Consider the following 72089-nt stretch of genomic DNA (forward strand, 5'->3'; position numbering starts at 1 on the left):
CTTATTGATTCCAGACTCTCATCAAGCAGCTTCTTGAAGGATCCCAGAGTGTCAGCTTCAACAACATTATTGGGGAGTTGATTCCAGAACCTCATGATTCTCTGTGTAAAAAAGTGCCTCCTATTTTCTGTTCTGAATGCATTCTTTCTAGAGCAGCAATATCTTTTTTATAGAGAGGTGACCAGAACTGAACACAATATTCAAGATGAGGTCTTACTAATGCATTGTAGTTTTAACATTACTTCCCTTGATTTAAATTTCACAATGTATCCAAGCATCTTGTTGGCCTTTTTTATAGCTTCCCCACATTGTCTAGATGAAGACATTTCTGAGTCAACAAGAACTCCTAGGTCTTTTTCAGATTCCATCTTCAATTTCAGTATCTCCCATATGATATTTATAATACACATTTTTATTTCCTGTGTGCAGTACCTTACACTTTTCTCTATTAAATGTCATTTGCCATGTGTCTACCCAGTTCTGAATCTTGTCTAGATCATTTTGAATGACCTTTGCTGCTGCAACAGTGTTTGCCACTCCTCCTATTTTTGTGTCGTCTGCGAATTTAACAAGTTTGCTTACTATACCAGAATCTAAATCATTAATGTAGATTAGGAATAGCAGATGACCCAATACTGATCCATGTGGTACTCCACTCCATTCTGAGGTTTCTCCTGTTGAGGGTGAGGTGTGGAGGTTGAGCCACACCAGGTTACCTGGAAGGCGTGGTCGGAAGTAGGAGGAGAACCAGGCCAGAGCAGTGCCAGAGATTCCCAGGTCAGCGAGAGAGGATAGGAGAATAGAGTGATCGACAGTGTCAAAAGCAGCAGATAGATCAAGGAGAATTAGGACAGAGGAGAGGCAGTACAGGCAGAGTTTAATGAGCTAGTGACAGACAGGAGAGCAGTTTGGAAACCAGATTGGAAAGGGTTGAGCAGCAGAGTGGTTAGACAGGAAAGCAGAGAGCCTGTATCTCCTGCTCGAGGGTTTTAGAGAGGGAGACAGGATAAATATATATATATATATATATATATATATATATATATATATATATATACACTGTATAGCTATAAAACCCTGTATAGAACTACAGGTGAAGCAGCCTAGACAGACTTGTCCTGTGTCAGATGCTTAGGGCCAGAACACTGAGCCAAAGCACTGGCAGGTGAGTTGGACTGCTCTCCATGCAGAAAGTTCTCCAAGAGAACTAAACGCAGGAGAGCAGCCTTATCTCCAATGGAGTCTCCTTCCCCGAGCCAGGGAAGAATGAGGTCAGTGCTCCAAGGTCCTCCGCAGAGGTTCTCTAGGACCCCCCCTCGCCACAGTGACCAGGGAGCTCCCCCGCACACCTGGGTCACCCTCCCCTTCTCCACCACCGGTGCAGAGGCACAGGCGCTTCTCAGGGGAAGCGAGATGGTTACCACTGAGGCAGTACCACTCGAGAGGGCACTCATTAGGGTACAGACGGTCACCGCGCAGGGGCTGCTCCCCTTCCCTGCGCAAGAGCAGACGCTTGCCGTCGCAGTCGCCTCAGAGACGCTCAAGCTCAGCTGAGTGGCGTTTTCGGGAGCTGGCAGAGACTGTAAGGGCTCAGCAGACAATGCTTGAGACCCTGCTTAAATCTCAGGGCAGATTGCCCCCTACCACAGGGCAGCCCCAACTTCCAGTCTCGCTCCACATCCCCAATGCATAGACCTCTTAGCCCAGATGAGTTGTCTCTTACAGCGTCGAGGTCAGACATGTCTGACCCAGCCACATCCATCGGGCAAGCCGGGGGGATCCTTACCTTCCATGCCACATATGTCGCAAAAGGAAGAGTTCTGGGCACTCACGCATGCAGCTGCAGCCATGGATGTCCCCTGGCTGGCAGAAGAGGAAAAGGGGAACCGTTTTCTACAGAAAAAAAGGGCACACATAGCATGCCCTCTCCTTGTGCCAGGATTTCCTCAAGCTTGTTCGCTCATCCTGGAGTAACCCAACCTCTGCCCCCTCAGCCTCTAAAACAGCAGAGGCCCTGCTACACACTGAGGGAGCCCAAGAAGTGGGCTTAGACACGTTCCCCACCATCGGGGATACGGTCACAGTACTGGCGCAGGGATCCACCTTCACTAGAGGGGACAAAGACCCGACCTGTCCGTCCAAGCCGTGCAGAATAACCAACGCCATGCTTAAGAAAGCGTATGCGTCAGTGGCACTATCAGCCATGGCAGCCAATGCAATGGCTATACTGGTCCTGTACCAGACACAGCTGGCTGAGAGGCTGCAGGAGCGGGCAATGGAGGCAGACACAGGGGAGTTACTGGCAGTAACATTGACGATGATCAACCTGATGGGGGAGTTAGGTCAGGCATCAGACAGGTCTCTAGCGGCACTAGTAGCCCCACGCAGACATCTCTGGCTAACACAGGCCAAGGTCGTCGAGACCGAGAACGCAGTACTAGCCCCTATTACACCAGGGCAGATATTCAGAGCGACCATTGATGTGAGCCTTGAAAGATCCCACAAAGCTATGGAGGTCACTTCCAAGTTCTCCAGCCTTCTTGCCTACCGCCAGCGCCCAAGGTGGCATTCACAGCATCCGGGGGCAACAGGGCCTGAACACTGCCTGCCACCCCAAAACAGACAAGCAGGCAGAGGCAGAGCCAGCAGCAAGGGACCATCGCCGGCCAGGGGTAACCAGTTCTCCGGCAGGAGACCGAGACCGAGACCGGGGCATAAGAAACACCCACCCCTCCTAAGCCCAAAAAAGAGCTCCCGTGAGGGGCCCACGCTGCCACCAACCCCCCTCACAACCAGACTGACCAAAGGCAACGACACGGGGCAAGACTGCACCCAGGACTACTGGGTGCTATTGACAATTTCGTATAGGTCCGCCACCCTTCATGGGTGTGCTCCGCACCACCGTCGAGCGAACGAAAGCGATACTCCTTCAACAGGAGATTCCCAATCTTCAACAGAAGAATGTTGTGCGCTTGGTAGATTCAAGCAATGCCCTCAGCGGCTTTTACTCCAGGTACTTCCTGGTGCCCAAAAGGGACGGCGGTTTCAGAGCTATTCTGGACCTTAGGCTCTTCAATTTGTTCCTCAGAGGAAGTTCAACATGTTGACACACAGCCTATCCTCCAGTCCATCCAATCGGCCGACTGGTTCACATCGATCAACCTGCAAGATGCCTACTTCCATGTCCTGATCCGTCCCACGCACAGAAAGTATTTGTGCTTCGCCTTTCAAGGCAACTCAAACGAATTTTGCATGCTGCCATTTCAAGGTGCATGGATGCAGCACTAGCTCCACTCAGACTGCAGGGTATTCGGATCCTGAACTATCTATACAATTGGCTAGTTTGCACGCATTCCAAAAGACGCACACACAAAACAGGTCATAGATCATGTTACGAAGACTCTCAATACATCAATAGAAGAGCAACTTCTTACTTTCTCAGTCCACAGTGTTCCTAGGGATCAAATTGAACTCTGTGAGCATGCTTGCCTCACTGTCAGAAGACAGGATTCGGTTGCTGGAAGCCACACTCTCCCTATTCAGAAAGGACACTCTCCTACAGGTCAAAGTATATCAATGGTTGTTGGGGATGATGGCAGACACCTCGAGAATCCTTCCACTAGGGCTACTGAGAATGTGCCTGTTTCAGGCCTGGGTAAATACGCTCAAGGTGCACCCGGTCCAAGATCGGTATCGGCTGGTGCGAGTGTCCAAACAATACCGGAATACACTGGAGTGGTGGCTCCCTCCTGGCAATCTGCTCCTTGGATCTCCCCTCGGATGCCCTCACAGAAGGGAAGCAACATCTAGCGTACTGGGTGGCAGATGCAATACGTTTGGCGTATGAACAGACTGTCTCGCAGTTACCGGGGGACATCAGGGCCATTCTACCAGGTGCCAGGCAACTTCGTGGGCTTTCCTTCATGGCGCCTCCTTAGATGAGTTATGCAATGCTGCTACATGGACAGGTAGTCAGACAGTTGCGCAATTTTACCGCCTTGATGTTGCTAACTGTGCAAGACCCTCTCTGGGCTCTAGGGTGTTGTAGGCGGCATGCCCTTAGGCGTCATGTGGGCTCTGAGGCTATCGCCGTGGGGCTGTACTGTCGGTAATCTGGAGCCACGACAGCTTTGGTACAGATTCCCATTCGGTGAAAGTTGTCATTCAATTGAAAGGGAACGTTAAATTATTACCATAACCCTGGTTCCCTGAAAAAGAATGACAACGATTACCCTTCGAGGTTGTGTCCTCAACTAACCTGTATTTGAAAGTAAATGGCGATATGCTACTGTGAGGACGTCCCTCTTCAGCAGGAGGTGGGCGGGACTTCCCCTCCCAGCAGAGCCCTGATAGGGCAGCTTTTTTATATATGCTTAGCAATTGGCAGGCAGAGAGGGCTGTTTGTGTAGAAGAGTCTGGTAGAGAATTTTCATTATCTGTTTTACAGGGTAAATGCGCGCACACATACAATGTCAGAAGTTTGTACAGTGAAAGTCTGGCAATAATTTACTTTTTAGTTCCGAAGTCTAAAATGATGACTTTGGTATGTTCCTGTGAGAAATTATTTTCATGAATTTGTACAATAAAAGGAATCCCAAACACACTATGCTGTTTGTTATGACGTGTAAAGTTAGAGAAAAATAACTTTCTGTACATCAATTGGAATGGGTTAAAGCTGGATAGACTTCTTTTCATATATATTAGTGAGGAGTCTTGTAACATAACAGACCGGCAAAGGGAGGAGACTGTACAACATTTATTTTCTTTATATGAAAAGAAGATTTATATGTATTTATTTTTTACACTTGAGCTAAAAAAAAAAAAAAAAAAAACTTAAAATGTTCTTGTTTCCAGGTAAAACAAATAGTTAGCAAGTGAAAGGTAATTGGCTACAGTCCTCCAATGAGAAAGCTCCATTCTTAAACCACACCCCAAACCTCCTCAAATGCAGTACACAGTTTTGAACAGGTGAGGGCAGCAGAGAGGGGGTAGTTGCTGATGGACACAGTCTTCTCTGTGTAATCAACATTTATCTGTCAAAGAAAAACAATACAAAGTGTCAGTGCTCCATAAATATTATACAATCAATACTGTTGGATTTAGAAATACTAAGTCACTGAAAAAGGCTTCTACTCAAAACGCATGAATTGATTTGTATTTAGTGTTTTTAATGGCAGTCATTTCTGTATCTGTGTGTGTCATTCAATCTGTCTGTGTCAGTGCTGAAACTGAAAGCGTTTTGTGGAGAAAAGAAAGCTGCAATGGAAATCTCTGTATTGCACATTGCAGTCTGCAGCCTCTTCATCCAAAACGCAGAGAAGCCTTAAATAGATCTGTTCCGTGTGGTCTTATCTTTGATAGTTATATAAAGATCAAATACTTAGGTACACTTGATACACTCACGATTTTGTCATGTCAAAAAAAGACCATGTGAATGTGTGCGTTTCTCTTTCTCCCCCCTCCCCTCCTCACCGATCCGTGTGCAAAAGCCCCCACCACGAGGACAGCGGGTTCTGATTGGGGGACGAGGTCGCGTGGGGCAACAGGCCCTGCTCCCGCCACGCTGAAGGAGGTCCCGATCTTCACGCAGCCCACGGGCAGGTGGTCCGACACAGGATTCTTGATCACACGCAAGAGCTTCTGAGGACCGTCTGCGGCACGCACACTGAGCTTGTGAAGCAGCTGAACTGAAAGAAGAGAGAGATGGGAAAGACTTGATTCAATTGGACTGACTATCTACGGACGTTGTACAGAGCTGGAAAGCAACCTTGACTAGACTGAGTTGTTGACGGAGATGGGGGGGGGGGGGGGGGGGGTTGGTGGGGGGGTTGGGGGGGGTGGGAGTAGTTCTCTGTCTTGAACAGAGTTCCCGAGGGCAAGGAGCTGTGACTGGGAGATCATCCAAGACAGAGGTAAGGAGGGCAAGGAGCTGGACTGAGAGAAGGCAGAGAGGACAAGGCAGGGGTTGGTAAATGTGTATGTATATATATGACACACACACACTATACAGACAGACAGGGCTGCCACTTACCCATGAGTCCACAGAACCTGTCGAAGGTGCGCGGAATTCGAGTCTGAGGGTTCACCTCAATCAGCACGTTCCTCTCAGTGTGAATATAGACCTGCAGCAACCCAGCTCTGTTCAGGGGGCTGTCCATTAGCATGAGCAGAGACTGGGGAGGAAGGGGAAAGAATAAAGAATCACTGCTCTGGGTGAGAATCTATGGCAGACCTGCCAGGAGAACAACCCATTAAAAGGAGTAATAGCCAGTGATTTAAAGTCTATTCCCAGCCTCTTCTACCCCTTCTCCACTAGCACATATATTTACCATAAGCAAAACTTAAGGTTCCATTCATGGTTCCAATTCAGCCTATAAATCCCTGCAGCTTGTGGCAATGGAACGGTGTGTTTTTCTTTCCGTTTGTAGATTTTTGCTTGCCATTGTAACTCTGTCTCTTTGGGTGTTTTTGTTATTTCTGGTGTCTTATATACATGTACAGTGAGAAACTGTAGAATGGCTACAACACAAAACAAAAGCAGGTACAAGTTCCTTCCTTATGGCAAATTAGACGGACCATGTTTGTCACACAGTCTAGTGTGTTTACACACGGGGGTAATATAGCTTATACAACGCTTCATTGGACATGTGCCGGTACGTTTCAGAGCTCATGTGAGGGTACATGAGGAAGTCATGCATTTTTGGCTCAGAAGAGATGCTTAAGAACAGTGATTTTGGAAATAGCAGTGTGGCATTATACAAATGTTTGGGCGCATATGGATTGCACTATGTAATACAAGTTTTGTTCCTGGGTAGTAAGTGTTATTTCCTAATCGCTTATGCCTCAAAAGTATAGAAAATGGCTATTATTCCCCACAAACTTTGCTTTTGTGACCAGAACAGTGATATTTTGAAATATCACTATTTCCAATGAGAAAACGGGAGCTTTTGTGTCTTTTCGTTCACATAAAGTCAGAAAACAACATATGAATCCAAAGTAACATGTATTTATACTAAAGTAATACAAAAATGACTACAAAAGATTTAGAAGTGAGTAGTTTTTAGAGATTTACAGTTATACTGTAAATTTACAGTATAATCATAAATCTCGAAAAACTACTCACTTCGAAATCTTTTGTAGTCATTTTTGTATTACTTTAGTATAAATACATGTTAATTTGGATTCATATGTTGTTTTTTTCTGACTATGAACGAAAAGACACAAAAGCTCCCGTTTTCTCATTGGAAATAGTGATATTTCAAAATATCACTGTCCTGGTCACAAAAGCAAAGTTTGTGGGGAATAATAGCCATTTTCTACACTTTTGAGGCATAAGCAATTAGGAAATAACACTTACTACCCAGGAACCAAAAAAAAAAAAAAAAAAAAAAAAAAAAAATTGTTACACAGTGTTATTATACAATGACCAAATACATTTGGAAGAGCAAGTTTTATTTTTCATGTAGTGCTGACGTACCATTTAAGCACCCAAACAAAAAACAAAAACGGGATATCTTTGGCAAATTATATTTATTAACCCTTATTTTTCGCCTTCAACAGAACTAATTGAACTTTATAATCCACAAATTTTACTGCTTATATCGACTTAAAGAAATTCCTAAATATATTTACAAAATATAGCAATACTGCTGTAGCATTGGTCTTTTAACTTTTGAACACCATTTGTTTGTGCATCTTTTGGCAAACATTATCAATTATTGTTATTAATTAACTAAAACCGTCTTTCGTTGCGTATGACATCAGAAGCATGGCTCGGCTCTGAAGGCTCTCCAGAACCACAGCGTGAGAACTCAGTACAGCCCCAGCGCAGCTCCGTTGTACAGTGGAAAAAAGGTATAAGGAGCTTTATTAATGAGCTCACTTCACTATCACTGGCCTCCTTTTCATTGTGCTGTCTGTTAGAACAGTGGTAGACATCTGCTCATAACAGCTGCATCAGAGTATTGCTTCTATGCTTATTAACTGACTGAGCATTTTAGTTCAAGAGAAATATCCCTTATTGACCCTCATTTGAACTGGCTTCAAAATGTTCCCACAGTGAATTCACAACTTATTATTCGTTTATATAGCAGATGCCTTTATCCGAGGCGACTTACAAAGGCTAGGGTGTGTCAACTATGCATCAGCTGCAGAGTCACTTAAAACAACATCTCACCCGAAAGACTGAGCACAAGGAGGTTAAGTGACTTGCTCAGTGTCACACAGAGTCAGTGGCTGAGCCAGGACTTGAGCCAGGGTCCTCCTGGTTACAAGCCCCTTTCTTCAACCACCGGACCACACAGCCTCTCGAATGAAGTCTGTGTACACACAGATATGATGTCACAGAGGAGGAGTGTACCCACCTGGTGTGTGATGTCAGGTCTGATTGTGCCGGGTTCTCTGCCACTCTTAATAATCATGTTTCTGTGTTTATCGCAGTTCAGTAACTCAAAGGTCTTTCCAACCTGAAAAACAAAACACAATCATTGGGTTTAGAGCTGCACAACCAACCCAACTAAATTATTCTAATGTACTCTTTACGCTGGTATTGCCTGCTGTGCTGGGCGGAGCCTCTGCTTCGCACCCTCCACTGCTTACCTACCTGCTCACATTCAATTAAGGCCCTTGTTCTTGCCTACTGCTCTCTTCACTACAGTGCCCTCTCCTACCCTCCAATCCCTCGTGTCTCCCTACACACCATCTCCGCTCCTGCTCAACTGGCAGAGTCATCATGCCTTCCCTCTACTCTCCAGCCTCCCACGCCTTCTCTTCCCTAGCTCCCCCTGTGGTGGAACCAGAGACCGGAGAACTTCAGGACTGCTCTGCCTCTCACTGCCTTCTGTTGCCTCCACAGCCTCCTCTCTTGATCTACCCCTCCTACTATGCACTGGACTTGCCTGACCTAAACAACACATTACTGGATACTCAACTATGTATTACTGCACTACTATGTCATTGTAGATATAACTTCTTGTAATCGTAACTTGTTGCATCCTAGTTCATACTGTATTATTATTATTATTATTATTATTATTATTATTATTATTATTAACTATACATATTTAAATAGGAATCTTGCATTGTAAACCTGCATTTTTCGCAGTAACTGGCAACAACCTTCGCACTCAGTTTACTAACTTTCGCAAGTTATTATCATAAATATCAACCTCAAATCGAGACTCCAGCCTCTCGAGGTAAACCTGTTATTTTGAGACCATTCTTACAAAGCATTAACATAAGCATATTTGTCTTGCAGCTGATTCTCTGATTTCCCTCTGTAAAGATGCATGTCACTTGTGCAGAGCTCGCTCGAGGATCAGCGAATCTACTGGTACAGGGTAGAACTGGGATTCTGCCTCTATAGAGAGTGCTGCTTGGTGCTGCTCATGATCTTTGCAGTTTTTAACTTGTCACATAACTGTTAAAATCAAAGAAGCACAATCTTCCTGCATTATTTAGAAGTAGAAATACTCCGGTAAACAAATAAAAATCACAATACTCACACTTCGACGGTTTTTGTTTTATTTCCCGTTTAAAAACGACCATTTCAGAAATCATCGCATGCGTTTTGAAACTGGTAAAAACGTAATCCGCACAAGTCTAAAATGCACGTTTAAGTGTACAGTAATTGAAGATATGACATGGCCATTAATATTTGCGAGTTTATTCATCACGTGACTTCATTCAATGTCTGCTGAAACTCAACATGGCAGCTGCACCAAAAAGAAAAAAAAGCAATGTTTCAGTAAGACAGAGCTAAAAGAAATCTGATTATCTACATGAGGATGGTGGGATAGTATTCTTAAAGTTTTGCTGTAATTCTAGTCAATACCACTAATAATGCCACTCAAACTCAGAGAATAAGAAAGCAAATAAGACGGAAACAATGGCAAAGCACTGTACCCAAAATAAGTAAGCTAAATTAATTACGTATTTCATTATTTAGTTTATTTCTTTCCACTCTACCTCCCTTTAATGAAGCTATAACTGGCAATTTTAAACCATGGCAATTTCTTAATTCAATTAAATTTTCTGACGACAAAAAAAATTAGCTCAAAAATATTTTTTAGCTATACAATCCTTAAAGGAAATTGATCACTTTACTGTGTAAAACAGGGGTCCTCAAAGTAATTTGGGCACGGGCATAAATTGATCTTGGCTGTTTGCAGGCACGCTGGCTATTGCATAGGTTCTCATTTCAAACACTGCCTTCCCACGACACACACACATATACATACACAGTGCCGTGAAAAAGTATTTGCCCAGTATCTGCATTTTTGCACATTTCACACTAAATTTGGTCAGATATTTTTGTGGGTTGTAGTAGCATATAGAGGGAGTCAAAGATAAAATGACACCAAAGTTTGGTGCTTCTTTCATTTGTTTGGTGTGCAAAGTAATTAAACAATCTTCAGGTGTGAAAAAGTTATTGCCCCTTTAGTTAACTCAACCCAATTAAAGGGATAATTAGGGTCAGCTGTTTGAATACTTTGGTTAACAATCAGGCCTGATTTGGGCCAGCCCTGCCCAATATAAATCTGATTAACTTTGTCTCTTACCATCAGAGTGAAGTTGTCAGCACACAGGTTCTAGAGCAGTGGTGCACAACTCGGTCCTGGAGGGTCGGTGTCCCTGCAGGTTTTTATTCCAACTGCACCTTGGACCTAATTAGAAGCTTAATTGGTCCAATTAACCAATTTAGGGTATGGTTAGAACAAAAACCAGGAGGGACACCTGCCCACCATGGCCTGAGTTGTGCACGACTGTTCTAGAGGCACATCATGCCAAGATCAAAAGAAATGCCTGCAGACCTCCGGGAAAAAAAAAATTGTTGATGTCTATCAGTCTTGAAGGGATTACAAAGCCATTCCTAAGGCTCTGGGGCTTCACCAAACCACAGTCAAAGCCATATTGGCCAAATTGAGAAAGTTTGGGACAGTAGTGAATCTTCCCAGGAGTGGCCATCCTGCCAAAATCTCTCCAAGAGCAAGGCGTAAAATCATCCAAGAAGTCACAAAGATCCCTAGAACAGCATCCAGGGATCTACAGGCCGCTCTCACCTCAGCTAAGGTCAGTGTTCATGACTCCACCATCAGAAAGGCACTGGGCAAAAATGGGATTCATGGCAGAGTAGCAAGGCGGAAACCACTGCTCACTAAGAAGAACATGAATGCTCGTCTCAAGTTTGCCAAAAAGCACCTGGATGATCCTCAAGAGTTCTGGAACAATGTTCTATGGACAAATGAATCAAAAGTGGAACTTTTTGGCCAACATGGGCCCCGTTACGTATGGCGAAAACCAAACACTGCATTCCACAGTAAGAACCTCATACCAACAGTCAAGCATGGTGGTGGTAGTGTCATGATTTGGGGATGCTTTGCTGCATCAGGACCTGGATGACTTGCCATCATTGAAGAAACCATGAATGCTGCTCTGTATCAGAGAATTCTGTAGGAGAATGTCAGGCCATCTGTCCATGAACTGAAGCTGAAGCACAAGAGTCCAGCAAGACAATGATCCGAAACACACAAACAAGTCTACATCAGAATGGTTGAAGAACAAGAAATTTAAAGTTTTGGAATGGCCTAGTCAAAGTTCAGACCTAAACCCCATTAAGATGTTGTGGCAGGACCTGAAACGAGCAGTTTATGCTCGAAAACCCACAAATGTCACTGAGTTAAGAACATAAGAACATAAGAACATAAGAAAGTTTACAAATGAGAGGAGGCCATTCGGCCCATCTTGCTCGTTTGGTTGTTAGTAGCTTATTGATCCCAAAATCTCATCAAGCAGCTTCTTGAAGGATCCCAGGGTGTCAGCTTCAACAACATTACTGGGGAGTTGATTCCAGACCCTCACAATTCTCTGTGTAAAAAAGTGTCTCCTATTTTCTGTTCTGAATGCCCCTTTTTCTAAACTCCATTTGTGACCCCTGGTCCTTGTTTCTTTTTTCAGGCTGAAAAAGTCCCTTGCGTCGACACTGTCAATACCTTTTAGAATTTTGAATGCTTGAATTAGGTCGCCACGTAGTCTTCTTTGTTCAAGACTGAACAGATTCAATTCTTTTAGCCTGTCTGCATATGACATGCCTTTTAAGCCCGGAATAATTCTGGTCGCTCTTCTTTGCACTCTTTCTAGAGCAGCAATATCTTTTTTATAGCGAGGTGACCAGAACTGCACACAATATTCAAGATGAGGTCTTACAAGTGCATTGTACAGTTTTAACATTACTTCCCTTGATTTAAATTCAACACTTTTCACAATGTATCCGAGTATCTTGTTAGCCTTTTTTATAGCTTCCCCACATTGCCTAGATGAAGACATTTCTGAGTCAACAAAAACTCCTAGGTCTTTTTCATAGATTCCTTCTCCAATTTCAATATCTCCCATATGATATTTATAATGTACATTTTTATTTCCTGCGTGCAGTACCTTACACTTTTCTCTATTAAATGTCATTTGCCATGTATCTGCCCAGTTCTGAATCTTGTCTAGATCATTTTGAATGACCTTTGCTGCTGCAACAGTGTTTGCCACTCCTCCTACTTTTGTGTCGTCTGCAAATTTAACAAGTTTGCTTACTATACCAGAATCTAAATCATTAATGTAGATTAGGAATAGCAGAGGACCTAATACTGATCCCTGTGGTACACCGCTGGTTACCACACTCCATTCTGAGGTTTTTCCTCTAATCAGTACTTTCTGTTTTCTACACAAATGTTATCAGTTGAAGCAGTTCTGCATGAAGGAGTGGCCAAAATTCCTCCACGGCGCTGTGAGAGACTGATTAATAACTACAGGAAGCGTTTGGTTGCAGTTATTGCTGCAAAAGCTGGCGTAACTAGTTGTAGAGTCTAAGAGGGCAATTACATTTTCACACGGGGGCATTGGGTGTTGCATAACTTTCTTTAATAAATAAATGAAATAAGTATCAAAATTGTATTATTTATTCATTCAGAGTCCTTTTTATCTAATATTAGATTTTGGTCTGATAACATTTGTGTAAAAAAATGTGCAAAAATACTGAAAGTCAGACAGGGGGCAAATACTTTTTCACGGCACACACACACACACACACACACACACACACACACACACACACACACACACATATATGGGAGTTATTCTTGGCTCACTCTGATAAGGCCAAGAAACAAGCAGCAATTGTGCGTAGTACGCTTATTTAAATTATTTACATAAAATATGCAATGCGTATATTTTTAAATAGCATGTTTACCTAGATAATGATGAATAAACTAAAATGAGTATAGACAGCATCTCACTTTGTTTCAATTTGGCAAATTTGTCAACACTACTCCTGTTTTAAAGATCGGTCATCTCTAGTACAATTATTCAGAGAAAGTGGAGTTCATAACTAAATCTACTACGGTGTTTCCCTTTCAGATATGACACCGGCGTCTATTTTGCTTAACCGCAGATTTCAATTTTCATGCAGAATACCGTGAACGGCCTCTGCTTGTTTATGATTGGACAGCTGCTTATGGTAGTCAAGTATGTACAAGCGCAGCATAAGCGAGCAGCACTGTCAACAGAATGCTGTGACGCTAAGACACGTTTGAAAAAGTGTATCAAGTTTTATTTATTTTCCAATGCTAGGACCTGCCAGAAATGTTTTCACACCTCATAGTAACAGCTGACATGGGCAACACTCCGAGAACCACTGGTGTAAAGGATGTAGCCACTATACTGCACACCAGTGGTTTCATAAAGACATTCTGTCTGGAGACAAGCCTCTTTTTAAATCTTGCAAAAACACTGCAGAATTAGGAAAGAAATAATTGAGAGAATTAATTATGCACTTACATTAAAAGGGGCGCTCTTTAAATTACAATCGGTTAATACATATCAGTGAACCTGTTTTAATTATGAATATGTTGATAAAAAATGGGAACAAATGGAATTGGTCATTTTTGAAAAACAGAATTTGGCATTCAAGAATGGAACAATTAGTAGCCCTAAAGATGGGTACAGTTGGAGGTAGTGCAGATGCCAGTGTTTTATGCAGTAGTATAAAGCAATTTTATGCAGGCCACCAGTTAAGATGGCAGTCTATGTCTATAATAAAAACCAAGAGGGCTGCATAGGATCAGAGCATAATTCAAAATCAGAGGCTGAGCCACAATAAATGTCTTGTTTAAATGTAAAGTAAATTGTAAAATTGTTGATACTTGTGTTGGAATATTGTAATGCAACACAAATATATTAGAAGGGTTAATGCGTGGCCGATGGTTTCTCACTGATAATTTACCCTCTCAGTCAAAATGGCAAGTTTCTCAGTATCTAAAAAGCTTAGAGGGAACACTGGCGGTGGCATTGCCTGGCGTGTGTGTGTGCTGGGCAGAGTTTCGCTGTACTGTACTGTAGACAGGACTATAACACTATAAAACTCATTACAACTACAGCAGCTACCCAACGAGCCTTTACGTTTAAAATAAACCTGCTACAAATACAGCAAGTTATAATCCAATCCTTCAAAAGGAGGAGGACGGCTGTTTGTTTAGTTCTCACACAGTTACAGAGCGCTTCAAGGAGGGTGGTAGGTTGCGTGCAAACCACTAAAACTACCCTAACACTAAAACTACCTAAGGGAATGGAAACAAACTGGAGAGCCAGCACTACTTTTGATAAGCACAGTGCACACAGAAAAGGCCAAACTCTGCATCTCTCACAACAAGATCTGGGGATACTTTCCGCTGCTCTGAAGTTTATGATTGCTTGTTTGAAGTTGGAAAAGGAAGAACAAATAAAGATTTATGACGCAGACGACCTGATGTATAATAACACACCGTAGTTACCGAGATATAATACTGTTAAATGAATCATTAAGTAAACCAAAATGCAATTTATTCATTTAAGCACATGCTATCTATTTATATTCACGAATACGGAAAGTGTAGCGGCGTGTAAACACACATTACGACTATGAATGGGACACACGTTTTGCTCTGCGTTAGTGTGTAAGCAACATCGCTACGCCTCTGCCAAAGCCTAAACGTTTCTTTCAGATACCTTGACAGTTTCCATCGTAGCCCCCTCCAAAACCACCACCAATCTCCTCTCGGTCATCTTATCATGAAGTGTCCGGAGATGCTTCGCCGGTTTTGGTTCGTATTCATCGCTGTAGCTGCCCCCACGTTTGCCTTGCCCGTGCGCCGCCATGTTTACACTCTCTTTTTCCGCCGTGCTTTTGATCGACTTCTGCTTAAAATAGGAAGTGGATCACAGGACTGGCAAACGAAAGTGAGACGCTGGCTTCATGTCGTAACAAGACCATGGCTCTCGCAGTGAGGGCAGAATGAGGAGACGAGGCCCTGTCTTCATTTCATAGACTAGATGAACTTAGTTTCATGGATTTCAGTGAGGGCAGTAAAAGTGAACTTTCTGTACACTGCATTATCAAAAAACAACCCGACGTTGTTGACAGTTCTGGTAATTTTCATTCCTGAAATACAACAGAATTCAGGTTAACAAAGAAATGCTAGTAGATGACAAAATTTGACCTGAAATGATTGACACTCTAGCCCAGTCTCTCCTCGCTTGTATGCAAATCAAGCTTGTAGAGTCAAGTTTTGATTGGTTAACATGATATGACAATAATGGGGTAATGTGATCAGATTGGGTTCTAGAGTACCGTATTTTTTAACCAATCAGGATGATCCTAACACTATTAAAGCGCTAAGATGCATTTTTTTGTTTGTTTGTTTTTATTTTTTTATTGTTCGTTGGTGAATTGGGAAGAGTATTTGGAAAATGAGTGGGAGAGGTAAAACCAGTGGTAAAGCAAAAGCTAAGGCAAAGTCTCGTTCATCCAGAGCAGGATTGCAGTTCCCAGTTGGTTGTGTTCATAGGCTGCTGCGGAAAGGTAACTATGCAGAACGTGTCGGTGCTGGAGCCCCGGTCTATCTGGCCGCGGTGCTCGAGTACTTGACTGCTGAAATCCTGGAGCTGGCTGGGAACGCCGCTCGGGACAACAAGAAGACCCGAATCATCCCGCGTCACCTGCAGCTCGCTGTCCGCAACGACGAGGAGCTCAACAAGCTGCTGGGAGGGGTCACCATCGCTCAGGACGGAGTGCTGCCCAACATCCAGGCTGTGCTGCTGCCCAAGAAAGCTGAGAAAGTACCCAAGAGCAAATAAACTACCGTGACCCACTTAAAGAAAACCCAAAGGCTCTTATAAGAGTCACCCACTGTCCCTGTGAAAGAGCAGATTCTTCTCGGAGAAGCGTATTCATAGTAGACCGAGTAAAGGTAAACGGGAATGCTTGCATAAACACGTCCTGGAGTGTGCATATACCGTGTATTTTCATTGTGTGGCGGTAAATTGAACGATAGTCTAGAAATAAACTATATGTGCGTGTGTGTATGTTTAGTCAGCTGTGCGTTTGCGGACATTTTTGGAATCTAAAGCGGGTATTATAATTCCAAAACTATTCGGAAAAGCATAGCCGTACGTCAATATGCGAGCGGAGGTAAATAGACTGCGAACTGGTCGGTACATAAAGACGTTCTGTCGGGAGAAAAAAATCACAAACTACAATAAGATGTAAACGATGCAGGTTTTGCGAGTGCTCCGATAACATTGTGCCATCTATGAAAAGTTTGCAAAATAATCGATCACCCAATTTGCACAGTAAGTTTTATTACAACAGTGAGAGCCATCGTGTCAATTAAATGTATTTGACAGAAAATGGTTAATAATAATACTCCCTGGAACCTCACATCATTTCGAAAATGCGTTCTGCATCAAGGAGTAATTCCTCACAATACTGAGTTGTATTGTTTTTGACAGTGGAAAGGTCAATGCAGCTTGTGCTACTAACCTGTATATTGAGGATGAGGTCCACCACTGCAGCTTCTATGAACAAAGCCCTGTGGGAGTCATTCACACACATTACCTGCTACAGTGCAATACAGTTGCACTGTAGCTCTCTCCACATATATATTACTTGAATATAATTGCATTAACTTGTGCATTTTAAGAATGTGGAACAAAGTATTACCGGCTTCATACTCTTTATTGTAATATTGTGTGTGGATCTTAGAAGAGCCTTTAGGTTTTAGTGAACGGAAGATTTGTCTTTACTTGGAGCTGGTATATTTGTTGACGGCCTTAGTGCCCTCAGACACTGCGTGTTTGGCCAGTTCTCCGGGCAGCAGGAGGCGGACGGCTGTCTGGATCTCTCTGGAAGTGATGGTGGAGCGCTTGTTATAGTGAGCTAGACGAGAAGACTCACTGATACGAGTTCATGATGCCCATCGCCTTGGAAGAGATCCCAGTATCAGGGTGAACCTGCTTCAGCACTTTGTAAACATACATAGCATAGCTCTCCTTCCTGGTCTTTCTGCGCTTCCTTCCTCCCTTAGGTTGACTTTTCGCAACAGCCTTCTTTGACCCTTTCTTGGGTGCTGGCGCTGATTTTGATGGCTCTGGCATTTTTCTCAAGAGAAACTAACTCAATACAACATATCATAAATCAATAACTATTACCCCCTCACCCCCGTTCCCTGACCTTATATTTATAGCCGATGTATGCAAATCAGGTGTACAGCAGCTGTCGCAGTTTCTATTGGACAATAGGATATCTTTTGATTGTGACATTGCAGTTAATGACTGGCGAGGTATTGCGATGCTTTCAGCCAATCGGGCATTCCAGCACTTCACAGCTCTAATTTATACATGCAATTTAGAGCACTGTGAATGTAGAGCTTTGGCTGGGTGGTTTATTTTAATCGCCAATTTTCATTTCTATTGGCTAGTAAAGTGCATATTAAACCAATCATCAACAGTAACGAAAAAGGTCGGTACCATGCGAATAGCCTTTGTTCTATTTCTTATTGCGCAGTCAAGTTTTTCTTTTTCTTTTTAATAAAGTAGTGCAACTGTAGCTTTTCTTAATGTGTTTTTTCGTACTGGCATTGGGTATAGTACACGAATTACGTATTTGCATTTTCAAGTAGAATTATAACGTCGAAGAAACGCTTAAATGAAATATTGATCTATAAATTAGATACACTTTGAAACGCCGCTTTTTTAAAATTTATTATACCATTTAGCACTAACCGTGTCTAATTGAAATACAATATGGGTTATAAATGTTTTTGTCCTGCAAAGAGTTCTCGGTCTGTCTAGACAATAGTTCTGTTTTTTTAACCTCCAAATCCATACAGAGTGCGACCCTGGCGCTTCAGCGCATACTCCACATCCATGGCGGTCAATTTCAAAATATCACTATTTCCAAAGATTTAGAAGTGAGTAGTTTTTCGAGATTTACGATTATACTGTAAATTTACAGTATAATCATAAATCTCAACTACTCACTTCTAAATCTTTTGTAGTCATTTTTGTATTACTTTAGTATAAATACATGTTAATTTGGATTCATATGTTGTTGTTTTTTTCTGACTTTATGTGACGAAAAGACACAAAAGCGCCCGTTTTCTCATTGGAAATAGTGATATTTTGAAATTGACCTGTCCTGATCACAAAAGCAAAGTGTGTGGGGAATAATAGCCATTTTCTATACTTTTGAGGCATAAGCAATTAGGAAATAACACTTACTACCCAGGAACAAAAAAATGTGTTACATAGTGTAATTATTATTATTAATTACTCTTTGTGTTTGCTGGGCAGTAGTTCCATTAGTTATCAAAAGGAACACACAAGCAGACTTCATATGCAGCAGCTACGAGTTAGTTTATACACTGGGCATGTCTATACTGCAGATTACATCACTGCTCATATTCATAATGGCAGAGCGAATAGACTGAGCAGGAGCGCGCGGCAATACAGCCCAGCTCTGCTCGAGACAGCTGTCGTGTTTTGATTGAAAAAGAAACCGTTGGTAATTGAAATTAGAAAGTGGCTGAACTTGTGTCCATAAAAATAAAAAAAACAACAAACAAGCAAATTAAATAATACCTAAAAAGAAAACGAGAGAGAAGCTTACGATATGCCTGGAACAGTTAAATGCGGGAAAGGACTCGGGAAAGCGGGAGCAAAGCGTCGCCGTCAAGCGCTCCAGAAAGTATTTCGTGTGAAACTGAAAGAGAAAATTAAAGTGACTGCCGCGGGTCAGTTGTGTACTTTCACATTTTTAAACGTGTAACTTTATTGTTACATATTTTTAAATGTAAGTCTGGATACTTTTCATTAGCCTAACAATATAGTAATTTTATAGTAGCGAATCTTTTCAGTTACAGTATGTAATAAAACACACAAATAAATAAATACATATTTTTGTGACTGGTGCTGTAATTGTACGAATTAAGAATACTACGCTAAACTTGTCTTGAAATTTAAAGTATACTCTAGTAAAACTTATACAGGTTATTGATTGTAATCTGAAATCGGCTCTAGTCTAGACAAAAAAAATAGCTCTCATTGCATTTGATTGTGTTTAATTTCCAGAAACTACAGAAGTCGCTCCTCAGGAGAAGAGCGCTACTAGGAAAGCGGGCCCCGCCGTGTCTGACCTTGTCAAGGCAGTGTCTGCTCCCAAGGACCGCAGCGGGGTGTCTCTGGCTGAGCTCAAGAAAGCTCTGGCGGCCGGCGGCTACGACGTGGAAAAGAACAGCTCCCGCGTCAACACTGCAGTCAAGAGTGCGGTGAGCAAGGAGACCCTGCTGCAGACCAAGGGCGTCGGCGCTTCTGGCTCCTTCAAGCTCAACAATAAACGGGCTAAGAAGCCAAGGAAGTCCCCCAATAAAACAAAGCGAGCAGCAGCCGCACAGAGCCCAAGGAAACAAACAGCGTTGAAGAAAGCAGCCAAAACCCCTCAAAAAGCTCGGAGCACGAAATGCAAAACTGCGAGGACTAGGCGGAACATTCCTACAAGAAAGTGATTTATTATCGTGACAATGCTGAACAAACCCCAAAAGCTCTCTTCAGAGGCACCACAGCTTTCTGCAAAGAGCAAAAGTACACCCACTCCCAAATATTGCTTTATAGTATGCGTATGATGATATTTGACTTGTCTATGGAAATGATTTGCAACCGGTAATAAAACTAATGAGATTATTAGTGTTTTCTCTTTATTAATTTTATTTTATTATTGAACGCATAAACGAACAAAAAACATTCAAATGAAATATTACGTGTGTGTGTGTGTGAGTGTGTGTAATTACTAATCCATACAATACACGTTACAAACCCATTGTCTTTGTTTACGATTCCTGTGTCAACAAAATACTTGCATTGATATCACTGGTGTATCCATCGGTGTGTGTGTGAACGCATTTACTTATGCGGTTATATTACACGCGACTAAACTTTACCGAGCAATATTCAAATTAAATTCACAGCGATTTTTTAAAAATGTTATTTTTAAAAACACAAGTCAAAACTAGTTTAAAAAAAACAAACAAAAAAAACAGTATAGGTTTTGCATAGGTTTAACATTAAATGAAGTAATGGACGGGAAGGGTAGTTTATTCGGTGCTCTCAAACACTAGAAGATATGTTTACATTTAATGCATGTACACAAATATAATCATTATACTTTGAAATTAAACGGTATGGTTCAGCAAAATCATCCATGCATAAACATACCACTTAGTTATACAAGCTAAAACAATTATATAGGACAGTACATAAAGCGAAAGCTAAGCTCTTTCACGCTATTGTGGGTGGCTCTTAGAAGAGCCTTTGGGTTTTAGTGAACGGAAGATTTGTCTTTACTTGGAGCTGGTATACTTGGTGACGGCCTTAGTGCCCTCAGTCACTGCGTGTTTGGCCAGTTTTCCGGGCAGCAGGAGGCGCACGGCTGTCTGGATCTCTCTGGAAGTGATGGTGGAGCGCTTGTTATAATGAGCTGGACGGGAAGACTCACCGGCGATGCGCTCAAATATGTCGTTAAAGAACGAGTTCATGATGCCCATCGCCTTGGAAGAGATCCCGGTATCAGAGTGAACCTGATTCAGCACTTTGTACACGTAGATAGCATAGCTCTCCTTCCTGGTTTGTCTGCGCTGCTTTACTCCCTTTGGCGTAGTTTTCGTAACAGCCTTTTTCGACCCCTTCTTAGGCGCTGGTGCAGTTTTCGACTCTGGCATGTTTATTATTGCATCTCCTCACAAAAAATAACGTACTTCTTGAATAACCATATCTCTCGCTGGCTCTTTACTTCTAGCAGCTGTAGGGTATCTAGAACAGTTTCTATTGAAAGTAAAATATAAATATCTAAATAAATCCACGTCACGATAGGTTAGTTCAATATAATTTTAGCCTATCAGAAGTATGTGATAATTTATGTATGTAAATTTAATACTGAAAATGGTACTTGTTATTTGTCAATGCGGTTCATTTGTAACCAATCACACTTTGCTCTATTGTCCCTGTTGAGCTGCTATTCTTGGATAGTTGTGCATGTCTAATCCCAAAATATGTTTGTCTTTGTACTGTACGGCACGTTCAGTTACTTTAATATTTAATTTAAAACCCTGCAAGATTATTGGATCATTCCTCAATATTACGTTGTTTTTTCTTTGTTCAATTTATCTTTTTTGTGCTGCTTTTTGAGACTGTATTGTATATATCGTAATTATAAATGTTACTTAATTTCAATTAGTTCCCATTAGATTATTATTATTATTGTATTATAATAATAATATAATATAATAATGTTAATGATAACGTTACATGTAGGTGTATACTAAAAAAAAAAAAAACATAATAAGAATATAAGTTATTTTTATGAATTTTGTACTCTGCCAGACAACATTATTTATGTAGGGTGGACGAATTTATACTAATTTGGTTTTTACATATCGCGATTTTTTTTTGTTCGTTTTGGCAGCAAAACCATGTAAGTTTAGTTTAATCTAAATGCCTTTCACGGAAAGTACCGTTCGGTAGGGTTCCGCGACAAAATTATATAAAATTATATATATATATATATATATATATATATATATATATATATATATATATATATATATATATATATATATATATATATACACACACACAGCTCTGGAAAAAATTAAGAGACCACAGCAAAATTATCAGTTTCTCTGGTTTTACTATTTATAGGTATGTGTTTGGGTAAAATGAACATTTTTGTTTTATTCTATAAACTATTGACAACATTTCTCCCAAATTCCAAATAAAATTATTGTCATTTAGAGCATTTATTTGCAGAAAATGACAACTGGTCAAAATAACAAAAAAGATGCAGTGTTGTCAGACCTCAAATAATGCAAAGAAAATAAGTTCATATTCATTTTTAAACAACACAATACTAATGTTTTGACTTAGGAAGAGTTCAGAAATCAATATTTGGTGGAATAACCCTGATTTTCAAGAACAGCTTTCATGCGTCTTGGCATGCTCTCCACCAGTCTTTCACATTGATGTTGGGTGACTTTATGCCACTCCTGGTGCAAAAATTCAAGCAGCTCGGCTTTGTTTGATGGCTAGTGACCATCCATCTTCCTCTTGATCACATTCCAGAGGTTTTCAATGGGGTTCAGGTCTGGAGATTGGGCTGGCCATGACAGGGTCTTGATCTGGTGGTCCTCCATCCACACCTTGATTGACCTGGCTGTGTGGCATGGAGCATTGTCCTGCTGGAAAAACCCATCCTCAGATTTGGGGAACATTGTCAGAGCAGAAGGAAGCAAGTTTTCTTCCAGGACAACCCTGTACTTTTGTACTGTCATTTCCTAAAATTATATTAAGCAAGGTTTCGGGTAAATATATAAAAATAAAAGGCAGCGTATATTTTAGCACTAGTACAACGAGACCATGTACGGAATTAAAATGAATGGACTATAGAATAGCCATTTTTTGTAACAATTTAATTGGTTTAAAAGCAAACAAGATTATCCATAAACTAATGTTCACAGAAAATAAATAGTACATTGCTAGTACATTGTGTTTTGTATTTTTCATTATTTATTTTACTAGATGAATTGCCACTGTGGGGTTCGGTTCAACCCTCTGTGTGTTGTTTAATTTGCAGTCCGGTGTTTTAGGGTAGTATGCCTTAGATTAGCAATCTAAATACAAAATTATTCAAACGCAAAAATAAATAAATGCTGTAAAACCATGCTCAATTGCTATGGTAAAAAACTGCGTTTGCTAAGTGTGTTAACAACATCTAACACAAATTCGTTTAATTACTCAGGATTTACACCTCCCACATTTGACTATTAAACACATACCAGATTGTACTGTTACTTTAAATAGACATTTAATAATTTTCTTAACAGAAGCCAAAGAAAAAACAACCAAGAAAGCGGCTCCGAAACGTAGAAAGGTCCAAGCAAATGAAAGGTGGGCACCCAATAATTCTCTTAAGACCACAGCCAAGGGACCACCGGCTCGGAAAACTGCCAGGAGCCCCAAACAAAGCAAGAGAAACAGCAGCTAGGAAAGCGTGCAGGAGCCCGAAAGAGGTCGGGATAAACAGAGATCACCACCAAAGAAGAAAACATCTCACAGAAGGTGATAAACGGTCTGAAGTGAACGCGTTGCATTAAACCCTTTTAAGAGCCACATTTCTCTAAAAATAGCGAATTCTTAATTTAAAAGATGGCAGGCCTATGTATTTTACACAGCCACGTTTCATTACCGGTACTAGATTATAAGTTCATTAGATCGTTAACATTACCTGTATTTGCAATTACTGTGAACACATTAGAAACAGCCGGAATGCAGGGAGGGAATCACAAACACACAGATCACTACAATACCTAATGCTGCAGTATGTATGAAGACGCTGAGTGAACACGTAAATCTTTTTCTTTTTTTTTTTTAATTAGTAAGGTATTTCATATATAGGGAAATCACTGCTTACACTATTTGAAATAATTAAGTGCTTTCTGATTTAAATACTCTGTAATAATTTGGGATATTTACTCCATTTAAAACAGTATTTACATAAAGTAAATGTAAAAAGCTACCGAGTAAGATAATTTTGCTACCTATTTCCAGATAGGTAGCAAATACTCACTACTGCAATTTCACAAAAGGCTGTGGAAGCATATTGTTTTTGTTAGGATTATTCTTACTTTTTTCTCCCAAAAGTTGCTCTGAAACTCACGACATTCAGTAAGCTGGTAAATGCCTATGTGCGATAGCACTATGTAACACAATTTTTGTTCCTGGGTAGTAAGTGTTATTTCCTAATTGCTTATGCCTCAAAAGTATAGAAAATGGCTAATATTCCCCACAAACTTTGCTTTTATAACCAGGACAGTGATATTTCAAAATATCACTATTTCCAATGGGAAAAAGGGCAAATGTGTGTCTTTTCGTTCATATAAAGTCAGAAAAAACAACATATGAATCCAAATTAACATATATTTATACTAGAGTAATACAAAAATGACTACAAAAGATTTAGAAGTGAGTAGTTTTTCGAGATTTACGATTGAAATATCACTGTCCTGGTTATAAAAGCAAAGTTTGTGGGGAATAATAGCCATTTTCTATACTTTTGAGGTATAAGCAATTAAGAAATAACACTTACTACCCAGGAACAAAAAAAAAAAATTGTTACACAGTGTAGTCGGCAAATTGACGTAAATCACATAGTTCAGCAGCCATATTGGATTTAGCAGAATTTGTTAAAACGCCTATGTATTCAAAAATACTTGTTCTACAATACATGTTTAGGGATATGCCATGATTAACTGTTGTTAATATGCAGCTGATTGGTACTGTGGTTTGGCAACCACACTGATTAATGTCATAAAAATATCATAAAAAATATAAACTCATCAAAATGCAAACATTTTCTCTGAAACCGATTATCCGATTGAAACAAAAATTGGAATATATCATCTCAGTATGGTCATCTGTTACGCTTGTTCAAAGGAAGTTGCTACTGTGAAAATCATGGGGCCAAGCTGGATGACATCATCTGCATATGCAACTGGCTATAAAAGTGCCTATAACTTCTTATTGACTACATATGGTTGTTATATAACATGTGTGGTATCTGTTGCAGTGTGGGCAGGGAAAACTTTAAATATAATCGTTGAATGTGCAATCAGTGACTACACCACCCCTTGTTTATATTGAGGTAGGGGACCTCAAAGTCATGACTAAGATATGGGTTCCCTCACACAAGTTCCTTCAGTTAAATAAAAGTCAGAAGTCACAAGTGAAGCCTAAAATTGCTTTTACAGAGTAGTTGTGTTTAAATAATACAAAATGTAAAAGAAAGTAAAAAAAAGTATAGATACTGTACGTTTTCTTTTGAGGTAGTTATATCAGAAGGAATTGAAATTGAGATAGATGAGTATCTAGTTCCTATAGTTTAACAACTAAAATTGAAGTTCAAAAGAAACACCAGGGTCAGGATAGATTATTTATAATAATAATAATAATAATAATAATAATAATAATAATAATAATAATAATAATAATAATAATAATCTTTATTTTATATAGTGCTTCTCATAAGTAAATATCGCAAAGTTCTTAACAAAAGTGAAAACAGAATAAATAAATAAATAAATAAATAAAACATACAAAATATATTAAAACAGTTGGAATTAAAAATGCAATGACAGTAAAAGTCATAAGAATGCCAAACAAATGGGTTTTGAGGTGGGATTTAAAAATAGACAGAGATTCAGAATCACGGAACTCAGAAGGAAGTGTGTTCCACAGTTTAGGAGCATAAGAACATAAGAACATAAGAAAGTTACAAACGAGAGGAGGCCATTTGGACAATCTTGCTCGTTTGGTTGTTAGTAGCTTATTTATCCCAAAATCTCATCAAGCAGCTTCTTGAAGGATCCCAGGGTGTCAGCTTCAACAACATTACTGGGGAGTTGATTCCAGACCCTCACAATTCTCTGTGTAAAAAAGTGTCTCCTATTTTCTGTTCTGAATGCCCCTTTGTCTAATCTCCATTTGTGACCCCTGGTCCTTGTTTCTTTTTTCAGGCTGAAAAAGTCCCTTGGGTCGACACTGTCAATACCTTTTAGAATTTTGAATGCTTGAATTAGGTCGCCACGTAGTCTTCTTTGTTCAAGACTGAACAGATTCAATTCTTTTAGCCTGTCTGCATATGACATGCCTTTTAAGCCCAGAATAATTCTGGTCGCTCTTCTTTGCACTCTTTCTAGAGCAGCAATATCTTTTTTATAGTGAGGTGACCAGAACTGCACACAATATTCAAGATGAGGTCTTACTAATGCATTGTACGGTTTTACCATTACTTCCCTTGATTTAAATTCAATACTTTTCACAATGTATCCGAGCATCTTGTTAGCCGTTTTTATAGCTTCCCCACATTGTCTAGATGAAGACATTTCTGAGTCAACAAAAACTCCTAGGTCTTTTTCATAGATTCCTTCTCCAATTTCAGTATCTCCCATATGATATTTATAAAGTACATTTTTATTTCCTACGTGCAGTACTTTACACTTCTCTATTAAATGTCATTTGCCATGTGTCTGCCCAGTTCTGAATCTTGTCTAGATCATTTTGAATGACCTCTGCTGCTGCAACAGTGTTTGCCACTCCTCCTACTTTTGTGTCATCTGCAAATTTAACTATACCAGAATCTAAATCATTAATGTAGATTAGGAATAGCAGAGGACCTAATACTGATCCCTGTGGTACACCACTGGTTACCACACTCCATTCTGAGGTTTTTCCTCTAATAAGTACTTTCTGTTTTCTACATGTTAACCACTCCCTAATCCATGTACATGTGTTTCCTTGAATCCCAACTGCGTTCAGTTTGAGAATTAATCTTTTGTGCGGGACTTTGTCAAAAGCTTTCTGGAAATCTAAATAAACCACGTCATATGCTTTGCAATTATCCATTATCGATGTTGCATCCTCAAAAAAATCAAGCAAGTTAGTTAGACACGATCTCCCTTTCCTAAAACCATGTTGACTGTCTCCCAGGACCCTGTTACCATGTAGGTAATTTTCCATTTTGGATCTTATTATAGTTTCCATAAGTTTGCATATAATAGAAGTCAGGCTTACTGGTCTGTAGTTACCTGGTTCAGTTTTGTTTCCCTTTTTGTGGATCGGTATTACGTTTGCAATTTTCCAGTCTGTCGGTACCACCCCTGTGTCAAGAGACTGCTGCATGATCTTGGTTAGCGGTTTGTAAATTACTTCTTTCATTTCTTTGAGTACTACTGGGAGGATCTCATCCGGCCCAGGGGATTTGTTTATTTTAAGAGCTCCTAGTCCCTTTAACACTTCTGCCTCAGTTATGCTAAAGTTATTTAAAACTGGATAGGAACTGGATGACATGTGGGGCATGTTGTCAGTATCTCCCTTTGTAAAAAAGTAATCATTTAATATATTTGTTTTTTTTTTTTCTTCATCTACGATTTTGCCATTTGTATCTCTTAAACATTTAATCTCCTCTTTAAATGTTCGCTTGCTGTTGTAATATTGGAAAAACATTTTGGAATTGGTTTTAGCTCCCTTAGCAATGTTCACTTCTATTTCCCTCTTGGCCTTTCTAACTTCCTTTTTGACTTGCGTTTGCAGTTCTGTGTACTCTTTCTGCGTACTTTCTTTTTGGTCCTTTTTTAATGCTCTGTAAAGTGCCTTTTTTCGATGAATATTTTTTTTAATGGATCTATTAAACCATTTTGGCAGCTTAATTTTACATTTAGATTTGTCTACTTTAGGGATGTAATTGTTTTGTGCCTCTAGGACTACATTTTTGAAGAACAACCATCCTTCTTCTGTGGGCGTTTTCTCTATTTTACTCCAATCTACTTCTGTTAGTCTCTGTTTCATACCTTCATAGTTTGCTTTTCTAAAATTGTAAACCTTAGCTTTAGTCCTTACTTTTGTGGTTTTAAAAAACACTTCAAAACGAGACCATGTTGTGGTCTGAGTTTGCCAATGGTTCTCTGACCTCTGTTTTAGTTATTCTATCTTCGTTATCTGAAAAGACTAAATCAAGGCATGCCTCCTCTCTAGTGGGTGCCTTCACAAATTGTGTTAGGAAGCAGTCATTTGTCATTTCCACCATTTCTATTTCATCCTTCGTGCTACCCATCGGGTTTTCCCATTTTATTTGGGGGAAGTTGAAATCCTCTATTAGTATGGCTTCCCCTTTGCTACACGCATTTCTAATGTCATTGTATAACAGATTACTGTGCTCACCGTCTGAATCTGGCGGTCTATAGCATGCTCCTATTATTATGCCCTTTGAATTTTTGTCCGTTATTCTGACCCATATTGATTCGGTTTTATTTTCTTTGTCCAGGTTTAACACCTGGACTTCAAGACTGTTTCTTAAGTAGAGCACTACCCCTCCTCCTCTTCTGTCCTGCCTGTCTTTCCTATACAGTGTATACCCACAAATATTATATTCGTCCCCATCTCTCAGACAACCACGTTTCTGTAACACCTATCACATCATAGTTACCTGTTAGTGCAGTAGCTTCAAGTTCTAGAATTTTGTTTCTGATACTTCTAGCATTTAGATAAATACATTTAATGGTTGTCTTACCTGAGTTGTTGTTCTTGTTTTGATGCGGTCTCCCTTCTGTTTTTTTGTTGATTTCTCCCCCCTTCCTTTCTAGTTTAAATGCTTCTGAACCTGCGCGAGGATCTTTTCTCCAAGTAGATTGGTTCCCTTGTTATTTAAGTGCAGTCCATCCCGTCTATGCAGATAGTCCTCGTTGTAGAATGTGGTCCAATGATCAAGATCGGTGAAGCCTTCCAGTGTGCACCTGTAACAAAGTGCCCGCCCCTGTGTATATTATCTGTTATGTGTTGCGTGTGGTGTGTTTAAATGTTGGTGTATAGACATTGGTACACGGGATATAAACGGGTCTGTGTAACACGAGTGTTTAAAAATGTATATGTGTATTTAGGCACGAGGATTGCACAGCACTTCACGTGCAAGTAAAATGTAGTAATATGTGAGCACGGGGAATTGCACTTTATTAATTCACGTGCTGGGATTCAAGTGAATAATTAATTGGTAATTGAATCCCAGCACAACAGTATATATAGATGCACGTTGTCACATACTGGCGGTTGGGTGTTCGGTGAGCGGAGAACGGGATTGGAGACGGAGGAAATAAGCAGCAGCAGTAGTAGTAATAATAATAATAATAATAATAATAAGAGGAGAAAGTATCCGCTCACCGTGTTTGTCAGTGTCTGTCCGTGCACCGTTTTGTTAAGTTTAGTCTGTTTTTGTTTGTCTATTTATTTTGGCGTAGAGTGCCGTGTCCTATGTTTTTCGTGTTTGTTTAAACCTTTTATTTTGTATTAAACCGGCGCCAACAGGCGTCTTCATCATTTCATTTCATCCGTCCTGTGTTTTGTGTATTTCATTACCTTTCCTGGTTCTGACGCCGCCCACTTCGGCCGTCTCTGTGACAGCACCACATCTTCAGGCATGCGTTTTGATTAATTATTTCCAGCTGTCCATATGGTCCTTTGCAAGGTGCCGGTAGTATACCAGAAAATACCACAGTTTTGGTTTTCTCTTTTAATTTCCTTCCTAGCTCTCTGAATTTGTTTTGCAAGGATTTTGGTCTGTCTCTTCCAATGTTGTTTGTACCGATGTGGACGACTACTACCGGGTCGTCTCCTGTTCGTTCTAGGAGCCTGTCCACATTCTCATTGATGTGCTTGACCGAGGCTCCCGGAAGGCAGCATACTGTTGTAGTAAGGGGGTCTAAACTGCGAATTGAACTTGCTGTGTTTCTCAATATGGAGTCCCCAACAATCATGACCTCCCTTCTTTTTGCTGGTCACCACTGTCAATGGGGTCCTGGATGTTGTTTCTTTCATTCTCTTGTTGTTGGTTCTGCTCATCAAAATTCTGAAGTGACTCAAATTTGTTGGTTGTTTTGATTTCTGGTGGTTGTGTTTGACGAAGTTTCTTTTTTTCCCTGCTTCTGCCTACCTGAACCTAGCTGTTCTGACCTTCTATCTCCTTGGTGGCTTTCAGTCTGTTCGGGGTGATGCAGATTTCCATGAATTGTGGGTGTGCCAGTTCCTCAAGATCCTGTTGCTGTCTCACTTCTTCCAGCTCCATTTCTAGCATACTTACTAGTTTATGCAAATCCTGGATCGTGTGATTTCCACGCCTGTACTTCTCCCACTCACTGTCGCTGGGAAGACTGCCTCATTTAACTGCATTGTTCTGCTGTGCTGTTGGCTCCTCCCCTCGCCCGTGTCTCAGAACGGCGCTGAATTTGAATCAGCTGCTCTGAGTTTCAGCTTGTTTGTTATCAGAAAAACACACTGGCTGTTTGACTTTGAGCTGCTGCTGTGTTTCCCCAATGTCCTCTGTTTTCTTCTTAAAGCAATTCAAGATGCAATTTCTCCTTACTGCTTCTAAACTGCTCTGTACTTTTCCATGCCTGTACTTCTCCCACTCACTGTCGCATAGGAGGAAAAAGCCCTGTCACCCACGGTACACAGTTTAGTCAGGGGAACAACCATAAGGCTGGCATTGGAGGACCGCAAAGCACGACTAGGAGTGTAGGGGGTAACTAACTCAGAAATGTAAGAGAGAGAGGTACCTCTATTGGCTTTAAAAGTCAGCAGCAGTACTTTGTATTCAATGCGGTATTTGACCTATTTATATACAAAGACAACCATACCGCAGAAAGCATAGAGGACAACAGACACAGGAAAGGTGATACTACACAAAAAAATAAACAACGTAAAAAAGGAAAATAAATCAATATAAATCCACACAAACACCAAGTGCAAACTCAATTAGAAATGTAAAATCTACATTGGTGTGAGAAGTGGGTTGCTGGTACCCCAGCACGCACTTATCGGACTGTAGCCTGGTCAGCAAGTCCAGGGCGGACTTGAGGCTGGCATGGGAGAGTGTAGCGTGCATGGGGGAAGGCAGCAGCAGGGCTGGTAGGTGACGTAATCACACGAAGACATAAGCCTGATATACGCTCCTTGCAAAGGAACCGGCTCTTTTGTACAGCATTATCAGTGCTATGCTTTAGTGCAAGAGGTCCCGGGTTCACGCCCGGCCTCCGACTGTGTGTGGATTGCCTTGCCTTGTGTGAGGCACCTGTGTGCAGGGACTGAGATTACTACAATATGTTACATGCATGCAGTACAGACTATCCAGTAGTTAAACATACATAAATGAAAACAGGGAAAATGCAACTGTTAGGTCTCCTGAACAGAGCTTGTTTTAAAGCAACACCACTGAAAATATATAGTTTTTTTATATGCAAAAGTGTCTTTTTTGCCTCCCCCCCTAAAATTTTGGAATCCTTGCATTGGCTACAGCATAGGGGGGAAATCACCCCAGCGCACAAAAATGAAATTCAAGCCTTCAATACTTCAATTCAATACTTCATGCAAAGTACATGTAATACTATGAGTGGAGTCGAGTACCACAGGGATCAGTATTAGGTCCTCTGCTATTCCTAATCTACATTAATGATTTAGATTCTGGTATAGTAAGCAAACTTGTTAAATTTGCAGATAGGAGGAGTGGCAAAAAATGTTGCAGCAGCAAAGGCATGATCTAGACAAGTTTCAGAACTTGGCAGACACATGGCAAATGACATTTAATAGTGAAAATTGTAAGGTACTGCATGTATGAAATAAAAAATGTGCATTATAAATATCATATGGGAGATACTTGGAGAACAAAGACCTAGGAGTTTGTGTTGACTCAGAAATGTCTTCATCTAGACAATGCGGGAAAGCTATAAAAAAGGCCAACAAGATGCTCGGATACATTGTGAAAAGTGTTGAATTTAAATCAAGGGAAGTAATGTTAAAACTGTACAATGCACTAGTAAGAACTCATCTTGAATATTGTGTTCAGTTCTGGTCACCTCGCTATAAAAAAGATATTGCTGCTCTAGAAAGAGTGCAAAGAAGAGCGACCAGAATTATTCCGGGCTTAAAAGGCATGTCATATGCAGACAGGCTAAAATGATTGAATCTGTTCGGTCTTGAACAAAGAATACTACGCAGCAACCTAATTCAAGCATTCAAAATTCTAAAAGGTATTGACAGTGTCGACCCAAAGGACTTTTTCAGCCTGAAAAAAGAAACAAGGACCAGGGGTCACAAATGGAGATTAGACAAAGGGGCATTCAGAACAGAAAATAGGAGACACTTTTTTACACAGAGAATCGTGAGGGTCTGGAATCAACTCCCCAGTAATGTTGTTGAAGCTGACTCCCTGGGATCCTTCAAGAAGCTGCTTGATAAGATTCTGGTATCAATAAGCTACTAACAACCAAACGAGCAAGATGGGCCGAATGGCCTCCTCTCTTTGTAAACTTTCTTATGTTCTTATGTTCTTATAATCTGTAATAAAATGGTATGTTTATTTAAGTCCTTAAAGAATGTGTCATAGACATGTTCATGGTGGGGAAAACTGCTGAAAACTGCTCAAAATAGGGGATATTTTATTCACCAGTAGGGGAATTTTGAGAGCAGTGTCTGGCAACCCTGGTTCTGGACGGAGGCTCAGAACTTTACAGAAGGAACGGGCTGAAGTTAGTTACTTATTCCCGATTCAAGGGCTGAAGATAGTTGCTTATTCCCGATTCAAGGGCTGAAGTTAATTACTTATTCCTGATTCGAGGGCTGAAGTTACTTATTCGCTTAGGTATGTATTGGTTGGAACGAGACTGCAACAGCAACAAGTCCCATTCAGCAGGTCCACGAGAACCAATGCTACACTGCCCCCCACTTAAACACTTCCCGGCCCGGGAAGAATATGCTTTAGTCCAGTATCGGAGGGTTTTGAGAGCGAAGCAGTGCAGAGTCCCTCCTGGATCTGGGCTCCCTTGAGCAGCCCCAACAGCAACTTGAGAACCTAGCTATTGTTTGGAGAACGCTGGGTGCTGCAGCTATGGCGTGGAGTGCTCTCTCTCAGGCAGCGGTGTTGGACTCCCTCCCGGGGGCTCTGGTGAAGCAATGTTCTCTCTTGGAGACTCTTGTAGCAAGGGCGGCAGCATGGGATACTCTCTTCCTGGCGGCGGTTGTGGGGCCAAGTTCTCTAACGGGGACTGCGGACTTTCGCTCAGTGCCTGCGGTGGCTCTCTCTCAGGCAGTGGCAGCTCTCTCTCGGGCAGCGGCTCCACTCTCTCGGATGGCGGCACAGGCTGCCACTGCACCTCAGTGCATTCCCAGACTGTTGTGGACTCAGCGCTATTGCCTGGCTGCTCATAGAGCTCATCGTGCAGATGGGTCTCGCTCACCTGCAACTGGAAGCTCCTCACTGCGTCCGGCTGCTTTCAGCACACAGGTTTCAGGTTTATATAGGGTCTGCAGGCGGGAAAGAGAGGACCTGGTTGGAACCAGACTGCAACAGCGACAACTCCCATTCAGCGGGTCCACGAGACCCAACGCTACAATATACATGTTTTGATAAAAATCGAAATTCAAAGTACACAATTAACAAAATTTGATATTAATATGTTTATGTAGCAAAAATAGTTTATGGTTAAAAAGGAAAACATATCTTTATGACTAATAGTACAAAAATCTGATAACTAATTAGCAAAAGAATTACATCCCTGTATTTATTTAAGCAATAATGACCGACAGGCAGGGCAATTGCTGCTATTATACTGCTATTATAAACTATTTAAATTTTTAACAGCAATAACATGTTTAACTTTTTTTTTCTTTTCTATATGTCCTGCAGTACTCTTGTCCCATGCTGGCGGACCTTATACAGTGGCTTGTATAGATCATGAAGAGCCCTGCCTCTGCTCAGCATTTTAAAAAAGGTATTTTTGCAAGTAGATGAGAATAGAGGAAACAGGATCAAATTGTATGTGTATGGTTTCAGGTAAAATGTGGTTGGATTAGTTGGCATTTTCTGCAAGTATTTATTAATGATCCCCCTCCTGTAATGGTCCTGCCGTTCAGTGCAGTCCAACGGAGTGTAAAACTCAAGCGTTACAATTTCTCCAACGATAAAATTAGACAACTCTCCATCCTTTCTTGCTGGTACATTGCACCCCTTTATTTTGACCATGCATTATCAAAGGGGTCGTGTTTTTTTTTTTTTTCATTGAAGGATAATGCTGCATGTTTTTCCCTTCAAACTCACCTTTTATTTTAAGGCATAGAAGGGAGTTCTCGCTGGTCTTCTCTGTCTCTGCAGGCAAACCCCCCCCCCCCCCCCCCCCCCCCCCCAAAAAAAAACATTTGAATATCGAATCCCACTTTGTTAAACGGTCCTTTTCTTCCCAGCAGAAGTACAAACAGTGGCACAGAATTGTCTAAGAACTTCGTTAGTTTTCTTCAGGTACGTTTTCAAAAGTCTCTTGCTTTTTGTTTACTCTTCAACCATGTTTTGAACAGATTTCTTGACCATTTTGTTTGAGTTTGTGTAGATTTAATTTATTTTATTTTCTAACTCATCTAAATTAATGGATTGTAATGGCAGGTGGCGGTTGGCAAGGGGGTCTATAGGTGCTACTAACTTTTGCCACAAGTATTTCAGTGTCTTCTAAGAGGTTTTCTTAATTTTGTTCATCGGTCATGTATATTTCATTTGAAACCCATTGTTGTATTGATATATCACCAAATAAGGAACCTTTTACAATGCAGTCAGTAAGTTCTGTCATTTTTATGTTGTGGTTCTGACACCTGACCGTTATATTACTAGATGTTCTTTTTGGCGGATTTATACCTTACTGTACCTTATTGGTGATGGTTGTATGGACAGTCTGAGGGTATTTCCTGGCAGTTAATGCCCTACAGCAACAATCAGAAGACAGCATTCGGATTCTACTCATATTGACAGGCTTATAATATCCAATCTGTACGATGCAGCAGGAGTTATAAACCACTGAATCACGCATACAATTATTTTTAATTGCTGAAGAAAATGGCAAGAACCAAGCAAATGGCACGTAAGTCAACTGGAGGAAAGGGTCCCAGGAAGCAACTCAACCAATGATGCCTGCAGCACTCCTGCTACTAGCAGCGTGAAGAAGCCTCATCGGTACAAGCCCGGTACTCTGGCTCTGAGGGAGACCCGTCGTTATCAGAAATCTACTGAGCTGCTGATCCACAAGCTGCCTTTCCAGTGTCTTGTCAGGAAATTGCCCAGGATTTCAAGACTGATTGTGCTTTCATGGCGCCACTGTTATGGCGCTGCAGGAGGCGATTGAAGCTTACCTGGTTGGTCTGTTCAAGGATACCAACCTGTGTGCTATTCATGCCAAGAGGGTTACCATCATGCCCAAAGACATCCAGCTGGCCCGCCGCATCCGTGGAGAACGCGCTTAACCTGTAAACAACTTAAAACATATGAAACACTTTAAACACAATGGCTCTTAAGAGCCAACCACATTTTCATGAAAGCGTTAATCGTGTTACGAATTATTTTCATACAATTTAACTATGCTGTTACAGTATGTGCTAATAATGTCCTCGGCTTATAATAAACACTGCTTTTATAGCGAATACGCGTTTTAAATGTATTCATATTTTTTTTGTGGAGCTCCTTTTTTTTAAAAAATTTAGGAAAATCTCTCTCTCTCTCTCTCTCTCTCTCTCTCTCTCTCATATATATATATATATATATATAATTAATTCCTGGGTAATATAATACAGTACAGACCCAAAGAACATTTTTCACATGCATAGCCCATAGTAAAGATGATTAAACAAGGTTGTTTTTAAGGCTGACAAGCCTATCGAAAAGGGTTTATGTTGTGAAATACAAACACAAGAGTAATAAAGGGTTTCAACAATAAGCTTTTAAACTGCATTAAACATTTTTCTTTTTTTTAACAATGACTGGTTTTGGGAAGCAACGAACCCACGAGACTCTGCACTCCAGTCCAGTAATAACGGCTTTTCAGATTTAAACTTTTCTTGTGCAAATTATCTTTAAAAAAGTCCCCCCCCCCCCCAAAAAAAAAAAAAAAATCCTGAATTAAATTTTGAATATTATATTGGAAAAAAAAAAAACAAATATATATATATAGCCATTAATTCGGTAATTATTCATATGTCCTCATTTGTGGACACTGCATTTAAGGTTAGGAATACCATCTTGTGCAAAAAACAAAAACAAAATAAATAAATAAATAAACATCTACACATTATTTCAGTAATATTTATTTCCTCAGTGTATCTCATTTAAACATCTGAATAGGCTTTGATACTACAAAAACACACTTCTACACTCACCCTCTCCTCCTCTTCCCTCTCATCTCAGTATAATTGTAGTTATTTGAGTCTTACACTTACTTGTGGAAATCTCCCATACATGTTCAGCATACAGGTATGCTGGCTACCTGTAAAGTTCAGGATTACTTTAACAATTCTCCTGCTCACCTACAATGCCCTTCATAACACAGGTCCTGAGTACCTCTTCAACCTGCTGACCCGCCATGTCCAATCACGCAAGCTGAGGAACTCCAACTCTGGCTTGCTTGTTATCCCCAAGCAAAAGTGCACCACACTTGAAGAATGCTTGCTTAGCTTCAAGGCTTCGACTCTTTGGAACTCTCTCCCAGCTTTGGTGTGTGATGCTCCCACCATCGCTTGCTTTAAATGGAATCAACTCCCCAGTAATGTTGTTGAAGCTGACACCCTGGGATCCAAGCAAAAGTGCACCACACTTGAAGAATGCTTGTTTAGCTTCAAGGCTTTGACTCTTTGGAACTCTCTCCCAGCTTTGGTGTGTGATGCTCCCACCATCGCTTGCTTTAAATGGAATCAACTCCCCAGTAATGTTGTTGAAGCTGACATGCTGGGATCCTTCAAGAAGCTGCTTGATGAGATTTTGGGATCAATAAGCTACTAACAACCAAACGAGCAAGATGGGCTGAATGGCCTCCTCTCGTTTGTAAACTTTCTTATGTTCTAATGTTCTTATGTTCTTAAATCAACTATTAGACCCACTGTTTTCTCTTGCTTTCCATGCTCTTTAAGCCTGATATCTGTTATTAGCTGCTGTGTCTCTGCTATTTCTGATCATTCACTGTCTCTTATGATTCTGTATTACATATGCATCCACAATGTTTTTAGACTTTTCACATCCTAGCCTTGTATTTAATGTATTATGCTTTGTTTTTCACTGTACTTAATGTATTATGCTTTTTTTTTTTACTGTGTCTTGTAAAGCACTTTGTGATCATGGTCCACTATGAAATAAAGACTGATTGATTGATTGATATTTCATTTACCACATCAAAATCTGGTCTTCTTTTTGCATCCAGTCATGACATTGATTTCTCTTTCTCCATCTTTACTGACCAGCGAGTGCCCACTTTATGGTATTGGACTTCTCTCCCAACAGTTGCAGCTGGCGGTTTTCCCTTTAGTGGGAGTGGAAGTGGGAGTGGGGGTCATGTTTTCCAAGGGACAACCTCTTCCTCACTTCTCCAAAGTGTCCAATGTGGATCAGAGCAGATGCAATAGATACCTTGAACTGAAGCAGGCCACGTGATGTATTTGTGGCATGCCACTTGTGAATAATCCACTTGTCGATTTCCACTTTCGCCCCTATCATTTTTAGACCACCTTGTTACTTTATCAATTGGCTGGAACCCTGCGAAGGAGGAAGCCACATGTACAACAGTATTGTTCTGCCAGAAAGCACTGGATAAGATTGTGAAACACTGAAAGTATAGGATAAATATAGTTCATGTATAGAAGTAGTAAATAACTAGAGTTGAAAGCAACTTTACGGCTTCCAAGCAGTTATTGTGAAATTTAAGCGCATTGGTTGTTATAGATCAAACGTTATCATCACAAATCATTTTAGACACAGCTGACTGTGTCAATTTTGGCAAAAATATTGGAAGCATTGGTTAGCAGCAAATTAAAATTTGATTTGGATGCAAACAATATTCTAACTACTTCTCATAGTCCTCTACTATTATACAAAGTTTCAGAAGTCTACTGCATTGTACCACTGACAAATACGCAATATGTGGAAAGAGATTAATGCTGAAATATCATTGGCCCACAGTATCAATGTTTTTTTTGTTTATTGTAGCAACTTCCCTTCAACAAGAGTAAAAGAGAACCCTATTTAGATCATGTGTGCTCATTATTGGATAAGCGGTTTCTGAGATGATGTTTGTTATTGATGTTAAATGGCTGCCATACCACACAACCGATCAGCTTCTGATGCACGTGCCTCAATCTTGGGACTATTCCTTAACATGTATAACGAGTTTCAGAACTTTGCATATGTAGTTGTGGGACACTAGGACCATGCAGAATGCGGTTGCTGGAAATCCCTATGAAGAGTGTGTTCTGTTTCTGTCTGAGTTAGGGATGGTGAATGCTGGGTCTGTCTCAAATCAAACTGCTATCAGGGTGAGCTGTGCGAGACGTTTTCCACTAGTAGTGCAGTATCTTCACAGCTACCCGAGGATGCGAGCACCTATTATTATTATTATTATTATATTATTATTATTATTATTATTATTATTATTATTATTTGATTGTGTTTATTTTGTGAAATTACAAATCCCATATTTTTCTTTATGTACATTGCTGTGTTTAATTAGGTCCACTGATCGTCTTAGTTGTCTTTGTTTATTTTCTTTTAAATATAATTCCTTATACATGCCTTGGGTTTTCAGTTAGTGTAACTTATTGTGCCTTTTGCATTTTCTTTACATCAAAGTGCAACCCTACCACTGTTCGCATAGACACAGGGAATAGTCATGTTTGATTTCTTGTATTTGGGGATTTGAATTTGTTTTCATTTATTTTACGTTTCTAATTGAGTTTGCACTTGGTGTTTGTTTGAATTTATATTGATTTATTTTGTTTTTTCATGTTGTTTATTTTCTTTTTGTGTAGTATCACCTTTCATACTGAGATGATTTATTCGAATTTTTGTTTCAATAGGATAATCGGTTTCAGAGAAAATTTTTGCATTTTGATGAGTTTATATTTTTATGAAATCAATCAATGTGGTTGCCAAACCACAGTACCAATCAGCTTCATAATAACAACAGTTAATCTTGTCCTATCCCTGAACATGTATAGCAATTTGCAGAACTCTGCAGTAAATAGTTTTCAATACATAGGCGTTTTAACAAATTCCGCTAAATCCAATATGACTGCTGAACTGATTTACGCAAATTTGCCGACTTTCACAAGCGAACTATGTGGTTTACATAAATGTGCCGAGTATCGCACATAGGCATCTACCAGCGTACTGAATGTCGTGAGTTTCAGAGCAACTTTTGGGAGGAAAAAACAAGAATAATCCTAACAAAAACAATACGCTTCCACAGCCTTTTGTGAACTTGCAGTAGTGAGCATTTGCTACCTGTCTGGAAATAGGTAGCAAAATTATCTTACTCGGTAGCTTTTTACATTTACTTTATGTAAATACTGTTTTAAATGGAGTAAATATCCCAAATTATTACAGAGTATTTAAATCAGAAAGCACTTAATTATTTCAAATAGTGTAAGCAGTGATTTCCCTATATATGAAATACCTTACAATTAAAAAAAAAAAAAAAAAAAAAAAAAAAGATTTTTGGTTCACAAGTAGTCCCAGCAGCATTACATACATACTGCAGCATTAGGTATTGTAGTGATCTGTGTGTTTGTGATTCCCTCCCTGCATTTCGGCTGTTTCTAATGTGTTCACAGTAATTGCAAATACAGGTAATGTTAACGATCTAATGATCTTATAATCTAGTACCGGTAATGAAACGTGGCTGTGTAAAACATATAGGCCTGCCATCTTTTAAATTAAGAATTCGCTATTTTTAGAGAAATGTGGCTCTTAAAAGGGTTTAATGCAACGCGTTCACTTCAGACCGTTTACCACCTTTTGTAAGATGTTTTCTTCTTTGGTGGTGATCTCTGTTTATCCCGACATCTTTCGGGCTCCTGCGCGCTTTCCTAGCTGCTGTTTCTCTTGCTTTGTTTGGGGTTCCTTGCAGTTTTCTGAGCCGCTGGTCCCTTGGCTTTCTTGAGAGAATTATTGGGTGCCCACCTTTCATTTGCTCGGGCCTTTCTGCGAGCCGAGCCGCTTTCTTGGCTGTATTTTTCTTTGGTTTCTATTAAGAAAATTATTAAATGTCTATTTAAAGTAACAGCACATTCTGGTATGCGTTTAATAGTCAAATATGGGAGGTGTAAATCCCGAGTAATTAAACGAATTTGTGTTAGATGTTGTTAACACACTTAACAAATGCGTTCAGAAAATGGTATCGTATAATTGTAGCATTCGGTTTTAGCACAGTCTATATATAGTTTATATATATATATATATATATATATATATATATATATATATATATATATATATATATGCGTTTGAATAATTTTGTATTTACATTGCTAATCTAAGGCATACTACCCTAAAACACCGGACTGCAAATTAAACAACACACAGAGGGTTGAACCCAACCCCACAGTGGCAATTCATATAGTAAAATAAATAATGAAAAATACAAAACACAATGTACTAGCAAGTATAGTTTATAAGTGTTGTATTGGAGTTTTTATTGTTATTAGCAATACAACCACCTCGTTATATATTTCTGCCATTTGATTTTGTATCGACGTCTTTTGGGCATGAAATCAAAGGCAAGGCTGTTCAGTGTACTGTGTATGGTTGGTGTTATTATCGAAACGGCGCTGGCCTGTGTGGGGTACATTTGATTGTGGAGACGAGTAAAGAAGAGAGTAGGGTGTACACCCGCTCCTCCTCTTTTGACAGCCTTCAACAAGAAAGTTGTTATGGCAATCCACACCTTAAAAAGCACACAGAATATATGCTGATATTCTGGAAGACGAGACTCCCTTTGCAAAGCGCGGAGAAATAACCAATCAGCAGAGACGGGGCTTCGCAGCAGCTTTTGTCAAAATTCTCTTTTTAGATTTATTTTCTGTGAACATTAGTTTATGATTAATTTTGTTTGCTTTTAAACCAATTAAATTGTTACAAAAAACGACTATTCTATAGTCCATTCATTTTAATTCCGTACATGGTCTCGTTGTACTAGTGCTAAAATATACACTGCCTTTTATTTTTATATATTTACTCGAAACCTCGCTTAATATAATTTTATGAAATGAAATGTCAGCACTGTACTTGCACCCAGAGCGCGTCTGCCGATGAAAATAAAAATACGGCTAAAAACAAAACAGTCAGTAACTTAAAAACAATTCCGTGTCTATCTGTGTTTGAAATCTGAATGCGTCGCCATACTTGCTCTTACTGCGGCACTCAGCCAATAGGCAGGGACGGGACGTTGAAAATAATTGTGGAATATGTCGGATGGAGTCATGATAGCAAAGGTATATTTCAAGATTTTAAAACGACATTTCGATTATTATTGTAATACAGATGACTGAAGTGCACGATTGCAATGGAAATGTCAGATTATATGGCATGCATATCACTGTGTGCATTATTACATATTATTATTGTTATCCATATCACACTGTATGACATTTCCCCAATAATATCTTAGTAGCTGTGTTATATGCACTACTGATAAGCAGTGTCACTATTGGACGTGCATGTGCACGTGGTCTTTTGGATGGGTATAAAAGAACGTCTATATTGCAACTCGCTCTCTCGCCTCAGCTCAAGCTAAAGTCAGCACTGCCATAGTGTTAAGTCCCAAGTGGAATTCAATGTGTAATAATGTTAAATCTGATTAGCACATACCTTTGTCCTGAGTCCTGTGTTCAGGAGCAGAAGTTGGATTTCCAGAACCTGCAATAGCAAAACAGAGAGCCTACGGAGACCAGATGGAACAAAGAAGGCCTGAGCAGACTAAGTCGCAGTTTGCCATGAGATCACATTTGAACACGACAGTAGCTGAAAAAAGAAGCATATGAGGAACATTTCCATGTGACTGGGTTCAGAAAATAATGATGCAGATTATTTAAATCAATGTGTAGGAGCTCCCCTTGATTTGATTAAACCATCATTATTTAATAGATTGTTAAAAATATTACAGACATTTAACAGACAAACAAACTAGGAAATTAAACAACTAATGATGTCTATTACAACCTGTGCACGCATGACTGCACTGCTGGAGCTGCGCGACTGGAGGATCCAGGCTGCAGAGATACCCCTCTCACACATACTTGGCTATGAATTTTCTAGACATTAAAGGTTTGCTGACATAAGGGGGTTTAACAGTAGAACACGGGAGAAAACCTGTCCCGGGAGATGTCCGGGAGAAGGATCCAATATACGGGAAGCTCCCGGTGAATACGAGAGAGTTGACAGGTCTGCAATCGTGCATACACACTACAAACTGGATTGCAGTTCATGCAATTAAAACCAAATTGTTTAAATGTGTTTTTAATCAGAATTTTGTTCCAGTTCAGCATTTAGATGTGTAAATAACTAGGTCAATTCAATGTCATAAAAATATTTGTAATATAATGTCAGAATTGCAGCTTGTACAAATGTACTTGTATACTGAGCGAAAGCCCGCAGTCCCCGCCAGAGAATTTGGCCCCACAACCAGGAAGACAACCAGGAAGAGAGTGACTGAGAAAGGCTGCCCCTTGCTACCAGAGTCTGAGAGAGAACTTTGCATCGCCAGAGCCCCGGGAGGGAGTCCAACGCTGCTGCCTGAGACAGAGCACCCCACGCCGTGGCTGCAGGACCCAGTGCTCTCTAAACAACAGCCAGGTTCTCAAGTGGCTGTTGGGCCTGCTCTGGCTGGCCTCTGCCTTGCTGTGTGGAGAAGGGTAGCGGTCCAAGGAAGCATAGATCCAGGAGGGACTCTGCATTAGTCGCTCTCAAAATCCTCCGCTACTGGACTGAAGCATATTCTTCCCAGGCCGGGAAGTGTTTAAGCGGGGGGCAGTGTAGCATTGGTTCTCGTGGACCTGCTGAAAGGGACTTGTTGCTGTTGCAGTCTCGTTCCAACCAATACATACCTAAGCGAATAAGTAACTTCAACCCTCGAATCAGGAATAAGTAATTAACTTCAGCCCTTGAATCGGGAATATGTAACTATTTTAAGCCCTCAAATCAGGAATCAGGAATATGTAAGTATCTTCAGCCCTCAAATCAGGAATAAGTAACTAACTTCAGCCCGTTCCTTCTGTAAAGTTCTGAGCTTCCATCCAGAACCAGGGTTGCCAGACATTGCTCTCAAAATTCCCTTACTGGTGAATAAAATATCCCCCATTTTGAGCAGTTTTCAGCAGTCCCCCCCCATTTTTCATTTTTGTGTGCTGGGGGGATTTCCCCTCTATGCTGTAGCCAATGCAGGGATTCCAAAATTTTAGGGGGGGATGGCAAAAAAAACACTTTTGCATATAAAAAAGTATATATTTTACTGCATCATCATTCACAGTGGTGTTGCTTTAAAATAAGCTTCTTTCAGGAGACCTAACAGCTGCATTTTCCCTGTTTTTCATTGTTTTTATTTATGTGTGTTTAACTACTGGATAGCCTGTACTGCGTGCATGAAACATATTGTAGAAATCTCGGTCCCTGCACGCAGGTGCCTCACACAGGGCGAAGCAATCCACACACAGGCGAAGGAAGGGAGGGCATGAACCCGGGACCTCTCGCACTAAAGCATAGCACCGATAACGCTGCACAAAAGAGCTGGCTTCTTTGCAAGGAGCGCATATCATGCTTATGTCTTCGTATGTGATTATGTCACCTATCAGCCCTGCTGCATCCTTCACCCATGCACACTACAACATCAAATGAACGGCCAGAAAATGTCCTTTTATATTATGTAAGTTGCAACAGGATCAGGCATACTATGTGGTAGAGATGAGACAATATGTAAAAAAATTGTAATATATTGCAATCATAGATGGCTAAAAAAAAACACTACACTATTGAACCGCAACATGTTGGGGCAGAAGCTGAGCTCCTCCACCTCTTTGTTTATTTCCTGGTTCCTGTTTCTGGTCTGACATCACCCACTACAGCCATCTTTGTGACAGAACATCACACACTAAAAAAATAGAGCACAGGCACATCACACACTAAAAAAACAGCATGGGAACACCACACATTAAAAACAAAGGCATGGGTACATCACACACTAAAAAAAACAGCATGGGAACACCACACACTTAAAAAAACAGCATGGGTACATCACACACTTAAAAAAACAGCATGGGAACACCACACACTTAAAAAAAAAAAAAAAACATCACGGGTACACCAGACACTAAAAAAAAACATCATGGGTACACCTCACACTAAAAAACATCATGGTTACACCACACACTAAAAAAACAGCATGGGTACACCATATACTAAAAAACAGCATGGGTACACCACACACTAAAAAAAAAGCATGGGTACACCAGACACAAAAAAAAAACATCATGGGTACACCTCACTCTAAAAAACATCATGGTTACACCACACACTAAAAAAACAGAGTGGGTACACCACACACTAAAAAAACTGCTTGGGTACACCACACACTAAAAAACATCATGGTTACACCACACACTAAAAAAACAGCATGGGTACACCACACACTAAAAAAACAGCATGGGTACACCACACACTAAAAAAACAGCATGGTTACACCACACACTAAAAAAACAGCATGGGTACACCACACACTAAAAAAACAGCATGGTTTCACCACACACTAAAAAAACAGAGTGGGTACACCACACACTAAAAAAACAGCTTGGGTACACCACACACTAAAAAACAGCATGGGTACACCACACATTAAAACAACAGCGTGGGTACACCACACATTAAAACAACAGCGTGGGTACACCACACATTAAAACAACAGCGTGGGTACACCACACACTAAAAAAACAGCATGGGTACACCATACACTAAAAAACAGCATGGGTACACCGCACACTGAAAAAACAGCATGGGTACACCACACACTAAAAAAACAGCATGGGTACACCACACACTAAAAAAACAGCTTGGTTACACCACACACTAAAAAACAGCATGGGTACACCACACACTAAAAAAACAGCATGGGTACATCACACACTAAAAAAACAGCTTGGGTACATCACGCCCTAAAAAAAGAAAGAGTTAGGGGAATATCACCGGCTTGTTAAAGAGCTAATGTGATTATTATTCTTGGTAAACATCATTTAAACAAAGAAGCGTCATTTTACAGAAATCCGTCACTTTGACTAAAATTAAACTCAATTTGACTCTCTGAAAGAGCAAACAAGAAATCTCTCGTTTAGAGCTTCAGTTAAGAGCGTGAATTTCCTCTCTAGTTTTTGAACAACCTAAAATGGTGTAATACTGATAGTACTGTTATTAACTATGATCATTATGCAGCTGTTCCCTTTTAATTGCTTTTTCTTAGACTGAGGTAACCGATTTTTTATAGAATTGTTTACATGAGTTTTCAACGCTTAAGTCTAATATTTCTGTAATTATTACTGCTGCTTTTCAGTTTTTTTTCTTTGTGCGGCGATACTGTTTATAGAGAGATAGAGAGATAGATAGAAAGAAAGAAATTGGTCAGCGGTAATTGGTATTGAACAAGGCTAGCGTGTGGACGAACTTAAAATATGTGAAATCTTTTTTTTTTTTCTTCTTAAAACATTAAAATGACAAATATCAAATAATAAAAATAGGTTTAGAATATACCCACATCCACCACAGCAAGCCTTTAGCCATTTTGAAAGTGAACGCTCTGAGAATCCACCTCTGAAGCTGGAACAGCCAGAGTGCACTTCGAAATTCATCTCATCTGAGCTTTCCAACAACACCAACAGAGCACTCCATGAGTTTACAAACGGTCCGAGTGTGCTCCGACACTCTGAGATAGAGTTTACGAATGCACCCCAAGTTTAGTGCTGATTGCAGCATACTAAACCAGACCCTTGCCGTTAAAGATCCACATTAAGTGGACTTAGTCAGTCCTGTGAAGTTAAGACTGCCGGTCGGCCTGTTCTGGGGTTAGACTCCTAAAGAAAGTAGTAGTGAATGGAGTCTATAGGGTTACCCAATGCTGCATGTTTTTCTGTACACAAGGGGGTTAGGGAAAGATCCATCAAGTCCTCAGTCAGATCCCCTGGGGGTGTTTTTTCTCTTCACATTTACACCTAAAAAGATGAAGACATTGATCTGTAGATATTATCTGGGGAGGCTGAGTCCATAAAAATCATACAGTTAGTTGGATGGGAAAATGATTATTTGCATGTAAATCCTTATATTTTGTGAAGGTTGGAACAAAGTTTTAGGCTACCAATAATCAGTATAATAATCTATAATAAAATTATATAATAAAAATTTTCTATGGAAGGTTCCTAGCCCAGAATAAAGAAATGGAGACTCAATCTCTACACTAGGAGGGCTATCCTTGCCTGTTCTTGAGAAATATTATTTGGTTGCAAGGCCACATTCAGTGCAATACTAGATTTTCACAAATGTTCACTGATGTACCCACATGAAACCATTTGGAAAACAATGTACTTCTCCTAACTGGTCCCCACAAAAACTGTTTAAGCATTTCAAATAAAAACTGCTATTTTACATACACTGTATAATGTTTACAGAATGTTTAGGATTATTTCGAACTGGAAAACAAAGATGTGTCCCTAAAATAGAAAAAGCTTAGAATCAACACACTGGAACAACACAATGTTAATGTTAAAGAAAGGGTCTTGTTAGCGGAGGTACCTTTACACCCCCCCCCCCCCCCCCCCCCCACCCCCCCCCCCCCCCCCCCCCCCCCCCCCCCCCCCCCCCCCCCCCCCCCCCCCCCCCCCCCCCCCCCCAATAATAAACGATACACTATTATCCTTTCACACAGCATAGGCAGTCACAATAAAACGCAGCAAAGGAGTTCTTTCTGACCGCATTGTAGCCTGCACATTAATAACGACCATTCGAATACATATTATTGCTGCACACTAATAATAATAATTAAAAAAAAAAAAAAAAAAAAAAAAATCCAGGTCGCAAATAAAAACGAAAGCATCAAAAAACAGAAAATATTAACCTAACACACTTGTGCCCTTTTTACATACAATATAGTAAAGAATACATAATACATATGCAGTGTCGAAAGTTCAGTACACTGTTTAGCCACAGAGCGTGCACGCAGATGCAAAAGCGAAAGTTGTGTCGGGAACAATGAACAATGAAGTAGTAGAGAGAAATAAAGTGAGCTACTATTCAAGATAATAGCAACGATGATGAAGTGTGAAAAATGGTGTTTTACCAAAAATAGTGGGTGGATGGGGTCCACCCCCCAGTCTAACACTGACTGACTATATCACAATATTTTTTTTTTTTTTTTAATAAATATAGCATCTTAAACTCCTAATACAACCGTGTCATAATATTACACTTTCAAATATGAATACTGTATATTTATAGTGGAATTATTATATTATTATTATTATTATTATTATTATATTATTATTATTATTTATTATTGCTTACACTGTGTTATGTTCCACTTGATTTAAAAAAAAAAAAAAAAAAACTTCAGCTTTTATTTTTGGCTTAAAAAAAATATTATCGTATGTTGAAACTAAAATGTATTACTCAGAAGCAGTAAAAAAAAAAGTCGCCCTTTTGTTTTCTCAATTTTTTCAGATGACTGTTAATAAATATTGCCATGACAACACACTCAAACAGTTGGTTCCACTCCATAGATATAAACATCAACCTGGTTTGAGTTACCTAGATTAATTTAAACCCAGTATATGTTCTTGCAACAGAGTTAGCTTGCTAAATTATATCCTGTTAACTCAAACCCAGTAATTTAAACTAAACCTGGCTTTTCAAACCGCTTTTGTGCAATAGGCCCCAGGAGACAGTTGATTGTATCTATGGACAGGGTTTATGATTGGTTAACAAACATTCTAAGGGCTGGTTTCACAGACCCTAATTAGGTGTAATCTTAGCAAAGGTAATATTACATAGCCCAAGATTAGTGCTAATCAGGTCTGTGAAACCAGCCGTTACACTTTAGAAGACTTTAAGACTGCTGCTCCCAGACTCATAATGGTAAGCTCTTCTGTATGCTGTGATAGACCTTTCCTGTTTTTCTGTGCGCCTTGGCCGTAAATTTGTCTCTAACCAATCACACTTCAGGTAGCCCATACTGTATTTCATTGTGGCAAACAGAGAATGGCCTGATGAAAATGATTGATTTAAAACAGTAGATATTGCCGAAATGAAAAGTTTCCTTAAAGATAATGGAAACAAATAGAGCTACAGTAAAAAAAAAAAGAAGAAAACTCTTTCAAGGATTTTTAACAGAAACACAAAATGAGACCCGACATGTTAAAATAAATACCCCCATCTGAATTAAATGAATACGTGTATAAATATAATGTATATAATCTGTATGTTTATGTATATTTTACATTATTTAATTTTAGTAAAGACAGTAAACACATACATGTTTAGCCATCAAAATGCTTACTAATGTACCTATTTGTGGAGAACGGCATGAGTATAGAGCTCTGTGTTTCAAACACAAACTGTACCTTTAAACTGAATAGTTATAAAAAGTTTAGTTTTTTTTTTTTTTTAAGATTAAGAACTTCACCGTAGCCTACATATTAAATATGCAACACATGGTTCTGTTCTGGTTAAAGTGCTTTAGCGAATCACAAGTACTATACTGCTGTTTGTTTTACTTATTTGCATGTCTTGTGACTCGGATGTAGTTAAAAACCAATGGAAGAGCTTGCGACACCAGTTTTCAAGAAAAAAAAGAGCAAAAAACAGAGTGGGCTGGCAGTAAGATATATAAAACCATGGAAATACAGGCTGCAATTGTAGTTTTTGGAGCAGCATTTGGAAATGTATTATTATTATTAATCAGATTTTTTTTTTCTTATTTGCGCTGTGCTGTTTTGTTTATTTGTTTTAACTCTGGCTATTTAGGTTTTTATTTTAAGGGACACTGCTCCATCATATTCATGAACGAGTGTTAATTAATAAGTGTATTATTTAATAATAATACATCTCGACTTCTTGTGCATCACAGCTTTGTCGTTTCTTGCGTTCTAATTATATAAACACCTTTGGTGTGAAAGCAACTTGACGGCGTCGAAATACGCTGGACGCTTTGACGAGACGCGCTCAGTGTGAAAATACCTTTATTTCCATCTCTTTTTTTGTCGTTATTAGTGACTAGTTAGAAGGCATTTCAAGTTCTCAAATACTTTCAAGTGTACCAGTGCTTCACCAGGGTGTCAGTGTACCGGTGCTTCGCCGGGGTGTCAGTGTACCGGTGCTTCGCCGGGGTGTCAGTGTACCGGTGCTTCTCTGGTTGATATTGCACTGGATCCACTCCACTTATAGGCTCAGGTTTTCTGTGTTTTTGTTTTCTTTTTTGTGCATATTTTTAATGATTTTCAATAAATAACATTATATCCAATATGGAACTAGTCACAACAAATCATTCACTAAACACGTCACAAATATGTGATTACGTAAAAGGAAATCCACCACTTTCACCCGATACAGCCATATACGAAAATAATATGTATTTCCCTCTAATATTACCAGATCTAAACTAAAACGTTTTGTTAATAGCAAATTTTCCTAAGGACCATTTTTGCCCAGTTTCAGAAAAAAAATAAAATAAATTTGAACACTATGGCCTATTCCCATGGAATTAATTATCTCTATTTTTTATTTTTTTATTTGCTATTGGGGTTACAATTTATGAATTATGAAGCCCAGCTTCTAGCAAATGCACCAGGCCCTGCCAGTGCAGCGGCTGCAGAGATGAATTTCACTTTTGGTGTCATATTTTAATCAAAACTGTACATGGCTTTGCGTAGCCGCTTACACTTAGATTTGCAGTGAATATAACAGTACCTTGGAGGTTGCCTCCCGTTTCCTTCAACTGAACTTTCGACACTGCATTTAATCTCCATACTTGAATATGTAGAATATATCTTTCATACATATATGTTAATTTATTATTAATTGATTTGCTACGTCGCAATGTTTCACCCACATAGATTTGCTTATACATTACCAAGCCGTGAAAAAAGCAACAGACCGTGAAATCTGTGTGTACTTTTACACAGCACTTAAATCCAACTATTATATGTGTCATTCCAGGTTCCTGATGTGATTATAAGCTTGTTTCAATTTCAAAAAGAAAACTCGACAGGATTTATTGATTGACGCGTAACAGCAGAGTTCTCCTCACTGATTGGTAGATATGGGCATCCAGGGTGGGTTTCGTATCCAGGAGATCTCAATTGGTATTCTTAAGGGTGTCACAAATGAATAAAAAAAAATTAAAAAAATACAATCATTTTTACTTTCTACTGGTGGCAAACTGTTTTGTTCAACCTGCAATGTTTAATTGGATCACATACGTCGAGCTACGATCCAGCGGCATGTCTACACAGCGAAGCGAAACGAAACTGCATCAAGTAACTGATCTTTTTTCAGTACAAATGTGTACTGCTGTGGGGTTTTTGTCCCTCAGAAAAGTACATTTATCAATTGATGTGGATCACTTGAGAGCAGTATATCGCTACCTCAGCACAGGCGAGTATCCTGAAAAAAAAAAACAACAAAAAAAACCACCTTAGAATAGGGATATCCAGTACAGGTTTTTTTTTTTTAAAGGTATATATATATATATATATATATATATATTTATATATTATATATATATATATATATATTATATATGAATACATTACAAGTTATTGAAGCCGTCTCGTATTTTTGAAGACGTACATATACATTTAAATAAATGAACGTTGTTGCACACACATATCTGTGCCAGCTGCCCAGCATTTCGATATGTTGTACATATCTTTCTGAAGGGCGAATGTATTGAGACCTGTTGATTTGGAGAACTATTGTCGATGTTTTAAAACTTAAATTTGATTATTTCTAATCTTTCAATTTTAATTGGTATGGTATTCTTAGTTTCTGAGCTACTGCATTATTGCCTGATTTGAATATTTATACATGCATATGAAAGAAAAGTTTTATAAAATATATATTATATATATATATATATATATATATATATATATATATATATATATATATATATATATATAAACAATCCTCAGAGTTGGGGAACATTGTCAGAGCAGAAGGAAGCAAGTTTTCTTCCAGGACAACCTTGTACTTGGCTTGATTCATGCGTCCTTCACAAAGACAAATCTGCCCGATTCCAGCCTTGCTGAAGCACCCCCAGATGAGTCCAATTTTCAGCTTTGCCCAACACCTGGTCGTCTAATGGTTAGACGGAGACCTGGAGAGGCCTACAAGCCACAGTGTCTCGCACCCACTGTGAAATGTGGTGAAGGATCGGTGATGATCTGGGGGTCCTTCAGCAAGGCTGGAATCAGGCAGCTTTGGCATGAATCAAGCCAAGTACAAGGTTGTCCTGGAAGAAAACTTTAGACGACCAGGTGTTGGGCAAAGCTGAAAATTGGACTCATCTGGGGGTGCTTCAGCAAGGCTGGAATCGGGCAGATTTGTCTTTGTGAAGGACGCATGAATCAAGCCAAGTACAAGGTTGTCCTGGAAGAAAACTTGCTTCCTTCTGCTCTGACAATTTTCCCCAACTCAAGGATTGGTTTTTCCAGCAGGACAATGCTCCATGCCACACAGCCAGGTCAATCAAGGTGTGGATGGAGGACCACCAGATCAAGACTCTGTCATGGCCAGCCCAATCTCCAGACCTGAACCCCATTGAAAACCTCTGGAATGTGATCAAGAGGAAGATGGATGGTCACAAGCCACCAAATAAAGCCAAACTGCTTGAATTTTTGCGCCAGGACTGGCATAAAGTCACCCAACATCAAAGACTGGTGGAGAGCATGCCAAGACACATGAAAGCTGTGCTTGAAAATCAGGGTTATTCCACCAAATATTGATTTCTGAACTCTTCCTAAGTTAAAACATTAGTATTGTGTTGTTAAAAATGAACATGAACTTATTTTCTTTGCATTATTCGAGGTCTGACAAAACTGCATCTTTTTTGTTATTTTGACCTGTTGTCATTTTCTGCAAAAAATGCTCTAAATGACAATATTGTAATTTGGAATTTGGGAGCAATGTTGTCAGTAGTTTATAGAATAAAACAAAAATGTTCATTTTACCCAAACACATACCTATAAATAGTAAAACCAGAAAAACTGATAATTTTGCAGTGGTCTCTTAATTTTTTCCAGAACACACGCACGCACGCACGCACGCACCCAGAGGTTATTTGGAATTGTTTAAATAATAGCAGAAATGTGAATACCAGAAAACATAATATATATATATATATATATATATATATATATATATATATATATATATATATATATATATATATATATATATATATATATATATATATCACATAACTTAGGACTGTTTGACCACTTCCGTGTTGACCACTATAAAGGGCAGAGATTTTTCTGCAACATGCCAGTAGTGACAATGGTCTTTGCAAGGGCTGTATTACAATGAATGCTTTTCTAATTCTTTTGAATAGGTTTTAGCTCATTCTTTTTAAAAACATTTATTTAAAAACCTCCACTAATTGAAGTATTTACTGTGATTTTATCTTTCCTTTTGTTTATCTGTCAGGTAAGTACATGTGTATCCCTGATCTCTTACTCTTTTTAGGAGCTGTGAGAGAACCCCCTCCCAGAGGTAAATTGCTGTGATGTGGAGGTCTACTGCACATGCAGGAGACCATACAGGATTGCACTGGAGCTGATGGTGGAATGCGGGAGGTATGGTGAATGGTTCCATGGCCAGCGTGAAGATCTACGGCCAGATGACCTCATAAGTATGAAAGAGTTGTATGTGCTCCATTTGCAGAGTTACACATTGGTAAGTATAGTAAGTACAGGCGTAACAGATTTATGATTTTGTTTTTTACTGTATATGTTTTTTTGTAAATTGTATACTAAGCATTCTAGCTTGGTATATTATACTAACAGTAAAATCTGGTAATGCCTATCAAGCAACATTACCATAATTTACAGCTATTTACCTGTGTACGGTAGGGCATTGGTAATAAGGCGCATTATCTTCACAAACTACTTATTTTCAAGATTTTTTTTTTTTTGTTCAGCAGACCCTGATTCTGCTTTGAGATCTGTTTATTTGGAGAAATATTGTAGATGCTTTAGTACTTTCATTTTTAATTGTTAAGATAGTCTTAGTTTCTGATCATGTACTCGTCCTATTGTGAAGAATACAGAAAATAAAGTGTTACATTTTTCAACATTTTGTGCCTTTTTTGTTTATGTCTTTCTGGTTCTGACTTCTTTGCACCTGATACACAACTCACTAAAATGATGGCGTTCAGGTTTCTGCTCACCATGCAGTGCTCTGATAAGGGTTCAGCAGCACCAAGGCTGGACAGCGCAGATCAAGATTGACTTCTACTCTAGCATTTACACAAATCTGACATCCTGTATGCTTAATTAGTTACGAGCCTGAATTATACACACTAAAGTCAGGGACGATATGTAGTGGTTAACAATCACATTGCTTCTAGTTCCAAATTTGTACTTTTGATGTTCTAAGTATGGAAGAAACATTTGTATGTTATTGCATATGCTATAATTTGGCTTCATACATATTTAAGAAATGTATATACAATATTACCGATAACAAAGGAACTTACTATAGCTAAGTATCAGAAACAACAACCAATCTGAATTCTGCTTTGAGAATTGACAGGCTCCAAGATGATGTTAATAATTTGAAAAACACTGTAAGACGTGGGAGCATATACAGTGAGGGTGTATTACTTTATTTTTTATGACACGCTAAATGGTTAAACTAAGACAAATTTGTTTGCAGATTTAGTGCAAGACCACGCATGAACATTGCTAAAGATTAAATCATTTGACCTGTTCATTCCTTAAACTCAATCTTTGATATTCCTTAAATATTTCTCACACTATACAACGAAGCTGCTGTATAACCTATACTAATCATACTGCCCTATTGAAGTAACTAACAATATTTGTTGATCACAAACTTATTGGCACCTTTTCAATTAAAGTCTGTAACTTAAGGTTAGTCTTAATTGAGCTAGTTTAAATGCTATTCATAAATTAGAAACCACTACTTACCAATTTAGCAAAATTATAAAAAACCATTAGCTGTAAAACACGCACAGAAACTGACGCAAAGTAGTTTGTGCTTTTGAAGTAAAATAGACAAAACATCCACAGAAAAAGGATGGCTGTTCTTCAAAAATGTAGTACTAGATGCGCAAAACAATTACATCCCTAAAGTAGACAAATCAAAATGTAAAACTAAATTGCCAAAATGGTTTAATAGAGTAAAGTAAGAACATTCAAAGAGGAGGTTAAATGTCTAAGAGATACAAATGGCAAAATCACAGATGAAGAAAAAAAATAGCAAATATATTAAATGATTACTTTTCACAAGTTTTTACAAAGGAGGATACAGACAACATGCCCCACATGTCATCCAGTTCCTATCCAGTTTTAAATAACTTTAGCATAACAGAGGCAGAAGTGTTAAAGGGACTAGGAGCTCTTAAAATAAACAAATCCCCTGGGCTGAATGAGATCCTCCCAATAGTACTCAAAGAAATGAAAGAAGTAATTTACAAACCGCTAACCAAGATCATGCAGCAGTCTCTTGACACAGGGGTGGTACCGACAGACTGGAAAATTGCAAATATAGTACCAATCCACAAAAAGGGAAACAAAACTGCCAATAAGCCTGACTTCTATTATATGCAAACTTATGGAAACTATAATAAGATCCAAAATGGAAAATTACCTATATGGTAACAGTATCCTGGGAGACAGTCAACATGGATTTAGAAAAGGGAGATCGTGTCTAACTAACTTGCTTGATTTTTTGAGGATGCAACATCGATAATGGATAATTGCAAAATTTAGATTTCCAGAAAGCTTTTGACAAAGTCCTGCATAAAAGATTCATTCTCAAACTGAACACAGTAGGGATTCAAGGAAACACATGTACATGGATTTGGGAATGGTTAACACGTAGAAAACAAAAAGTACTGATTAGAGGAGAAACCTCAGAATGGAGTGTGGTAACCAGTGGAGTACCACAGGGATCAGGATTAGGTCCTCTGCTATTCCTAATCTACATTAATGATTTAGATTCTGGTATAGTAAACAAACTTGTTAAATTTGCAGACAACACAAAAATAGAAGTGGCAAACACTGTTGTAGCAGCAAAGGTCATTCAAAATTCAAAACTGGGCAGACATATGGCAAATTACATTTAATAGAGAAAAGTGTAAGGTACTGCACCCAGGAAATACAAATGTGCATTATAAATATCATGTGGGAGATACTGAAATTAAAGAAGGACTGTATGAAAAAAACCTAGGAGTTTTTGTTGACTCAGATGACCAAGGACGAAAAGACTTTCCAGTCGAGAGCGAACAAAGTGAGTTCAATTTTCCCCTCAATGTTTCAGAAATCGAACATCAGCAAATTGTTGTAATATTTCAGCTGCTTCTCTTCTTGTGTGAATGTTTATTGTGATATCTAACCTTAACATGCAGACCAGGAAATAAGTACTATACTAATTTGTATATACCCAGGTTTTTATTTATTTATTTATTTTCTTTATTATTAAATTTAACTCAAATACACTGAAATGAAATACTTGTCCAAGTTTAGTCTTTCAGTAAAGTTATACCTGATATCAGAAAGGGTTAAAGTCAGCTCTTCACTTCTGCAATAGACACCTTTCTTAAACAATCAGGATTATGCTGTAAAATACATTGTGGTGAAACATGGGACAGCACAGGAGAAGCAGTGGGATTCCTGTAGCCCTGCTTGCTTCACTATGTTCTGTAGTGTAAAGTGGGTTGATTCCTGTAGTTCTGCTGGTTTCACTGTGTTTTGTAGTGTAAAGTGGGTTCATTCTTGTAGTTCTGCTGTCTCCACTGTGTTCTGTAGTGTAAAGTGGGTTGATTCTTGTAGTTCTGCTGGTTTCACTGTGTTCTGTAGTGTAAAGTGGGTTCTTCTGGATTGTGTTACAGTGCAGGGACACAAGTTTCACAGAAGAAAAGAGAGATGGAGAAAAAACAGAAAGACTCTCCAGCGAGCAAAATCCAACACTTAAATCAAGACAAAGGTACTCCATCTAAAAAGGGGATCTCATTTGGAAATCAGGGATGGAAATAAGACTCCCATTGCAGAGCAGTTTCACCCATTCCTGTTTTTACTATGTGCTTGATTAGCCACAATTTGTACAGGTAACAAGCTCAGGTGTGTCTTATTAAAGGCATAGTAAAACCAGGAGTGAATCAAACAAGGTCATGGGAGTCTAACAGGATGGCATGTATGGTGACGTTAGACCTGGAAGAAACACTCAGTACTGCCAGGTGAAATGTGAATTGCACAGTTTAATCAATAAGCAGAAAATAAAAAAGGTTGAACAAACGAAAAACACTTTGTAAAATAAAATAGCACAGTAGCCAAAATGAACAGACAAACAAAACGTACTAACACTAAACAGACAGATAAACGAGTGGACAAACAGACAATCACGGTGAGTTTAAATCAATTATTTAGGTTTTACTTTCTCCTTCTCCACACCTGTTCTCCACTCACTGAACACACAACCCCGAGTGAGTAAAAACATGCTGCTTTTATGCAGCTGTACCAAGACTCGATTGCTAATTAATCATTCAATTGGAGTCTCGGTACAACTGCACATGAATTAATAAAAGTGAAATTCCCTGTGCTCACATATTATTACATTTGACCTGCATGTGAAGTGCTGTGCAATCCTCATGCCTAAATACAAATACACATTTTAAACACTTATGTTACACAGACCCATTTATATCCCGTGTACCAATGACTATACGCCAACATTAACACACTACATATAACATACAACATAAATAAATAGCCCAGGGGCGGGGTGCTTTGCCACATATACCCCCCCCCCCCCTTGTGCAAAGCACACCTGGCCTCAATGGCCACCTCCCCCCTTAAAAACCCAGGAGTCTTGGACCGGGCTTCACTGGGCCCATGGTTGAAAATGCTGTCAGCTCCCCTGCCGGTAGTGGCATGGCTGACAGCATGGTGGTCCACTCCTGCAGTGGAAAACTGCCAGGGGCAATGCATTCAGCAGACCTGCTGACAGGTTCCCGACTGACTCATTGGGGGCAGTCCTGGAAGCAGAAAGGCTGCTGAGGAAGGCAGTCTCCTGACCTCTCCTCCCTTCTTCATAGTCGGCAGCTCCTTCTGGTGGGGCTCTGGCCACACTGACCCCTGCGCCATGCAGAGCTGACGGCGACCCTTGGCGAAGCAGTTCTGGTGACCCCAGGTGAAAGCGGCATCGGACCCTTGGGAGAAGAACTCTGGAGGGGAGTACCTGGCCATAGATGCAGCAGCGGGAGCTCTGCTTCTCCCTCGTACCCTGCCACCAGTGGCTCCACAGGCAATGTGGAGACAGAGGAATCCCCTGGCGATGCGGAGTGGCTGGCAACCCCAGGTGATGCAGAGTGGCTGGCAACCCCAGGCGATGTGGAGCAGCTGGCAATCCTTGGGCAAAGCACGGCAGGCAACCTTGGGCGAAGCGAGGCAGGCATCCTTGGATGAAGACGTGAAGGGAGTCAGGACAAGCTGGGGTACGGGTGTTGGCCCTCTTCTCGGCAGCTGCAGCCGGACAGTTCTTCCCCGTGCTTCCCTCAGCAGCCTATGCAAGGGCTGCCAATGGCCACCAGCATCTAGCCCTGATCCTTCTGGTGAAGGGAGAGGCAGATACCAGCGATACCAGCAGGAAGTGATACCAGTAGGCATTCACCCTCTGCTGGTGGAGGGGGACCCAGCAGGCATTCACCCTCTGCTGGTGTGAAGATGGGAGCTGCAAGTAGTCTACTTTCAGCCCAATGAGGGTGCAGGTAGGCGTGGCTCCTCCCACTTGGAATGCAACCTGCTGGGGCAGTCCCATATCAACAGCCAAGTAGTTGATCACCACGGCTGCCGGGTTGACAAAGGGCACTGGGTAGTAGTGTTGTTCCCAGCATTCCCAATGTTCCCCATCTCTGGCCCACAACAGGTCAACAACCTATGGGAGGTCCTCCCTGTTCCACTCCATGTCTGACACCCAGTCCAGCATCTCCTCAGAGAATGGGAAAGGCTCTGTCTCCTCTCTCCTGGGCTATGGATGCTCTGGACCTCTCTCTTGGACTGTGGACATTCAGGCTCCTGCCCCTCAGGCTGTGGAGGTGAAACCAGCACAGACTCCTCCCTTTTTGGCTGTGGAGCTGGCATTCCCCCCCCCCCCCACCACCCTATTTTCTGTGGGTGGTCTCTCCATTCCCATTCTCCACTCAACCCCAAGTGAGTAAAAACATGCTGCTTTTATGCAGCTGTACCGAGACTTGATTGCTAATCAATCACTCAATTGGAGTCTCGTTACAACTGCATGTGAATTAATAAAGTGCAATTCCCTGTGCTCACATATTATTGCATTTTGCCTGCATGTGAAGTGATGTGCAATCTTTGTGCCTGAATACAAATATACATTTTAAACACTTGTGTTACACAAATCCATTTATATCCTGTGTACCAATAACTATACACCAACATTAACACACTACACGTAACATACAACACAAATAAATAGTGCAGGTGTGGGGCACTTTGCCACAGAGTCTTATTTCTGTACTTGCTTAACGGTTATTTTTAATATAGACGTCTTTAAAGAAGTCTGCCATGGTAAATTGAGTTTACCGTTCTTATTTCCTGATTGTACAGTGAATTATCCAATTTTTTACCAACCATGCTTGCCACACCTAAACACACTTCAATTCTACCCATTGATTTCAGACCCAGATTAGACTAATATTACCTTTTAGCTAAGCATGATGGAAATAAGACTCCTATTGCATAGCAGTTTCACCCATTTCCCCCAGCATATAGGTAACAAGCTCATGTCTGCCTTATTAAACTCTGTAAAACCAGGAAGCAATCAAACTGATAAGCAATGAGAGTCTTATTTCCATCCCTGTAGTTAATAATGAGAGCTATTTTTTTTAAATCTATTTTTTAACAGTTTTAGAGAGGAGTTTAAGTTATCTTTCATCAAAGTGCTGTTTTGCCTAAAATAATGTTTCTAAACACATGTAAATAAATATAAACAGACTTTAAAGCAGGGGTGTCTGATCACAGTCCTGGAGGGCTATTCCACTTCAGGTTTAACAGATACAATGATATATTGAACTTCTTCGGATCTGGCTGGAGGTTTAACTGGTTCAATTAAACAATTCAGAACATGGTTTGACAAAGACCAGGAGTGGAAGGGCCATCCCTGGTTTAGAACTTGGTTTTGTGGGTGGACCCAGTCAACACTAACACACCTGTATTTCATGAGCACTGTAGAACGTCCTTTTTAGAAAGGAGTTCAAGAAAGGAAGAGAGTGTAACTATATTAGGAATCTAATTACAAGACTTCACTGTTACTGACCCAGTAATCATCCAGCTGTACAATAAAGCAGATTTATCAACCTCACATACGTACAAACATGCATTGACACTGATGTTCCACCAGGAGGTGCTTATTCTCAGAGAGCACAGGGGCTTATATATGACACCAAAGCAGGGAGGGAAATAAAACCCCCATTGCACAGTAGTTTGAACCGTTCCTGGTTTTTACACTGGGGCTAATCAAGCTTGTAGTAAAACCTGAAATGGGTGAAACTGCTATGCAATAGCAGTCTTATTTCCATTCCCACAAAGGACCAAGTGTATTTTTTCAGAAAAAACAGCCTTTACCCCAATATCAGCTCATACACCTATCTGCATGATTGTACGGTTTGTGGCGATTGCGACACTTCTGGTTTGTTGTTGCTTTTCCCTGACCCCTTCCCCCCTGCTCTGCACGCGTCCAGCCCCCCGACCTGCAAGTGGTGCATCAGTGAATCAAAGACAATGTGGAGGTGCTCGGGGACTTTAGCAAGAAGAGGAAGGAGAGGAGAAAGAGGGAGGACTACCTGAGGCTGCTGAAGCACGACTTGGTCATGTACTACAGCTACAACACCTTCCTCATCGACAAGCTCATGGAGCTCTTTGCAGTGTCGGAGGTGAGGCATAGCCAGCCACTGCAGAACACTCACCCATTCCAGAGTGTACTGTGAGCTTGATTAGCTTAGGCTTGTCTTATTAAACTGATAGTTAAGCCTCGAGTGCATAAAACTGCTATTATTACGGTGCACTCCATTTATAAGAATCATATCCGTCCCAGACGATTTGATTCTTAAAAGCAGACTGATATGATTACTTGCACATGGATCAGGGAGTGGTTAACATGTAGAAAACAGAAAGTAATGATTGGAGGAGAAACCTCAGAATGGAGTGTGGTAACCAGTGGAGTACCACAAGGATCAGTATTAGGTCCTCTGCTATTCCTAATCACCATTAATGATTTAGATTCTGGTATAGTAAACAAACTTGTTAAATTTGCAGACAACACAAAAAGAGGAGCAGTGGCAAACACTGATGCTGCAGCAAAGGTAATTCAAAATGATCTAGACAGCATTCAAAACTGTTCAGACACATGGCAAATGATATTTAATAGAGAAAAGTGTATTGTACTGCATGCAGACAATAAAAATGTGCATTATAAATACCATGTGGGAGATAATGAAATTGAAGAGGAAATCTATGAAAACGACCTAGGAGTTTATGTTGACTCAGAAATGTCTTCATCTAGACAATGTAGGGAAGCTATAAAAAAGGCCAACAAGATGCTCGGATACATTGTGAAAAGTGTTGAATTTAAATAAAGGGAATTAATGTTAAAACTATACAATGCATTAGTAAGACCTCATTTTGAATATTGTTTTCAGTTCCGGTCACCTCGATACAAAAAGGATATTTCTGCTGTAGAAAGTGCAAATATTGACATTGTCGACCCAAGATACTTTTCTGACGTGAAAAAAGAAACAATGACCAGGGGTCACAAGTGGAGATTAGATAAAGAGGCATTCAGAACAGAAAATAGGAGGCACTTTTTTACACAGAGAATCGTGAAGGTCTGGAATCAACTCCACAGTAATGTTTTTGAAGCTGACACCCTGGGATCCTTCAAGAAGCTGCTTGATAAGATTCTGGGTTAGGTACATCCACGATGAATTGTTACCCCCTGTCACAAAGACAGCCAAAGTGGGGGACGTCAGACCAGAAACAGGAACCAGGAAATAAACAGAGAGGTGGAGTTTTGGGGAGGCTGAGCGCTTGCTTGCTCTCAGCATTTAATGAATTAACAGAACAGTAAATAAAAAGGTTGTAACAAACAAAAACACAGGACACGGCACTGGTAGCCAAAATAAACAGACAAACAAAACGGACTAACATTAAACCACGGTGAGCTGGTATTTTACTTTACGTTATTATTTTATTATTATTACCTCTGTCTCCACACCTGTTCTCCACTCATCGAACACACACCCCAAAGTGAGTGAAAGCATGTTGCTTTTATGCAGCTGTACCAAGACTCGATTGCTAATCAATCATTCAATTGGAGTCGTGGTACAACTGCACGTGAATTAATAAAGTGCAATTCCCCTGCTTACATATTATTACTTTTTACTTGCACGTGAAGGGCTGTGCAATCCTCGTGCCTAAATACAAATATACATTTTAAACACTCGTGTTACACAGACCTGTTTATATCCCATGTACTAATGACTATACACAAACATTAACATACAACATATAACACAAAATACACACAGGGGCGGGAACTTTGCCACATATACCCCCCTTGTGCAAAGCACACATGGCCTCAATGGCCACCTCCCCCTTTAAAATCCCAAAAGTCTCGCTCAAAGTCCTGGGCCAAGAACAGGGACTTTAAGAGGTTGATGGGTGGCAATGTTGCTGGTAGCCAGGCTGCTACTGGCCATGCTGTCAGTAGACGTGCTGACAGTGGGGCGAATCTCTCCTCCTGCTGTACCACTGGCAGCGGAAATGCTGCCAATGATGTGGCTGTCAGCAGACATGCTGACAGCTCCCAGACTGACAGCGGAAAAGCTGCTGGGGTTGGTGGTTTCCAGACCTCCCCCAAGATCTCCGGCAGCAAAACTGCTGCGGGGGAAGGTGGTCTCCTGACCTTTCCCCCCCTTTATAGCCGGCAGCTTCCTCTGGGGGGACTCCAGCCCCCAGAACTCCTGCAGCGAAATTGCTGCGGGAAAGGTGGTCTCCTGACCTCTCCCCCCTTTTTTATAGCTGGCAGCTCCCTCTGGTGGGGCTCCGGCCACACTGACCCCTGCTGCCAAGCAGAGCTGACTGCAACCCCTGGCGAAGCAGTTCGAGTGACCCCAGGTAATGTGGAGCGGCTGGAAACCCCAGGCAATGTGGAGCAACTGGCAACCAAAGGTGATGCGGAAAGGCTGGCAACCCCAGGCGATGCCAGGCAGGCATCCTTGGGCAAAGGGAGGCAGGTATCTTTGGGTGAAGCGAGGCAGGCATCCATGGGCGAAGCGAGGCAAGGAGTCAGGACAAGCTGGGGTGCGGGTGTTGGCCCTCTTCTCGACCACTGCGGCCGGGCGGTTCTTCCCCATGCTTCCCTCAGAAGCCTATGCAAGGGCTGCTGAGGACCACCAGCATCTAGTTCTGGTCCTTCTGGTGCAGGGAGAGGAAGCTCCTGCTCCTCTCCCCCTGATGGTGATGGAGGCAGAGACAGCTCCAGCTCCTCTGCTTGTGATGGTGGGGGAAGTGATACCAACAGGCATTCATCCTCTGCTGGTGGGGGAAGTGATACCAGCAGGCATTCATCCTCTGCTGGAGGAGGGGGAAGTGATACCAACAAGCATTCATCCTCTGCTGGTGGATTGGGACCAAGCAGGCATTCCCCCTCTGCTGGTGGACGGGGAACCAGCAGGCGTTCACCCTCTGGTAGGGCAACTCCTGCTGCTCTGCTCCTGCCGATGGAGGTGGCGGAGGCTTGTAGTCTCCTGCGGACGGAGGTGGGAGCGGCGTGTAGTCTCCTGGCGACGAAGGTGGGAGCGACGCGTAGTCTACCCTTGTTACAGGGGACTGGTGCGGCTCTCCCCACTTGCAGGGAACTGGTGTGGTTCTCCCTCACTTGCAGGGGACTGGTGTGGCTCTCCCTCCTGCTCTGCAGACAGCGGTGGGACCTCTCCCTCTGGCTCTGGAGGCAAAACCAGCAGGCATTTTTCTTCTGCTGGTGAAGATGGGAGCTGCAAGTCATCTCCCTTCAGCCCAATGAGGATGCAGGTAGGCGTGGCTCCCACTTGGAATGCAGCCTGCTGGGGCAGTCCCATATCGGCAGCCAAGTAGTTGATCACCACGGCTGTTTGGATCACGTAGGGCACTGGGTAGAAATGTTGTTCCCAGCATTCCCAAAGTTCCCCATCTCTGGCCCACAGCAGGTCAACAACCAGTGGGAGCCTCCCCGCTCCAGTCCGGGTCCGACATCCAGTCCAGCATCTCATCAGAGGACGAGAAAGGCTCTGTCTCCTCCCTCCTTTGCTCTAGTTCCTCCTCTTCATCCTGCAGACGTTGCTGCCACTTTCCTCTCTGCGGTCCCTGCTCTGGTCTGCATCTAGGAGGCGCTGGTAATCCCACTCTCACACCACGTGTCACAAAGACGGCGAGAGTGGGTAATGTCAGACCAGAAACAGGAACCAGGAAATAAACAACAGAGAGGTGGAATTGGGTGGAGTTGAGCGCTTGCTTGCGCTCAGAATTTAATGAATTAAAGAACAGTAAATTAAAAAGTTTGTAACAAACAAAAAATACAAGACCCGGCACATTCGCCAAAACAAACAGACAAACAAAACAGACTCACACGGTGAGCTTCTAGTTTACTTTACATTATTATTTTATTATTATTACCTTCGTCTCCACACCTGTTCTCCACTCACCAAACACACACCCCCGAGTGAGTGAAAACATGTTGCTTTTATGCAGCTGTACCAAGACTCGATTGCTAATCAATCATTCAATTGGAGTTTCGGTACAACTGCATGTGAATTAATAAAGTGCAATTCCCCGTGCTTACATATTATTACTTTTTACTTGCACGTGAAGGGCTGTGCAATCCTCGTGCCTAAATGCAAATATACATTTTAAACACTTGTGTTACACAGACCTGTTTATATCCCATGTACCAATGAATATACACCAACATTAACTTAAAACATATAACACAAAATAGACACAGGGGCGGGGCACTTTGCCACACCCCCCCCAGTACCGAAGCACACACACACACACAGAAAGCAGAGCTGAGTTTCTTGCAGACTGGCTGATGCTCACTGTCGCCCCCTTCTGTCTGTCACAGGCACAACCCCAGAGTACATGGCTGGTCACTACATGCTGCAGGGTGCCTTCAGCCTGCACCCCATTTTGACCCTCGCATCACAGGAGAACGAGAAGGTGCTGGACATGAGCGCCGCGCCTGGGGGCAAGACCAGCTACATGGATGAGTCACAAAACCAGCTCTGCCTGAACCACAATGACCCCAGTTTCCTTAACAGCTGTCTGTCACCCCTTGTAAAATCTCTTGGAGGATGTGACACATGTTTGATATTGATGTTCTGGTCTGTGTCTCCTCTCTCTCTCTCTCTCTCTCTCTCTCTCTCTCTCTCTCTCTCTCTCTCTCTCTCTCAGCCCAGCTGATGAAGAACATCCTGATCCTGGCTAACGATGCCAACACAGACCGGCTGAAGAGGATTGTGGGAAACCTGCACCGACTGGGGATCACAAACAATGTGGTGGGCAGCTGAGAGAGGGAGAGAGTTCCCCAAGGTACAGAGCAGTTTTCAGCAAGAGCAGGGCTGCTGCACCCAGTCCTGGGGTTCACAACTCCCCTCAGTGAAGTCTATTATTGGATTGATGAGGAACGCATCCCAGGATGAAAATAAGACTCCCATTTCCTGCTTTTACTAAGGAAGACACACCTGAGCTTGTTACCTATACACACTGTGGAATGGCTGAAGCTGCTGTGCATGGGAGTCTTATTTTCATCCCTGGCGTTAAAGATGGAAGGGTGTGTGGCGAGTTTACGTACTCATGTTAAACTAGAGTGCTCTGGTTCTGTTCAGGTGATGGGAGATTTCGATTGAGTTCTTTAGGATGCTCCTTGCAGTGGAACGGGAGTCATTTCAAAGAATGTTTCTAAAGTCACTCGAGACTAAAACGTTTGGGCTGTTGCCTTCTTCAGTGTACTTGTGTACTTGTGAAATGTTCCTCTACTTGACTCTTATAGTTTTCCCAATGGATCACTAACAGATTAACTTTGTTTTGCGTAAATACATGTATAAGTGTGTCTTGCTTTGACTACAAGATAGGGAGCTGCTCTTCAGATCCTGCTGTCAGCCTTAGATACGTCTAACAAGTGTCTTCATTATGTTATAATGGGACCAGTGGTACTGCAGCTAGTGCTACTATGAGGTAAGAGAATGGGTTTTAAACATGGTTAGTACCTTTAAAGAGGTTATGAAGATGTTGATAGTGTTTGTGTTTCGTGCTCCTCAGGATGAGAAGGATATCCTCCACTGTGCTCACTTACAGAAGGAGCTGATCCTCTCTGCCATCGACACACTGGACACTTCCTCAGACACTGGGGGCTACATAGTGTACTGTATCTGCTCTGTCATGGTGACAGCAAACTTCAATTACTTTACAACATGCACACCTTGCTGCTTTACTGTACAATCACACACAGCTATACAAGATACTAAGGCAATGCTGGGCAAAGCCTTGCTGTGCTATACTTTACACAGGGCAATGCTGGCGAGACGGTACTGTATAACACTAGTAAATAATCCTGTATAGAACTACAGCAACTACCCAACGTGGTGTCTATATAAAGATGTAATCTAGTGCGCTGGCATTGCCTGCTGTGTGCTAGGCAGAGCCTCACTGTGCTGTATTGTACACTGGGCATTCACCTTCACTGTGTAGATACAAACACTGCTGTCAGGCTGGCATTCACCTTCACTGTGCAGATACAAGCACTGCTGTCAGGCTGGCATTCACCTTCACTGTGCAGATACAAACACTGCTGTCAGGCTTGCATTCACCTTCACTGTGGATACAAACAAAGCACAGTTTCACTCACCTAACTCCCTCTCCCCACAGAAATGATTTCTTCTCCTTTTTATACATGAGGCCATTTCTCCAATTAGCACTCATTACCTAATTAGAGAATGGCCACACCTGTGATTGTTGGCAAGGACAGCATTAACCCCATCCCTATCACTTTAGGGTTTCGCCCTGCCACAACCATAGAACTACAGTAGATACCCAACATCTAGTGCACTGGCATTGCCTGCTGTTTGCTGGGCAGAATCTCACTGTGTTGTGTTGTCCTGTCCTCTGAACCTCATCTCTTGCTGCTGTCCTTCAGGTGGAGGAGAATGAGCGGGTTGTGGATTACGCTCTGAAGAAATGCAACGTGAAGCTGGTCCAAACTGGGCTGGATTTCGGAAAGGAGGGTTTCACTAGTCTGCTTTAGTGAAACTAAACTCTAGAAGAATGTAATAAAGTAACAAAACAGAAATTATATATTGTACTATCAGACTGAACAGGATTGCCTGCCTGTCTGTCTGTGGCTTAATGAAAGTAAACTCTGGAAGAATGTAATAAATGAACACGGACACCGTGAAGAAGGAATTATATTGCGGTGTCAAACTGACAGGATTGCGGGGCTCTGTCTGTCTGTAGCTTTGAAATCGATTCTCCTAACTTGCTATATTTTCTTAAACACTGTTTTTTGTTGTGTCTCTTCAGAAGGAGAGAAAGATCCTGTGGAAGACACAGAGAAAAAACATGCAACTGAGAAAAACACAAAGAACTCAAAAAACCCAAAACAGACTGATTCCAAACCCACCATGGCCACTGCAGCCAGAGGTCAAGGAGCAAAGGTCACCAAAGCCAAGCGGGAAGGAAACAGAGACATGAAAGAGAAGAAAGCAAAGAGCGGCACGATGAAGAAGTTTGAGAAAAAGAAGAGCAACGGCAGGGTGGGAAAGAACAAGTTCAAGAAGCTGAAGACAGTGTGATCTATCCGCCAGGAACAGAGCTGGAATAGAAATACTAAAGAAAGTGAAATTCAATAAGAAAAGCTTCCACGAGATGGCTTTCTCATGTCTTCACTATAAATTCAGTGACAGTTTCAATGAAGATATTGAGAGACTCCTAGTTAACATATTTGTCATGAAATTTTAGTTTCTGTAGTTCTAAATGCAAACAGCATCAATGAGCCATTCTCATAAAAACTCTTCAAATCACATTTTCTTGAATTGCCTTTTGTGATGTTAGGCATCTGTGTGGTTCTGATTACAATTACTCATGCTGTTTTTTTAATTACTTTTTTGCTTTGACTGAGTTCAGGAGTTGCTCTTCAGTTCCACTGTCTTCCATAGCCTTATGTAACATAGGCCAGGTCAGCCAAAGTGTCTGTTTAGAAGTGAGAGCCAGCGCCATCTAGTGATCTGGATCAGGTCTCCAGTTTTGCCTGGCAAGACACTAGATGGTGCTCATGTTTGCTAATGTAAACACTAGGGTCTTGTGTTGTTTGTAGTGTTCATTAAATCTTGTGACTTTCTAGCAATTGAGCAGAAGTACCTCATTCACTATTTCATACCCCTTGTTTAAAGAGTGGGTGTTTGTGTGTGTCCAAATGGTCAATCTGATTTACACTGACAAGGGTACTGGGGCCAAAACCATTGTCTACTGGACTTCAGGCTTCATTAGAGCATCCTACAGCACTGCATGTGCATCCCCTTGGATTTCTTCAACCACTGAGCAGTGACTGTCAAGATTTAACCATTTCATGCATGGCACCCTCACGTCGGGACGGATACAAAATCTGTCTTCTTGTCTTTATATGGGGACATATGGAAGACACAAGTGCATGATGACCTCATGTGAGGATGCCCCCCCCCCCCCCCCCAATTGAAATCAATGAAAAACATTTTCACTAATGAAATCTGGCGGTGGCACATTGGGGTGTGTGCAGGCTGATCAAACTTACCTTTGTGTTTCTTAAAAGTTTAACTTTTTGTAAAGCATTTGAACTTTCTTAGTTCTGTTGAAATTTCCCAATGTTTCATTGTGTCTGATTTAAAACACAAAGAGCAGTGGCATGCACCTGCCATATCTAACATACTTTCATGGTGTAAATATGAAGTCCCTAATTCATTTGTTATGCAAATTACATCTGTGGCATTCTGTGTTCTGTAATTAGAGAGAGACCGACCCTACATCCTATTGATAGTGCTATGGCAGGTGAATTGGCCCCAGGGAGTACACCCTATTGACACAATCCCATGTGGTTTTACATTGCCACTTTTAAGAAACCTCATTTCATTTAAAGGATTAGTAAATTGTTTTGTGTGAAACTAACTTCGACCGATTTATTGTGTTTTGATTTTAGGTGTTATTTTCATAAACTACGTTTACTGCAAATAAGGGGGTCAAGAAGAGTTACTTCCTTGTAGTGACCCCTGGGCAACATCTCTGACGGCAAAAAGCTATTCAAATCAAACTTGAGTGCTGAGTACTGAGTGCTGTAGGCTGCATGTTAAGCTCATACGAATATATATATATATATAATATATATATATATATATATATATATATATATATATATATATATATATATATATATATACACACACACACACACACTGCAAATAAAACTGCTCCAGCATAAACACGAGAGGCTGACTTTATTGTATTGTTTCTGAAAATAAATCAGTCATGTTCTCCACTTTGTAATGTATGGTGCGTAAAATATGGTATGTTTCTCTGCTCCACTAGTACACAGCAAAGGTAGGCTGTTGAGAGTATAAAAGCATTCCTTTATCTTTATAGTTTCACTTCAATAACACTGATGAAGACACTAGAGTCCGAACGCTTGTCTGCACGATTCAGTTTCTTCTAGTTTCAATAGCATTGCTGAAGGCATTACAGCCCAAACACTTGTCTGCATGACTCGGTTTCTAATAGTTTCAATAACTTGGATGAAGGCACTAGCTTGAGTGTTTGAATGTACAGTAAAATAAAAAGACGACATTTCCTTTTTTGATGTTTATTTTTGCTTAATGCTGTCAAGTTATACAAATCTTGTTTTCATTTTTTTTTGTTGTTTTTGTTTTTATACAAAGTGTACTGCTCCTGCTCTCTTCCTAATATGAGACAGTAACAGATTAAATATGTTAAGCACCAGACATCCCGTTAATAAAGATAACCGCCACAAGTAACAACACAAGAAACAATAGAAATATAGTGAAATAAATTCAATCAGTCACTTAGCAGCAGGCTGTGCTGTGCGTCTCTGGGAGCCTTTGTGTCGTTTTCTCATCCAAACTACTGTGTCCTGTTACAATGGCAGGATAACATGATTTGGACCCCAGTGAAAGTGAAATGCACTCCACTTTAAGTAAGATATTACACAGGTCTCCAAATACTTTAATCGGTTTAATGGAACCAAAGGCTGCTTAAATTATATTGGTTTGTAAATTTAATCTAGAAAGGACTGCTAAAAAATGCTTGAAGTGAATGACTAGGGGTGTAACGATTCATCGCATCGGGATGTTTTCTGTACATGATATATTGTAGTGTAATAGAGGTATTGCATGTATTGAGATGCAAGACCAGAAGCACAGCACAGCACATTGCAGTTCACCAAGTGATTCTTTAATGAAGAAGTGCTGTACAGCTGGTATGAATACATACACTCCCAGTCTCATTTCATTTTTTTAACATAACAGTTAACTGTTAAATGCTCATTTGATCTTATTATGAATTATACAAGACTCACTTTCATTTTATAAGTGAAGGCCCATCACATGTATAGTACCATTAGGGTATATTACACCCTGGAGATAACGCCCATTTATTTAACTGTTTAGAAGAGAATTTCATGAGTTCCGTGCTCCTGAACTGATTTACAATTGCATTCAACTGGGGAAACTCATAATAAAAAGCTGGGGGTTTTCTTAGGGTTTTTTTGTGAATGGAGTCTGCTGGGCAGACTTTGTTGCTCCACAATACAAAGAATGTCCAACTTCAATACTTTTCAATTTAAAAATAATAAATAATAATAATGAAAAAGCTCTCAGGCTGATGAAACAGTTCCCTAAATGTTTCCTGTGCTACGCTTCCCAGTTACTGTTTGGGTCTCTGTAACACAGTTTTTAAAGGAGCACATTACAGAAAACTTGCATTTTCAATTGTAGGAAAAAAAAAAAGTTGAAGAAAGTTACCAGTTTGCATGCCTTGCTTTCAGATGGTCCAAGACGGGATCACATATTTTCTTTATCTGAGGCCCAACTTAAAAACACTAAAAAAAATAATACAATAAAAAACAAAACAAAAAAAAAAAACAAAAAAAAAATGTAATCTCCATTGGTCTTTTTCCATTTGAACCCTATTTTTAGTGCTAGTGTTTTATCCTTGCTTTTCTTTAAAATACAGATTGTTGTTACCCCTGCGTCCCATTCGTTTGGGAACCCATGATCTAAGATACACTTCCTTGTTAACTTCACCTCAGCAGTGCCTTAGGGGTCATATCATGTCACTGGCTGGCTGCAAAGCATGTCAGTCATGAGAAGAAACAGATGATTGGTTACTGACAAGATAGAAGGCACTGAGGGGGTGGGAACAATTTCACAAAACAAAAAGGAAAGTCTACCTGAAAGTAAAAAGACGGGTGATACAAACTGGGAATTCTATTTAAAACCAGTACAGTACCACATTAAAAAATTCATTTGAAAAAAAAAAAAAGTTTTGCTAAAAACTGCACACTGACACGAAGACAGTGAGCAGGTGGAAGTGCACGGCAGCTCATAATTTAGGTGATTATTCCATTAACAAAAAACATTTTATATCATGATTTGGTAACAAACTATCCAGCTCAAGAAAAAACTAGCCTAGCTATCGTGGAAAATGTTAAGTGTCATGTTGTCAGGGGTTTACTGTGAAATAATATCAAAACAAACACAGCTCAAAGTAATAGAGGAAAACTGGTCTAAAAGCTGCTATAGGGATCTCAACCTACAGTTCCAATGTACAGTAATTCTAGTGCAGTCTAGTGATCTCAAACTGCAGCTACAATGTAATTCCAGTGCAGTCTAGTCTAGTGATCACAAACTGCAGTTCCAATGTACAGTAATTCCAGTAAGGTGTAGTCTAGTGATCTCAAACTGCAGTTACAATGTAATTCCAGTACAGTCTAGTAATCTCAAACTGTAGTTACAATGTAATTCTAGTACAGTTTAGTCTAGTCATCTCAAACTGCAGTGCCAATGTACAGTAACTCTAGTACAGTCTAGTACTCTCAAACTGCAGTTACAATATAATTGTAGTACAGTCTAGTCATCTCAAACTGCATTTACAGTGTAATTCTAGTGCAGTCTAGTCTAGTGATCTCAAACTGCAGTTGCAATGTAATTCTGGTGCCATCTAGTCTAGTTTGGTGCTAATAAAACTACAGTTTGAATGAACGCTACACTATTTCATTGCTATTTTGAACTAGTTTTCCAGTGCAGTGTGGTAGAGTTCTAATTCCAATACATTACAGGGGAAAATCTGCCTCAAAAACAAAATTACAAAGCAAGTATTTGTGTTCAGGGTGAGGACTGACTGCTTTTCAAACTGTTCACTTCTTCTTTCTGTCTTGAGAGCATCGAGGGCAGTACCTGAAAAAAAGGAACAAAAAGAAAGAAAGAATTTTAGTGAGCTTGGTTCAATTTATATAATTTATTATTCTTGGTATATTCCTACTTTTATTGTAATTTATATTTTTTCATTTGTATAATTATATATTTATAAAAACACATTCAATGATAGTAACATTGACACATACAGCCATATTAGGTCTCAGTGAAAGTTACTGTTCCATTCAGAATAACTTTGTGTCTGTCGCAGGTAGCAAAGAAAGCTTACTGTTATATTCAGTTTAATGTATACAGGGATGACAATAAGACTCCAACTGCATAGCAGTTTGATCCATTCCTGGTTTTACAGTGAGTTTAATAAAACACAGCCAAGCTTATTACCTATACACTATGGCTAATCAAGCCTGTAGTAAAACCTGGGAACCCTTATTCCCACCCTATTGTAATGTCCTAATGACCTTCGCCAGGGTCCTGTGCATTAACACCAGCAGTGTGAAGTTTCTACTCACCATTTTCCTCGGGGTTTAGTTGTGAGTCCAACGCAGG

General features: G+C 40.4%; 5 protein-coding genes and 1 pseudogene across 8 annotated transcripts in view; 3 read left to right on the forward strand and 3 right to left on the reverse strand.

The window, feature by feature from the left end:
• Nucleotides 1-4808: 4808 nt before the first annotated feature.
• emg1 (EMG1 N1-specific pseudouridine methyltransferase) lies at nt 4809-15225 on the reverse strand. The gene is made up of 5 exons (XM_041222362.1): nt 15031-15225; nt 8364-8465; nt 6032-6173; nt 5473-5687; nt 4809-5033 (listed from the first exon to the last, which is right to left on the reverse strand). The coding sequence occupies exons 1-5, from the start codon at nt 15178-15180 to the stop codon at nt 4920-4922; spliced, it is 723 nt and encodes a 240-aa protein (XP_041078296.1). The 5' UTR covers nt 15181-15225; the 3' UTR covers nt 4809-4919.
• A 436-nt stretch (nt 15226-15661) lies between these two features.
• Nucleotides 15662-19516, forward strand: LOC121296623 (histone H2A-like). The gene is made up of 2 exons (XM_041222364.1): nt 15662-16271; nt 19432-19516. Exon 1 carries the CDS (start codon nt 15772-15774, stop codon nt 16156-16158), a length of 387 nt encoding a protein of 128 aa, XP_041078298.1. The 5' UTR covers nt 15662-15771; the 3' UTR covers nt 16159-16271; nt 19432-19516.
• LOC121296622 (histone H1-like) lies at nt 18971-20040 on the forward strand. Its single transcript, XM_041222363.1, has 2 exons — nt 18971-19094; nt 19432-20040. Exons 1-2 carry the CDS (start codon nt 18974-18976, stop codon nt 19863-19865), a joined length of 555 nt encoding a protein of 184 aa, XP_041078297.1. The 5' UTR covers nt 18971-18973; the 3' UTR covers nt 19866-20040.
• Nucleotides 20041-20696: 656 nt separating this feature from the next.
• On the reverse strand, nt 20697-21074 carry LOC121296714 (histone H2B 3-like). The gene has a single exon (XM_041222481.1). It carries the CDS (start codon nt 21072-21074, stop codon nt 20697-20699), a length of 378 nt encoding a protein of 125 aa, XP_041078415.1.
• Nucleotides 21075-34828: 13754 nt separating this feature from the next.
• LOC121296715 lies at nt 34829-35232 on the forward strand (annotated as a pseudogene).
• Nucleotides 35233-68942: 33710 nt separating this feature from the next.
• LOC121296648 (inhibitor of growth protein 4-like) overlaps nt 68943-72089 on the reverse strand; it is a 21731-nt gene continuing 18584 nt past the window's right edge. For all 4 annotated transcript variants that reach the window (XM_041222410.1, XM_041222407.1, XM_041222409.1 and 1 more), the window contains exons 8-9: nt 72053-72089; nt 68943-71564 (exon numbers count right to left, since the gene is read on the reverse strand). The exon at nt 72053-72089 is cut by the window's right edge and continues 25 nt beyond it. In XM_041222410.1, the coding sequence (XP_041078344.1) occupies nt 71525-71564; nt 72053-72089 (77 nt within the window). In that variant the 3' untranslated portion in view covers nt 68943-71524. The remainder of the gene's footprint in view (nt 71565-72052) is intronic.

This window comes from Polyodon spathula, chromosome 21 (assembly GCF_017654505.1).
Source record: "Polyodon spathula isolate WHYD16114869_AA chromosome 21, ASM1765450v1, whole genome shotgun sequence".
Taxonomy (NCBI): domain Eukaryota; kingdom Metazoa; phylum Chordata; class Actinopteri; order Acipenseriformes; family Polyodontidae; genus Polyodon; species Polyodon spathula.

What these genes read in the sequence shown, in the direction of transcription:
- emg1 (XM_041222362.1), bottom strand. Translation starts at nt 15,180, where the DNA reads ATGGCGGCGCACGGGCAAGGCAAACGTGGGGGCAGCTACAGCGATGAA. An exon ending in GACCTGACATCACACACCAG is followed by an intron (nt 6,174 to 8,363) that starts GTGGGTACACTC and finishes CTTCCTCCCCAG; the next exon opens with TCTCTGCTCATGCTAATGGA. An exon ending in GGGCTTTTGCACACGGATCG is followed by an intron (nt 5,034 to 5,472) that starts GTGAGGAGGGGA and finishes TTTCTTTGACAG; the next exon opens with ATAAATGTTGATTACACAGA.
- LOC121296623 (XM_041222364.1), top strand. Translation starts at nt 15,772, where the DNA reads ATGAGTGGGAGAGGTAAAACCAGTGGTAAAGCAAAAGCTAAGGCAAAG.
- LOC121296622 (XM_041222363.1), top strand. Translation starts at nt 18,974, where the DNA reads ATGCCTGGAACAGTTAAATGCGGGAAAGGACTCGGGAAAGCGGGAGCA. An exon ending in AATTAAAGTGACTGCCGCGG is followed by an intron (nt 19,095 to 19,431) that starts GTCAGTTGTGTA and finishes TTTAATTTCCAG; the next exon opens with AAACTACAGAAGTCGCTCCT.
- LOC121296714 (XM_041222481.1), bottom strand. Translation starts at nt 21,074, where the DNA reads ATGCCAGAGTCGAAAACTGCACCAGCGCCTAAGAAGGGGTCGAAAAAG.